General features: G+C 34.1%; 2 protein-coding genes across 2 annotated transcripts; both read right to left on the bottom strand.

Annotated features, from left to right (window-relative positions):
• Window positions 1-10,284: 10,284 nt before the first annotated feature.
• LOC112801978 (lupeol synthase) lies at window positions 10,285-30,855 on the bottom strand. The gene is made up of 19 exons (XM_025844951.2): window positions 30,685-30,855; window positions 30,209-30,430; window positions 27,826-28,011; window positions 27,547-27,636; window positions 26,757-26,954; window positions 25,299-25,383; window positions 24,748-24,914; window positions 24,484-24,672; window positions 24,241-24,354; window positions 23,681-23,800; window positions 23,464-23,586; window positions 22,306-22,404; window positions 22,148-22,204; window positions 13,173-13,219; window positions 12,933-13,076; window positions 12,036-12,213; window positions 11,803-11,883; window positions 10,860-10,943; window positions 10,285-10,758 (listed from the first exon to the last, which is right to left on the bottom strand). Exons 2-19 carry the CDS (start codon window positions 30,401-30,403, stop codon window positions 10,648-10,650), a joined length of 2,268 nt encoding a protein of 755 aa, XP_025700736.1. The 5' UTR covers window positions 30,404-30,430; window positions 30,685-30,855; the 3' UTR covers window positions 10,285-10,647.
• Window positions 30,856-48,797: 17,942 nt separating this feature from the next.
• Window positions 48,798-49,418, bottom strand: LOC114927779 (uncharacterized). Its single transcript, XM_029298733.1, has one exon. The coding sequence runs from the start codon at window positions 49,416-49,418 to the stop codon at window positions 48,798-48,800; it is 621 nt and encodes a 206-aa protein (XP_029154566.1).
• Window positions 49,419-66,339: the final 16,921 nt, after the last annotated feature.

Genomic DNA, 66,339 nt, shown 5'->3' with positions numbered 1-66,339 from the left:
TGAGATTGCCACGATACAGTTCTCCCTGCAAAAGATAATCATATAACCAGAAGTAGACTTCCTTAAATCAAGATCCCCAACCATATCTGCATCTGTGTAACTATCCAATATAGGTTGACCACTCCCAAAGTATAAACAAACTTTGAAAGTACCATTAAGGTATCTAAGAATCCACTTTACCGCTTGCCAGTGTTCCTTGCAAGGATTAGAGAGAAACCGACTAATAACTACAACGGCATGAACAATATCTAGCCTGGTGCAAACCATATTATACATCAAACTGCCAACCGCAGATGCATATGGAATCTTCTTCATTTCTTCTTTTTCTTTCTAACTTGTAGAATATTGCCGCAAACTTAGCTTAAAATGATTAGCAAGTGGAGTACTAATATGTTTAGAATTACTCATGCTAAACTTCTTTAAAACATTCTCAATATACTTCTGCCGCGACAACCACAATTTTCCATTCTTCCTGTCACGAGTGATTCTCATGTCAAGAATTTTCTTCGCAAGACCTAAATCCTTCATAGCAAAGGATTTGTTCAAGTCTTTCTTAAGACTTTCAATCTTCTTAGTGTCATGATTGACAATCAACATGTCATCAACATAAAGTAAGAGAATTATAAAATCACTATCAGAGAATTTCTTAACTTACACACAATGATCAGAAGAAGTCTTATTATGAATCAACTAAGGCTCCAGGTAGCGACGGGTATAATATGAACTTCATTAGAAAATGCTGGGATGAGATTGGTACAGAGTTCACGATAGCTATTTTGGATTTCTTTTAGTCATCAAGGTTGCCTTCTGACTCCAATATTACTTGGGTGGCCCTTGCACCTAAGTACACTGGATCCAAGGAGATCAAAGACCTCCAACCGATCAGTATGGTAGGCTGCATATACAAAGTAACATCCAAGGTAATGGTTAGAAGGATGAGATCAGTGATGCCAGGTCTAGTAGGGGAAACTCAAAGCGCATTTGTAAAGGGACAGAAAATTCACGACGGGGCACTTATTGCATGTAAAATAGTGCAATGGTTGAAGATGAAGAAGAAAAAAGCGGCAATCATTAAATTAGACTTTCAAAAGGCTTATGATCGGGTAAAATGGAACTTTGTGGATAATGTGCTGCAGAAGATGGCCTTTGGTTGGAGATGGAGAGAATGGGTTAGGGAGTGTGTTGGTACAACATCTATGTCAATCCTGATAAATAGATCACCATCTAAACTGTTCAAGATGGAGAGAGATTTGAGACAAGGTGATCCATTGTCTCTTTTTTTATTCGTTCTGGTTGTTGATGTTCTACACAGGATGATAGGGGAGGCAGTTAGGAACAGACGTATTTTGCCGCTGGTGGTTGGTAAGGAAAATATAGAATTGTAATATTTTCAATTTGCAAATGACACTATATTATTCTGTCTACTAAAGGAGGAGATCATTAGAAACTATGCCAAATTGCTAAGGTGTTTTGAGGTGATGTTGGGTTAACTATTAACTTCGATAAATCAAGTTTAATCCCAACAACTGTGAACAGTAGTGGACTGGCAACATATGCAACTTATTGGGATGTGGTGGACGAAATTGTGATCTTATTCATTGTAATTGGATTTTAGAAATTGGCACGAGTGGACACAACTCCGTTCAACTAACCAGCAAGTGTACTGGGTCGTCCAAGTAATAAACCTTACGTGAGTAAGGGTCGATCCCACAGAGATTGTTGGTATGAAGCAAGCTATGGTCACCTTGTAATTCTCAGTTAGGCAGAAAAAGGGGGAATTGTGATTATTGGAATAAATAATAAATAAAAAGGAATAATAAAAGGGATAGAATACTTATGCAGATTCATTGGTAGGAACTTCAGATAAGCGGATGGAGATGCTGTAGAGCCCTAGGACGCCTGCTCTCCTACTGCTTCTACTCAATCCTTCTTACTCCTTTCCATGGCAAGCTTTGTATAGGGGTTCACCATCAACTGTGGCTACTTTCATCCTCTCGGGAAAATGATCCTATGCGGTTGTCAGTCGCACGGCTAATCGTCTGGAGGCATCACCCATGGCTGATGGCTACATCCCATCCTCGCAGTGAAAACTAATGCTCACGCACTCTGTCACAGTACGGCTAATCACCGGTTGGTTCCCGCTCCTACTGGAATAGAATCCCTCTTTTGCGTCTGTCACTAACGCCCAGCAGGTTACAAGTTTGAAGCACGTCACAGTCATTCATTACCGGAATCCTACTCGGAATACCACAGACAAGGTTAGACTTTCCGGATTCCCAGGATCCTACTCGGAATACCACAGACAAGGTGAGACTTTCCGGATCCTCATAAATGCCGCCATCTATCTAGCTTATACCATGAAGATTCTGTTGGGGAATCTAAGAGATACGCATTCAATCTCTGTTTCATGTAGAACGGAAGTGGTTGTCAATCACGCGCGTTCATAAGTGAGAATGATAATGAGGGTAATCTGACTCATAACATTCATCATGTTCTTGGGTACGAATGAATATCTTGGAATAAGAATAAGAGAGATTTGAATAAAAGATAATAGAATTTCATTAATACTTGAGGTACAGCAGAGCTCCACACCCTTAATCTATGGTGTGCAGAAACTCCACCGTTGAAAATACATAAGCAAAGGTTCAGGCATGGCCGAATGGCCAGCCCCCCTAACGTGATCAATGATCTCCTAAGATGAAGAATAAAACAACACTGAGACCAAAGATGAAACGTGGTCCAAAGACGTCTAATACAATAGATAAATGTTCTATATATACTTAGACTAGCTCCTAGGGTTTACATGAGTAAGTAATTGATGCATAAATCCACTTCCGGGGCCCACTTGGTGTATGCTTGGGCTGAGCTTGATTAATCCACGAGCTGAGGCATTTCCTGGAGTTGAACTCTGAGTTATGACGTGTTTTGGGCGTTCAACTCCGGATAATGACGTTTTTCTGGCGTTTAACTCCAGACAGCAGCATGAACTTGGCGTTCAACGCCAAGTTACGTCGTCATTCTTCGAATAAAGTATGGACTATTATATATTGCTGGAAAGCCCTGGATGTCTACTTTCCAACGCCGTTGAGAGCGCGCTAATTGGAGTTCTGTAGCTCCAGAAAATCCATTTCGAGTGCAGGGAGGTCAGATTCCAACAGCATCAGCAGTCCTTTTGTCAGCCTTCTTCAGAGTTTTGCTCAAATCCCTCAATTTCAGCCAGAATTTACCTGAAATTACAGAAAAACACACAAACTCATAGTAAAGTCCAGAAATGTGAATTTAACATAAAAACTAATGAAAACATCCCTAAAAGTAGCTTAAACTTACTAAAAACTATATAAAAACAATGCCAAAAAGCGTATAAATTATCCGCTCATCAGGATGTAAAGAGGATTTTTCAATCAGATATCTTGGCATTTCTCTCGGAGCAAACCTAAGGCTGGTCAGGACTTGAAAACCGATAATTGATAAGGTTGAGGAGAAGCTCAGTTTGTAGAAGGCAAAAGGGCTAAATAAAACGGATAAGTTAGTCCTTATTAAATCTGTGTTGAATAGCTTGCTAGTGTACTACCTGAGCCTATATAACATGCTGAAGGCTGTGGCAGAAAAGTTGATATCGTTGCAGAGAAGATTCCTATGGAGCAAAGAGGAAGGTAGGAATGGTGTTGCGCTAGTTAAGTGGGAAGTGGTTCAGGCCCCTAAGAAGGAGGGTGGATTGGGGATAAGTGATGCTGTGATTAGAAACAGTGCTCTTCTTTTCAAGTGGTGGTGGCGCTTTTCAAAGGAGGAGTATCTTTTATGGAAGAAGGTTGTATGCTCTTGCTATGACTTGAATCCCAATGTGATGTTATCAGCTCAACCATTACCTACTAGATGGGGAGGCATGGAAGGATATCTGTTAGTTGCAATTCAAGGATAGCAATATAAGAGATAAGATGATTGCTGGGTTGTCTATGGAGGTGGGTGATGGAAGGATGACTCAATTCTGGGAAGATGTCTGGCTACAAAGTGGTTCGCTAAAGATGAGATTTCCAAGACTTTTCTCTGTTTCAAACCAAAAAGGATCTGTTATAGGGGATTGTGGGTTTTGTGATGGGCTAGAATGGTGACGAACTGATTTCTATCGGTAAAGAAATTTACAAGAATATAATCGCGTTGTAAGTATAGTTTCTAAACTAACAGAGAATCCTTTCGTGCAAAAGTTTTGGTTGTCACAAGTAACATACTCAGTAAAATTTATAAACCGAAGTATTCAAACCTCGGGTCGTCTTCTCAAGGAATTGCAGGGAAGTATGATTTATTATTAGTTATGAAAAAAGGTATATTTTTTGGTTTTTGAAATAGGGAACAAGTAATTTAAATGGCAAGGAAAATAAATTAATAATTAGAAAAGCTCTTAGCAAGGTATGAGAATTGGAAGTCCTATCCTAGTTATTCTTATCAATTGTGATGAGAATTGGCTTTTGCTCCCACTTGGTCAACTTCTAACTATGAAGGTAGGTTAAGTGGATAAATCAATTTGATTCCTCAAGTTCTAGTCAATTCCTAAGAAAAGACTAGAGTGAGGGGAATTCAAATCAACCAACAAAGAATTCCAATTTTTAATCATCAGCTGAGTTTGATAACTCAAGAGTCTCTAATTACTCAACCAAAACTAAGAGTGTAAAAAGCTAAATTAAAATCATAAATATCTGGAATACCTCAAATTGCATTAACAAAAGAAATCAAGTCTAACATGGAAGAGTTCATAAATTAAATTGGGAAAATAAATAAAAGGAACATTGAACTTGTAATTTGAAAAGAAGTAACCTAAACATAATAGAAATCCTAAATCATAATCCTAACAGAGAGGAGAGAACCCCTCTCTCTAAAAACTACATCTAATCCTCAAAATTGTGAATGAATGTATGTTGTGTATGAATTGTTGAATGAATGGATAGATTTCCCCACTTTATAGCCTATAATCTGTGTTTTCTGGGCCAAAAACTGGGTCAAAAATAGCCAGAAATCGCCCCCAGTGATTTACGGTACATATAGGTCGCTGCAAAGTCACGCGGAAGCGTCGTCCGGCTTCGGGACAGCTATAATAAATTATATATCGTTGCGAAGCCCCAGACGTTAGCTTTCCAATGCAACTAAAACTGCGTCATTTGAACCTCTGTAGCTCAAGTTATGGTCCATTTAGTACCAGGAGGTCAGGCTGGACAGCTTTAGCAGTTTCTTCAGTTTCTTGTATTCCTTCTACTTTTGCATGCTTCCTTCTATCCTCTGAGTCATTCCTGCCCTGTAATCCCTGAAATCACTTTAACACACATATCACGGCATCTAGTGGTAATAAGAGAGGATTAATATTAACAAATATAAGGCCAAAGAAGCATATTTTCAATCATAGCACAAAATTCGGAAGGAAAACGTAAAACATGCGATTTCTATGAATAAGCGTGAGAATAATGGATGAAAAATCACTCAATTTATCACAATATAAACCATAAAATAGTGATTTATCAAGTGGATTTGAAACTTCCAGTGGAGGCGAGACTTATACCGATGGGAATTGGAATTAGTGGATCTTTTGCATGAGTCTTTACGGCCTGCAAAACTAGCACGTGATAAACAAGACAGAGTTGTTTGAAAGTTTGACAAGGAAGGATTTTTTTTCAACTAACTCTTTTGTGCAGGTGGTGCAGTCAGAAACTCTTCCGAAGAATATCATCAGCTGCTACAATTTCACCAGAACCATATGGAAAGGTTTGATTCCACCACGAGTGGAGTTATTTATTTGGTTTGCTTTGATAGGAAGAGTAAATACTAAAGAAAAAATACTTAGATTTGGAATTATTAGTCATGGTGACAACATATGCGTATTATGTAAAGGAGATGTTGAACATATTCACCACTTGTTTCTGGGTTGTGTATTTACTTGGCAGTTGTGGTGTCAATGACTTTCTGACTTTGGGAGATCGTGGTCTGTTCCGAGTTCATTAAAAGAACATTTTGAGAGTTGGACATGTGTTGTTAATAGAAAGGAGAAGTAGAACAAGTGGTTGATATGCTTCTTTGTGGTTATTTGAAATGTCCGGTTAGAGAGGAATAGGCGAATTTTTAATAACAAAGAAGGTGGTCTAGAAAAGATGTTTTAAAAATCTTTAACTAGTTATAGAGAGTGGAGTAGTTTGGATTCCTTTTGTTATTAATGACAATGTCGAATATAACATTAGTGATAGTATGTTTTCTTTTTTTATTTTATTTTTTATTATATGATAATGATTACAGTTTTGGTTGCTTATTATTCTCCTGAATTGTGTTGAGCTTCTTTGTTTAAAAAAAGAAAAAGAGGAGATATAAAAAAATTGGTATGCAATTTTGTATTCTAAAACTATTATACTATTTTGATTTGTTAAGAATTTACTGTAATTTGTCTTCGCTTCCATCTGATTTAATTGAGAATATTTTGTTATTTAATTTCAGTGTAACACGTTGAATTTAATTATCGTGTAAAATTATTGTTAATTCTCCACATTAATTTTTCTTTCCTTTGTTGAATGGATAAAGGACAATGGACTTTTTAAATTAAAAAAAAAAACACAAACCTATTGTGTAAAAAAGAAATCAGTTTTAGCTTTTCTTCTTATTCCATGAAAAGTATTTAATACTCAACTCTTGGCGCAGTGGTCAGTGTGTTTCCAAAATGGGACATCGAGATCCTCATTCAATACCGAAATGAATACTCTCAATTTTTTTTTTTTTTACTAAAGAGAGTACAATAAAATTTTTTAATATATATTTTATAAGTAAATTAAAAAAATTATAAAAAATATATATTAAAAAATTAGAAATTATATATTATTTTCAAATAAAAAATTGAGAATATTTATTTTCGTGCAATACAATATTATAGAAGTAATTGAAGACACATTTATAAATGGATTCAATTTACAATAACTATGTAAGAATTGTTAAAATTAAAATTATATTTTTTTATATTTTAATAATATTTTAATTTTAATAATATTTTTTGAAATATTATAGTTATAATATAGTCATATTAGAATCACTCACATGTAATAGCCATCTATCATGTTGTAATGACATTTGCGCTCTCAACTATTTTGCGCTTCTGACCCTGTTATTTTTCTTCGTGGAGATGGAAGAAGTTGGGGTGATGGTAGGGTGCCTGGGGTTATGAAAGGTGTATTAGTATATTTACTATTTTGATTTCTATTTTTCTCTAGTCCTTGAATTAGTGATATGAGACCGGAGGTTAATGCTAAATAATCATGATTGTTTTTGCATTTTTCATTTTGTTTTCTAATTTTGGATTTTTATTCAGTCCCCTTTTAGAAGATTTCAATGTTTATAGACTATATCTAAGGAATGAACTAGTTGCATGCTCTTCATCATGCACTTCTTTAGCTTAATATTCACAACAAGATTCTTTCCTTACATCTGGATCACTTAGATATCTTAAATTAAATATGAATGATTTAAAGTGTGAAAGACCGAAATGCCAAGAAAGTATATATAGTAGCATAGATGAAACGCTTCCTAAGTTATATGTATACACATATGTTGTAGACAACTAATTATATAAAGTTAAATTATTCTATTTTTCGTTATAATTTTACTAAATTTTTATACTTTAAAAATTTAATTAAATTATTATATCAAATTTAAATTTATAATTATATTTTTATTATTTAAAAAATGAAGCCTGCTACATATACAAGCCTTTTTGGCTCACAAGTTATACAAATTGGTCCAAGTCCAAGAAAAAACACGCGCACCACTCCTTTAAAATCGAGCGTCCAATGCACACGTTCATTGTGTCGCACTCTTCCTCTTCTTCCTCATTCAAAATGCAAATCGTCAAGATTCGCACTCTTCCTCTTCTTCATCAATCAAAACGCAAACCGTCAAGATTCAAGCAACATTCGAAACAAAAGACACATTCCAACTCCTCGCGAAGAGTAGAAGAAATCAAGAAGAAAAGATACAAATCTCCATAAAAAATCACCAGAAAAAACGAAGAAACATTATTCAAGGTACTGTTTTACTGTTCTTCTAAGTTTTTTTTCTAGATTGTCTCTGCCATGTGTCTCATCCTTAACCAGCAAAATATTAAAGGATTTCAAGAAGAAATATACTGTCTCCCCTATGTTTTTGGTGTATTTCTTAAATTCTTTGGGTGTATTTCTGTAATCCTTTGGATGTATTTCTGTAATCGTTTGGGCATAGTTATCAGAACCGAACCGATGATCGAACCGGTGAAGTTACTGGGTCACTGGGTTACTGGTTTAACCGGTGGGTCACCGATTGAACCGGTTAACCCGGTATAATTAAATAATTATGTAAAATTTAATTATTTTTTCTTTATTATAAGTACTTTTATTTTGTTTTTATAAAAATAGTTATCATTTTCAAATTTTAATACTTTATTAATTAATTTATATTTATTGTATTATTATATTATTATAAATAAAAACTTACATACAGTTAATTTTTATGTGAAGTTAATATTTAAAAATAGTTAGATGATTTGATAAGTTTAACTAAATATCATCTAATGATTTTTAACTATCAACTTCATATGAAGACAATTGCATGTGAGTCTTTACTTATTATTATTGTTCATACCCTGGCCCAATACAAGGGCCCAGGTCCAACTAAAAGGCCTAATCTGAAGGGTTAAGCCTAGCTAAGTACCGACCTCCACGTAAGAAGTCGGTATCAACCACGACTTGGTCTGAAGAAGTCGGATGTGAGATCAGCTGGCAGATAAGCACTCATTCAAATGAGTAACCGCCCCTAAAATCTCTCTAACCACTTCATAAAGCCATATCCTAACCTCCCCAAGATAATGGGGACGGTTACATCCTAAAGATACGGCACTACTCCAACGGTGGTTATTGGCTCACCACTATAAATACACTGACACCCCTCAGGTATCTCTAAGCCCAATACTCTCTAGACCTGCTCACACTCTTGCTAACTTAGGCATCGGAGTGTCTTTGCAGGTACCACCCCCTATTCACTCGCGGGCACAAGTCGGACGGAGCCTCCCGAGTTGCAGACCCATCCGGAGTTCCCCTCCTTCGAGCACTTGGGCCGTCAAACGTCATCCATCTTATTAATCTCCGGTTACCCACCGTAACAATTATATACTACAAGTATTTATTAAAAAAATAATATTAATAGATATCATATAATCATGAAAAGAAAAAATAATTTGTGATTAATATTTTTTTTGTTTATCTTAATATATATATATATATTAATAAAATTTATAGTTAAATAAAATATAATTGATTTAAAAATGAGGGACTTTAAAATTAAAATTAATTGAATATAAGTATAATAAAAAGTTACTATATGTATTATAATTTGGTTATAGGTTGACAAGAAGCAGTGCAGCTTGGTGGCATGGGCGTCCTACTTGTATCCTTCATGTGATAAGTTTGAACCCCATTGTAGCCATTTTGAAAAATTTTCCAAAAAACACAAAGCTTTGACACTTGGCACGCTGGAGCATGAGGAGAGCATGGTGGACTTGCAGAATCCAGATGCGTCGTAGCTTCGCCTTCGGTTGGGACCGAGCGGTTCGGTCCGGGCCGGTTTTCACCGGTTTTGGCCGGTTCGTTCCGAGTTTAACCGGTTCATTCCGGTTCTCGGCCTTGAACGGTCTTATCCTTGGACCGGATCGGTATAGGGTTCGGTTTACCGGTTTTCCGGTCGAACTGGCCGATCCGGTTCGATTCTGCTAACTATGCATTTGGGTGTATTTCTGTAATCCTTTCTGTAACTGTTTGGGTGTATTTTTGTAATTGTTTGGGTGTATTTCTTTAATTGTTTGGTGTATTTCTGAAGTTCCATTATCTTCAAAACAATTTCAAAGCTTGATTTCAGAAACCATGAAAATAAAAAAAACGAAGCAAGAAGGAGATCCAACAAATTTGGCAAGAAATTCGAAAAAAGAAACGAAATCTTTTGAAAAATAAAAGTTATATATTTGCGCGTTAATTGATTTGAATTTATTTAAAAATCTGTTAAAGAGGTCCATAACATAACCAGCGTGTTTAGTGGGTTTCGTTCTTTTCAGACTTGTAAAGCTTGTAAGCGCAAAACACTTGTATGTAGAGATTAATCCTTTAAGAATATTTTAATTTAATAAAATATATTGAGCTATATTTAGTAATGATGTGAAATAAATAAAAATATTATTGTAATATTTATTATTAAAAGAATCTAATTATAAATTTAAAATTAACGTAAAAATCTAATTAAAAATTATAGAAATTTGACGGAGTAATTTATTCAATATATAATTTATGGAAATCACACTTTACATGGTAACTAACTAGACTATAAAAAATTATAAACTAGAATCCATCATCATCTTATAATCTTATATGTACATAAAAGATAGTCACTAAATTAGTAGTTTATATAAAATATATATTAAAATATAAAATACATATTAAAAATAAATTAAATAATACATATATTTATATATAATAATAGTTAATTTAGTGATTGATTTTTAGTATATATATAGTATTTTTTTAATTAAAATTAATCACTTAAATAAAATTAAAACCTGTGAGTCATGTTTGACATATATATCATCATAATCTTGTAGTTTTCTTAGTTTCAGGCATATAAAACTCGGCGGCGATACTCTCCCAAAGCCCATATGGGAAACATGTTTCTATATAATGAGTAGTTTAGGGTACAGTTCCTCATAAACACTCCCGTTATTCCCTGCATAGTTTAATGGTTTTGTTCATTAATAACTATACATAAAGATAAGTTTGATGAGAGAATTATGATTAAGAATAACTTAAAACTTATATATATGTTACCTGCTGTGGGAAGTCTCCATCTTCCATTTGTGAATTGATTAGTATCTTTATTCCACGATGTATAGGTGTTGGATCAATCTTAGCCTTGTTTCACCAAAACATTAATTATATAATTAGCACAATAACTTTATTTTTGTTTTGTTAAAAATATAATTATTTATGTGCCTCTTTTTATTAATTTAAGTTTTTGAAAAAAAATAATTTTATAACATAGTATGAGATAATAACTTTTATAACTGAAAGATCTAGAATTTGATCCTTGTTAAACTCTAAAAACAAAATTTCGGCATAAGAAAATTAAAAATTGAAAATAGAGAAAAAAAAGTCTATACAAAAATTTAAATAAATTTAAAAAAAATTCTTATTTAAAACATGTTAGAGATTTGATTATTCGTGTACTTTCTTTTATTCGATTAAGATGTTAGATTATTATATTATAGTTATTATTATTATTTATTGTCTTTTTTTAATATACTTCATTGTTGTTTTTTTTTTTTTTTGATAAATATACTTCATTGTTGTTAGTTGTTGTGCTATACGTTAATTCTTCCTTGTATATTCCATGTAGTTATTAACAATAAGGCCTCTTGAACTTAACATAAAAAATTACCATAATAAGGAACACCTTTTTTATATGATAGAGTCACATGTGTTGAAACTTGAACGTGTCATAGCATAATGTTATTAGTAAGATTAAAATGAAACACTTTTAGAATAAAATTTTTCATTATAAGAATAACTTGAGAATAATATACCATAAAAAGTGAGATTAACTAGGAAATGCGAATGAAACACAATTTTAAAATAAAATTTTTCATTATGAGTATTTCGTGAATAATATACAATAATAGAATAGTGACATTATCAATTCAGAAATAATAATATACATTTTTTTATTTTAAAATTTTAACTGATTTCAAAACATTTCAGTTTGTTTACAAACCTGGCCTGCACCAATAAGAGATAACAAAGCCCATGAAGTTTGAACTAAATTTGCTTCATTGCCTTCTACATTAGTATACACCTAATAATTAACAAGGAAATTAAAACACATGTGAACCTTATGTGAGTAGTAAGTACTAAGTAGTAATTATTACAATTCTTGTTTACCTTCCTATATTATATAGTGCATTATTCAAGTAGAATGAATAATATAATGTAGTTATAATAAGGTACCTTGTTTTGACTTGATAAGTAACTTTCACTCCAACCACCATTGGGAAGTTGCTTGGACAACAGAAATTGACATGCTTTGCGCAATGAAGCACTGTTTTGATAGTTCTTTCCACATGCTCTCAGTCCCTTTACAGCAAACCAAGTTCCATAGGTATAACAAATACCCCAGCAACCATACCTGTATAAGTGTTTTGTCCATAGTGGTGAATTATGAACTTTGTCTCTCTCTAATTTTTTTCTTAGATATAATTAATATATAATGAATAATCTTGACCTCTTCCATGGAACCAAATATAGGCTAAGACAAGTTAAACAACTAACTTTAGCATTCATATATCACAAGATAGATACTCTTTATTTCAAAATTTATTACTTTAGAAATTCAGTAGCACTACAACAAAAATAATCTAATGACAAATTTTTAGTGACAATACTATATGATTACTATATATTTTATTTAACTTATATTTACGTTAATTATATATTTTTTGCTGCTATATATTATAATGAGAATTATATATTTTTTATGCCAATAAAAATATCTTTACCAACAACTATAAAATTGTTGCTGAAACTTTTTAGCAACAAAACATACAACGACCAAAATAAATACTTGATAAAAATGATTTTTCTAGTAGTGTATATCTATAATCCAATATGTTATTTATATCTAAATATATCAAATTATTATTACTATTAATATATTCCATGAAAGTTTAAAAATAATGGTTATTTTAGAAATGGGAGGATTATCATAATTATAATTAATTATACAAATTATGAGTAATTTAATCTATCTTAGATTATAATTAACTAACAATTCAGATATATATTAATTTAAATCCTAAATGTAATCTTCATGTGTAAAATAATAAATTAGAAAAAAATTTACAATACCATGAGCCATCAGGATTTTGTGTGTTTTTAATGTAGCGGATTGCTTGGGCAATAGAATGATCAACTTCTTTTCTTCTATGGTTTGGATATAGCTTTCTAAACAGAGCTAGGGCTTCCATTGCTGATCCTGTGCATTCTATGTACCTATTTTACTCAACATGAACCACAATTAGTAGGAACAATAAGATAACATGCCAAAAATAACAAAATATTTATGAGTATAATTAATAATTATCTTACTCCCTCTCAATGAGAGTGTCTTCAAAGAATTCTGTTGGATTAAATTTCTGCAATACACATAAGTTCTCACTCAATTGAAATAATATATTTGTTGTTATTAGAAGAGAGTAATTTGAAGAGTGTATTGTTAAGTGTGTATTCAAAAATACAATGTATAAGAGTATATGTAGGTGCTAGAAGAATCAAAACAATAAAAGTATAAAATTCTATAATAAATATACAGATATGTTATATAAATATAAATGATACTAACTCATCTTAATTGATTTTAATTATACTCTAACGTCCCTCCTAAAATTCAAGTGAGAGTTAAGGATACCATCTTGAGTTTGTGTAAGACCCAGAATTTTTGAAAAGTCTTATTATGAGCTGATTTCAAATTTATTTATTATTAGAGAATTTATTTTTAGAAATTATTTTATTGAGAATAATTAAATCAAGTTTTGATAATTAAAATAAAGATTTTACTTAATTTCATAATTATTGAGTTATTTTCTATATTTAAATTATAACGTTATGAAATAATAAGAATGTTATATGATTTGGACTAAATAATTAATATTTTAAAATATTAATACTGCTGTTTTGGAAAATAAAGAAATTAATTATATTATTTTTAATTATTGGATTTAAACATTTTATTGAAAATAATTTATAAAATTGATGAACAAATAGTATTTTCATACATTATTATTGTTGGATTAAAATTTATTTCTAATTACTATATTATCCCTATTTTTATTTAAAATTATAAAATTACCCTTAAACCTAATTTTACCTAAATCCTAATTTCCAAATTGGAAAAACTCTAATCCTAAAACCCTAACCTAGTTACCCTTTCCCTAAAAGCCAGAAGCAAACAACACACACAGCTCCTTCACCATGAAAGAAAGAATGGGAAAGAGAGAAGCAGGAGATCTGAGAGGGGAAGGGGCCGCGGAGAAGGAGAGGAGGAAAGGAAGAAGATCGCGTCGGCGTGCTGGGCTTCACCGCCTCCATCGCGTCGTCGTCTGACCGGAGAGGGAGAAGAGCGTCACACCTGCCACGAGCTCGCCGTCGCCATGGAGCCGTTGTCCCATGCGTCGCCGTCGACACCAACAAAGAGAAAAGAGAGAGACGTTGAAACAGAGAGCTACGCAATGAAGAGAGGGTCGTGGGTCGCTGTCGTTGGGGTTTCCGTCACACCCTACCCGCTCACTGATACCGATTGATGGAGGAAGAAAACGTGCGAGTCAAGGACGCACCAAGGATAGGTCGCTACTGTCGCTGACAACGCGAGAAAGAGAAGTGCCGTTCGTCGCTGGTCGTGCCGCCAACGAAGCTCCCTTCACTAACGTCAATACCGATGTCACTAGAGGAGAAGATGGAGACCAACAAAGAGGAGCCCAACGTGCGTGAAGAAGAAGAGGAGAGGTCCGAGGCTGAGATGATTCCCGTCAACGCCGTCTGCTTCTGTCACTGTCGAACTGTTGCTCCGCGGTGCTTAGCTGGAGCTTCTATTACTGTTGTCGGAGATCTGTGGTTGCCGAAAAATACCGCTGTTGTTTCTGCAAAAGGAGAAAGAAGCCTCGCCGCTGTTCTAGCTGCCAGGAGCAGTTTTGTGGCCACCGGAACCACCGCCGAGGATGCCGCTACTTGGCTCGGTCATTTCTTCTTAGTTGCAGTAAGCGTCTTCTTTTTGAAAAGCCTGTAGTCACTGCTATGTTATCGTATGCTGATGTTTCGTAGCATTAATTACGATAAGATTGAGTCTCGGTTATTTTATGTTGTGATTAGAGTTGCTGTGGTTGCTGTGGAAGTGGGTTGGAGTTGAGGTTGCGGCTGCCAAGGGGTTTTGACGTGTTGCGTAGCTTTCGGGTTTCGATTATTTGAGGTAGAGGCCTTTTTAGAAAACTTCACTTTATGAATTGGAATTATTATATATGGATATAGACGTGAGAAAATGTACCTTTGAGTGACTGTATAAGTCTTATGTAATTATTGATTGTCTTGGATGAATATAAATGTTTGTTTGGCTGGGTTATTGTTCAGTTTTGTAAAACGCACAGTTCTTGAAATGCTGCTTTAAAGTTGATTTGTAAAAGCTTTGAAATCGAGCTTATCCTATTGGAAATTGATTGAATTTGAATTGGTGTTCTTGAAATCCGATAATGATGCACTCTTGGAAACAACTTGATTTTGAACTGATTTGATTTTGGAACCGATAAAGAGGGTTGTGGAATGGTTTGGTTGGGACCCGAAAAGGGTGGCAGAGTCCATGTTTTAGGGGGGAGGTGCTACCGAAATTTCTGCTAAAATCCAAGATTCTATTCGAAATGTTATTTGAAGAGTTATGAGTCTAAGACTTGTACTAATTTACTTGAACTATTTACAAAGGTGAAGAATTGTTTCAAAATGAATTATTAAAAAGAGAACCATGATTCACCTTTGTTTTTTAAGAAAAGTATTTTATCTTTGGGTGCAAGACATTTAGAAGTAGCCCGTGTCTTAAGCTACTTTAAAGGTGAAAAGGTTTATGTCTTTGAAATTAACTTGAGGAGTTCAATTGGAGGAATTTCAGTGGTTTTGAAAGAACTTGAATCTTAGTTGATAAACCTTATTTTTACGACGTATTGGAAAAAGTTTAAGGTATCATTCAAAGTTCTGGATTAGAAAAACTAAAGTGATTTCCGAGCCGTTGGAAACGTTTCAGATTTTTAGCATGGGATTGAAATTAGTTTTAGTTTAAGTAAAAGAAAGAATTTTGAAAATGTGGTTGGAGTAACTGATTACACGACTTGGTTTGGCTTAAATTCTATTCTTATTTTTTATTTATTCAAATAAAAAAATTAAGGTTTTACAGATTTTAAACGAATTTGAGGAAATGAATTATGTTATTCTCCCCTAAAGACTTGAGACTCTGCCGAGGAACTTTTGTCACAAAATCTTATTTTTGGATGGATGATTTTGAATATTTCAGAAGAGATCTTTAATTTGCCATGATTTTTGAAGTTTTGGAAAGATGATGCCGATGGTGGCTTTGTTTTTGAAAAGGGAACCTACTTTGAGCAAAAGTGGCTTATGAGTATGAAATGATTTGAGGAATGGAAATTTTAAAGCCAAGGCTGGAAAGAATTGATTTTTTATTTCAAAGTAAATTGGATTGAGATAAAGTGATTTATGGCTTGAATGATGATTTTATGAGTTTGATGATGTTGGATGGTAGAAGTGCTATTATGTTATGAGCCGAAATGGCTGTATATGATAATGAATTATGGCTGATTGTGGAATATGTTATGAGCCAGATGGATGAGTATGAATATGGATGATTATTGAGTTGATAAATTGCACTTCCAATTATCTGAGATACGAGTTTTCCTGGGTAGAAGCAGTGGCTAGCCACCACGTGCTCCAGGTTGAGACTCGATACTCTGCTGACCCTATGTCGTAAGTGTGGCCGTACACTGTGAAAGTTCCGGATGAGCTTGCCTCCGTGGATAAACACCACTGTGGGTGTTGTGTGATTATGATTATGATTGTGAATAACTCGAGTTGGGGATGCACGACAGAGGGACAGTCTAATGGTTAGCTACCAGAACTTGTCGGGTTGACTTTATAACCGACAAATGAGACTCATCAGTCACTAGGACAGGCATTCATCGTATGCATCTATGTGACATTGTTTAGGTGTGTATATTGTACTTGGTTTGCCTATGTGATTAATTGTGTTTAACTGTTAATTGTTCTACTTGATGTAACTGCTTGTTTGTGCTTGAGCTTTCCTACTTGTGTTTGCGACTGAAAGTCTGTTGGATTGCGATGGGTTGGTTGTGGATTAAATTGTTTGGGCCTAGGGTCGTGGCTGGTTATGAGATGGGCTGAAGGCCGTGTTTGGTTTGTGTTTTTGTCTTAGGAAAGTATGAAAAATTAAACTGGTTCAGCATAGACTTAATGAACCTATGTTTTGAACAGCTTGGTCGTTCATACTGTCTATAAAAGACTTTTAGAAAGGCTTTCAAATTTTTGAAGAATTAACAGTTTTCTCTTCTAGAAAGAATTTCAGAATTTTGATATTAAATCTTTGGTTTTGAAGATGTATAAGGCGGTTATTAATCACTGTAACGGTTTTATTTTCACGTATCCTTTTATAGTAATCCTGCAACCCTATAGTTAGAACACTTTCGAGAATATGTTCTCACTCCCCTACAGGTCTTTTCTTTTTCAGGTTACGAACGATGAAGTTCGAAAGAGCTTATTTCTTTTCTGTTAGACAATATTTTTGTATTGTTTTAGTATTTATATTTCTCTCGCCTTTAACTTTGCAAGTTTTGTAAGAAGGATAGGATTCTGACATGAGATGCTTGTAAATTAATATGTATGTATATATGTATTTCCTGGGAGTATTGTAATTTATATTGCAAGTATGAATGTATGTTTTTGAAAAATTCGGTTTAAGTTTTAAACATGATCATATTTTAGTATTAAATATTATAAGAGTCGTCGGAATACCCGAGCTATCAGAGTGGCGCAGCCGGAAGCGTGACATTTTGATAGTTAGGGTGTTACAATTCAGATACTAGAGTCTGAAAACGAGTAAAATGATGAGCGTTCGTGAAGATATCAGCCGTCTGATTCAAAGTTCCAACAGCTATGAGACGAACAACATCAATAAGGAGATGTTGCCAAACAAAGTGACAATCAATCTCAATGTGTTTAGTGTGTTCATGAAAAATATCATTATGGGGCAATCTGAATAGTATTGCGGCTATCACAAAAAATGTTAGTCGGGGACGACTGAGAAGCACCCAAGTTTTCGATAAGCTAACAAATCGAGACAACCTTAGCAATGGTATCAGCGAGAGCACGATATTCAACTTCTGTGCTTGATCGAGCAGTGAATGTTTACTTCTTGACTCTCCAGAAAATGAGAGAGTCACCAAGAAACAAACAATAACCAATAGTAGAACGACGATCAGTGGGATCACCAAATTATCAGCATCTGAGTATGCCTAAAGGGATAAAGAGGAATTGGCAGGAAAATAAAGACCATGAAATAGAGTGCCTTTGATGTAGCAAATAATACAAAGAATTACCGCATAGTGAGTAGTATGCTGAGCTGACAAAAATTGGCTAAGAACATAAACTGGATAGGCGATGTCTGGTCGTGTAGTCAAGTAAACGAGACATCTAACCAATTGAGCGATAAAGAGTAGGACTATCTAAAACAGTGCCATCCATAAGGGTAAATCGAACATTACGCTTAAGGAGAATAAACTCAGTGCGACTATCTGTAATTCTGACTCGAGCAAGAAGATCCAGAGCATACTTAGTTTGAGAGAGATAGATACCGTCATATGTGGATATGACTTCTAGACTAAGAAAATAACTGAGAGAACTAAGATCTTTCATCTCAAAAGTATGGTGAAGGGAGGCTTTGAGATCAGAGATACCATCAAACATCATCTCCAATAATGATCATGTCATCAACATACAAAAGTAGATCACTTTTACGAATAAAGAGGGCATTCTCATGGGGCTGCAAGTGAAACCGAGATTGCATATAGTGATGCTGAACTTGTCAAACCATTCATGAGAATCTTGCTTATGACCATAAAGTACTTTCCGAAGGAGACAGACTTTATTGGAAGGACAAGGACATCCTGGAGGTGGTTTCATATAGACTTTATTTTTCAAATCTCCATTAAAAAATACATTCTTCACATCCATCTGAATGAAAGACTATTTCTTGACTGCAGCAATGGCAAGGAAGCTCAAACAGATGAGAGACAAGTAACAGGAGCAAAAGTCTCTTCATAATCAATACCATACTCTTGCGAACAACCTTGAGCAACCAATCATTCCTTATAACAATCAATGGAACCATCAGAGAGTCTTAATCTTGTATACACATCTACTACCCACAACTTTTTTATCAGAAGGAGGATCAACCAAGTCCCAAAGTGTGTGCTTTTTCAAGTGTCTAGATTTTTTTCTGCATTGCTTGATACCAACTTGGATTTATGGAGGCTTCTTGGAATGACTTAGGTTTATGGTGATGAAGAATAGTAGAAAAAAAAATGATAATCAGGAAGTTAAGGAGGTAAATTTCTTACCCTAGAAGAACAAGTGGAGGGGGAGGCATGACACCAGGAGCAAGAGCATCGTCCAGTTTGGAATAATCGAGAGATGGAGAAGACAGAAAAGGAGGGGGTTCGAGGGATGGACTTGAGATGGAACCTGTAGTATCATCACTAGAAAAAAGATCAACATTGGAGTTAGTGAAAAACGGTGACTGAGTAGAATGAATGGACTCAAAAGAGGAAAAACTAGAGAACATGTGATGCTCCCAAAATATAACATGACGAGATATTCGAATACGTCGAGAGATAGGATCCCAACAATGATAACCTTTGTGATCAGTGCCATAACCAAGAAAATAACACACACGAGTCCGAGGTTTAAGTTTATTATGTTCATGAGGCTAAAGAAGGACGAAATAGACACAACCAAAAATACGAAGAGAGTTGTAATTGAGAGAAATATGATAAAGATGCTCAAAGAGAGTAATGTTACTAAGGATAGAAAAAGAGAATCTATTGATAACATGAACAGTAGTGAGAATAGCTTCACTTCAAGTACGCTCAGGATAGGAAGAAGAAATAAGCATTGCATGAATAGAGTCAAGAATGTGATAGTATTTGCCTTTAGCTCTGCCATTTTATTGAGAGGTACCGAGACAAAAAATTCAGACAATGTACCCTATTCAGCAAGAAATTTTAAAAGTTTGGAGTCATGATATTCTATAGCATTATCGCATTGGAAGATTTTAATGACTTTGGAAAACTGAGTTCGAATCATAGTGACAAAGTTAATATAAATCTGAGACAACTCATAACGATTAGTCATCAAATAAACGCAAGTAAAATATGAATAATTATCAATAAAGACTACAAAGTATCGAGTCCCTTCCATAAAAACGGTGGGAGCGGGGCCTCAAACATCAGAATGAATAAGATCAAAAGGAGAGCAAGCAAGAAAAGAATTATTATGAAAAGATAAAGCAAGTTATTTTGTAGTTTGATAAAAAATGCAATAAAAAAAACTCATTACTAACTTGACCTAAAATACCCGTAAACATAAAAAGACGCAATTTTTCTAAGGAGCTGTGGGAAAGACGGCATTGCCATAAATGAAGAGGAGAGGGAGAGGAAACAACACAGAGATTTGACAGAGCAAAAACATGAAGGTGTTTGAGCTCAAACAATCTTCCGACCTTTCTGCAAATTCTTTCTCAACATCTTCCTTAGATTTGGAGGTTCTATCTTTGAAGTTTTCAGTCACAGTAGGCTTAACAGGACAAACATCACCAGTTATATAACGCCATAATTTTTGTCCTTTAAGAGATCCTCACATAGCTTCAACCTAATGAGCATAGTTGGAGCCATTAAGGATACTAGGAATAGGCTGAAAAACATCTGATTTTTTTCATAACAGCAGAAACAAAGACGAAAAAGAGAAGAAACGGCAAATTTGGAGCGGAAAACAAGAAAATAGAGGACAGAATTGAAAAGTGTTCACCTAAATATCTTAGGGAGGGTCCCACTGTTTATCAGGTCAGCCGCCACGTCAGCAGACACGTCAATAGGGGAAGGACACGTGGCAACGAGTGAGAAGAGAAGCAAAACACGCCAGCGCAGATGCGATGAAGAGGTGGCACGCAGATCAGGAGGCTGGCCGGGTCGGGCATAACGCGGGTGAAGGCGGGTCTGTGGTTTCTACCTGGCATGACACGTAGTACACTGTGATGCCGTTGATCCTGGGAGTGGATCGAACGGTGCTGAAGGTGTCTATAGGGAGGGAGAACCTGAAGCGGATAGCGATATTCAGGCGGCGGGTCCGGTGGTTTCCGGTGACGATGTCGAACTCGTTGAACTCGCAACGATGAGACGAAGACGGCGGTAACGGCGGTCACGAACCAAAGCATTAGAAAAGGATAAAAAAACAAAGGCAAAGAACACTATTGGAAGAAGAAAAATAAGGGGCTATGAACAAATTTCCATAAAAAAAAACATATGCTCTTAATACCATGTTAAAAATAAGAGAATAATCTGAAGAGTGTATTATTAAATGTGTATTCAAAAGTACAATATATATATATATATATATATATATATATATATATATATATATATATATATTATAGGTGCTAGAAAATAAAAAAAGCATAAAATCCTATAATAAATATACAGATATGCTATATAAATATAAATGATACTAACTGATCGTAATTGGTTCTAATTATATTTTAACATTTGTGACGGTTTTAAACTGCAATAAAATAGATCTAGAGTGTTTGATGGACCGCCGGCAAATGAATTTACGACAATTTTCAAGAATGTTAATATAATCTTTGCTATATGAAAGATTGAGTCATTTGTTTTTGCGATAGTTTATAACCATGTCCTATTCTAAAATTTGTCATTTTATTACGGTGGTTTCAAACTGCCAAACCGCCACTCTTTAAAAACATATAATATTTTTTTGCATTGGTTTGTAATCGTTGCAATTACTTAATTTTGTTTGTGATATTTAAGGTAATAATTGTATAATAAACCAAAAACATGTTCGTCCTACATATTTTATATTCAAATAATTTTATCAACTATACTAAGTATATATTAAAATCAACCATTAATATAAAATATATATTAAAATATAAATATTAAAAATAAACTAAATAACACATGTATTTATTATACACAAATATATTATTAATTAATTTTGATGTATAACTAATATTTTTATATTTTTATATTAATCTTATCTTTAACATAAAATATTGTTATCTATATGTATTTTATATTGAATACTAAATTAACATATAATTCTACTCTTAAATAGAATCCAACAATAGATTCAAAAATATAAAATAAAAAAATGAACAAAAACTCGATGTCACATAAATTATAAATTCTTATATTCTATGTTCTTATTACCTCTAGCCAACGGTAGGCTTTAGAAGGTTCCCAAGCGGGAAAACCGCCATTGGTACTCTGAATAATAAAAAAAGATATCAAGCATGCATCTAGTACTTAAATGCTCAAATTTACTAATAGAAATAACTTGGGAGATAGAATTTAATTGGAAACTATACCTGTAGAGAAAGAATGATATTAACAGCATCATAAAATCTCTCTGGTTCCATTTTTTCTCCAACTAGATCAGTTGACATTTCTGATAATAGGAGTGAAGCCTATAGATAATTTTAGTAGCAAATAATGTCAAAGTTCAGGAGATGTAATATGTAATAATTGAAAATTTAATTATTATAACAACAATGCTAGGGAACCAACTCTATATAAGTCAAGAATCAGCCAATTGGTAACCGGATGTTGCTACTAATAGGCGCACGAATGTTTCTTTTTCTTGTAAATTGGATGGTTTTGGATATGATTTCTATGTTTCATGTGTTACGCATTAATAAAACATAATTAATTATATGGAATCAACTAATGAATGATCAAAGCATCTGTTCCGTGATTCTCTCCTAATACTAACGTGGTCAACAATAATTTAACAAACAAATTAAATTATAAATTAATAAAACTAATTATAATTAATTATGTTGTTCCATTTTTGGCTGATTATTAATTGGTTCCATATATTTTTCCTTATTATAATCCTCCAAACAAGTACAGTCATACTCCAATGAATAACAATTTGTGGTTGTTATGATGCAACATTTTGGCAAATCCAAAAATATTTTAGGGCAAAGTTTAAGGTTAAGAGTTTATATTAATCTGTAATGGGTTATACTTGAGTTGGATGAAACCTTAATCAAAGTCATATAATTCTTTGAAAATTTGATTATTTTAATCAAATTATTAATCAGTATTTATTTAATTATTATACTTTTATAGTGAATTAACTTTTTAACATTACATGCATGATCTTATTATTGTATTAAAATAATTATTAAACATATACATCTTGTGAAATGTTTATTGCATTTTGTCTTTAATCTAAAGAAAGCCAACTATCAGCTCACTAAACAAAAATGTTTAGGAGACAATAAAAAAGACCCAAATCAGCTAAAAGTTGTTTTATTTTATATTTATTCATTATTTTTAAAATAAACATATAATATTAGATGTAATAAATATATAATTTTAGATATTATATACATAAAATTATAAATACTATATATTAAATAAGATAACTTTAAATTACTATCTTCTTAAATTACTCCTCACTAAATTAGAAATTACTTTATAAATTTATTAATTAATTTATTGGAAGAATTTGTGTGAACCTGTAATCCTTCAGCTGTACAATCAGAGACTTGCCAACCTTGGTCATGCATTGAGAATGTCCATGAACCTTTTGAGATGTGTCTATACATTCGCATGAAGTCACCACTAGGGTTTTCACTAACCTTCAATTTCAAATTAAAGTCTCTTTTAATAGTATAGATATGTATAATGAAGAAACATTAATTAATTAATTAATTAATAGTTATTAATTGGTACCTGTGAAGCCTTGACAAAATCGTGAGCTTTTTTAAGTGTAGGACCGTACTCTTCACTTAGATTACAAGCAAGTATTGCTTGTATAGCAAATGCTGCATCCCACATTTGACTACCAAAACTCTATATCAAAATTAATTAAGGTGACAATTAATAATACTTATAAGGATAATAAATTTCATATTTGAACTAGTATACTTTGTTGTTTAATTAATTCAACAGATAAAATATTGAAACAATGCAAAACGTTTTCCTTTTATCAAATATATATACACTACCACAAATGTAGTCTATAAACTATCAAAAATGTTATTTGTATACTAAAATCAGTCACTAATGTATTTATATATAAATATATATGTGGTTTAATTTATTTTTAATATATATTTATATTTTAACATGTATTTTATACCGGTGACTGATTTTGATGACTGATTTTGGTGTTCACATAACATAGTCATCAATAAACTATATATAGCAACACTTAACCGATAATATGCATTAAAATTAAATATAATCTACAATTCTTATAATAATTAAACTAATCATTCAATTTGACTAACCTGAATTTTCAAGCCATCTTCGGCAAGCCAAAAATAATCTGGAATTCGAGCTAAATGAAGATAGTAGGCCTCTGAATTAGGATCTTCAACCCAACGCGCAATCAAACACAAAACCTTCAATTTTCATCAAATAAAATGTCAAGCTAAGCTATAGGTAAATACTTTAACAATCTAACAATGGTAGTGATATCAATTCAAGTTATTAATATTAGTATTTATAATTTAATTTAAACATGTGTATACCTTCTCGACACTTCCAATGCAAAGGTATTTACTGTTTTCATCTTCATATCGTACATGATTAATTGCAATTTCTAATGCCTTTTCTCTAAGCTTAGAAAAAGGCCAACAATTTAGCAAAGGCTCTCCCACATGATGGAGAAAATCCCATAAAAAATCTTGGATCAAAGGATGTGGATAGTATAGATCCTCCTGAAATTGAATTGCAGGCAATTAATGTGTACTTTTTAATCTAGTTAAATGTGTCACTAAATAATTTATCCAAACCTTTGCAACATTTTTTCGAGCTTTATTCCAATTGATTTGTTCGTAAGGTTCATTGTACATTTCTACTCTCAAAGATTTTATTAAGCCGGTAATAGTTCCCACAAATCTCTTTCCGAATAAATATGACATTGGCATATAAACCAACCGACAATAGCACAACATTTTTCCTGCCATATAAGTGCAAAGAAAAAAACACAAAAACCAAATATTATTTATTATAAAGAGGAATAAATAGCTATTATGAAAGATTTAGAGGCGAATAAAACGGACCATAAAAAAATAAAATAAAACTAACGTTTTATTTACGAAAAATAATCTTTTAGATAAAAATAATCAATGGTAAAATTTTTGTTAATTCTATTAAAAAAAATCAAGACATTTTTAATAAAGTAAAATAATTAATTTGTCCAAAAATCAAGACATTTTTCTAATTTTATTTAAATTTTTTTTTAAATAAATTAGTGTCTTCTAATAATTTTATATTTATGTTTATAAATAATTGCCAAAATAGAGCTTAAAGAATTTGAAAGGATGAATCAATTGACAAAAACCTGGATGAAAAGGAACAAATTTGGGTAGAAGCCAAAACTCTGGTGCTAGTGGATTGCATCCCGACCATTCATAAACCCCAAGAACCTGCTTCACCAAGTAATTAAAGTACTATATGTTAATAACTACGTAGAGTATCCTCTATATGTGTTATCTATGTTTTACATTAATCATCTTTTATTTGGTAAAAATTACAACTTCATTTTAATTTATATATATAAATTTTTATGTATATTGTCGTACTCATACTTTTTCTTTGAATTTTTGCATTTCATATTATATATTCCAAAAAGTTTAAATTATCGAAAAGAATCACATAAATAATTATATATTTAATATGCTCTTTCAAGTAATAGGTTATTTTAAACTAAATAAAATTGAATTCTAAATATTTTGTTATAAAAATTTTAATATTAATTTTATGATAAAATTATTTATCTCAAAAACTTAAATTGATAGAATAATATGAATTATTATATTACTTAGGGGTGGCAAAGCGGGCCGACTCGCCCTAATCCGCCCTATCCCGCCTAGGCCCGCCCCGCCAACTAAAATGGGTTCAAAATGCTAGCACGTTCCTCTTTATAGCGGATTTGCGGGTTGGCGGGCTAACCCGCTTGACTCTTTTTTTTGGAAAAATAAAATTCATTAAAATTAATCAAAAAATAATAATTTAAAATTAAATACAAATAAAAAATAGTCAAATTATAATATAATTTTTTACTTTTTTTTTAATTTTAACTTCAATAAAATTATCTTTATTTTAAAAAATAAGTCACATAATTTGAGCATATATACGAAATTGTAAAATAAAATAAATAAAGTTAATAACTAAAAGAATAATAAAAACAAAAAAAATGAAAAAATCTTTAAAAATTCTATAATTATTAATTTTATAATAGTAACAACTCTTTTATTTAATAAAAAAATAAAAAGCTTCGGCCCGGCGGACCGACCCGTCCCACCCCGCCAAAACTCGCCAATTTGACGGTGCGGATTTGGCGAGATTTTTTAATTTGGCGGACTCCAAATCCTAACTCGACCCGTCTTTTTTAGCAGATTTAGCGGATTGGCCTGGCGGGATCGACCCGTTTTGCCACCCCTAATTATTACTTATATATTTAACACACAAATCATTCTAATATGATTATGTTACAATCATTACGAGGACTATGGTGTTTCAAAAGCATTGTTAACATTAGATTAATATTTTTTATTGTTAATAAAAAATACTCATTAAAAAAGTGTTACTAAAATATAAACAAAAAGTGCTGCTTTAATTTTAACAACACTTACATACTTATTATAATCCCCATAACATAGTCATACTAAAATCTATCATCTAACACCATATATTCTTATCCATGCAACATATAGGTTATAATAATAATAATAATAATAATAATAATAATAATAATAATAATAATAATAATAATAATATGATAAACTAATGTGTTTACCGTGACCCAAAACTTTCCCCACGAAGGAATAGCCAGCAAACTACCATGGTCAAGGATCCATTTTCTAGCTCTAGCAATTGCCATATCTTCACCATCTTCGGGTCCTTCCCCAAGTATTCTCAAAGCAATGTAACTCAATGATGATCCAAACATTGTGCTGTGACCTTCTATATGGAACCCCCAACCACCGTCTTTGTTCTGTTTAATGACAAAATGTTAACCATAATTATTGTCAAATTCAAGCATACATGATTTAAATGGATTCCTTTTTTAGCTTCTTATTACTCTTTTGCCACTCTTCAACAAATAATTAAGGCCACGGTTAAAAAGTGACATAGTTAGTAAAAAAAAGCCACACTTTTAGCGTACCTAATGCTATGCTTCATCTCACAATAGGACCATAATTTAAAAGTGTGGCTTGTTCTATGCACTTGAGTACTCATTTATTTGTGATATAAGTGATTGAGTTAACTAATAGAAGTTATTCTATTTTACAATCATATATTCATGAGAAAATTCATAAAAGATTTTGTATATGCAATATTAAATAAAAAAACATCAAGCTAATAAAATGTGATTTGCCCGTCTTATATATTATAAAAAAACTTGTTAAACAATTTTTGTAAAGTTGAAGTAATTAAATGATGAAAAGAATATGAATTTAAAATAAAATTTATGTATTATATATTATTTGATCCATTGGTCATTGAAAATTGAAAAGAAATTAGTAAATTACACAAATGATGATTTATTCATGGCAGTTTAATTTAGTAATAATAAATATACTCACCTGATGATTATATAAATACCGAATGATTTCTTTTTTATGTTCTGGTCCTAAAACATAATCAAGGGATCCTGTAATATAGAGTGCCATTACCTGTTCATCAGGTGATGATATCAATAGGTAAATTAAATCAAACCCAAAAAAGAGAGTAATGTATATAGGAAAAATACAGGAAATAAAATTTAAATTAATTTTTAATATTACATTTTTTATAATTAAAAACAATGGTGGATTACATTTACTATGATTTTTTAATGTATGTAATCATTAGAATATTAATACCAAAGGTTGTAGGAAAAATAAAGGGCCAGCGGACTCAGCAGGCCAGTGGCCATCATGGGCTTGAATGGATGAAAAGAAACTGAGAGCCCTTTTCATTGTTGTAATCAGTGCTTCTTCTGTTACATTTTCCTTGTCTCCCACTTTCACTGCTTCTGACATTGCTCTACACTGCTTCTCCTTTCTTAGCTGCCACATAAATTTTGAAAATAAATGGAATAAAAACGGTCTTGTAGCAAAAAAATATTAATTAAAAAGTCAAAATTTGTCTTATTTAATATTTATTAATTATTACAATAATTAATAAATATTAAATAAAGTAAATTTTTGTGATTTTTTTCTAGTATTACCGAATAAAAATGTTGACAAACGAGAATAATAAATAACAAAACAACCAACTTAGCTTTCCAATTTATTGACCCCTTCTGATATTCAATTACCATTCACCACGTACATCATTATTAATTACTAATTACTAGCATTGGAGGATTTACCAATAGATATTATATTGGGACATTGATAGGTATTTAATTGCTTTCTAAAAATGGCTTCATTAATAACTAGCATCCATCAAGCCGCTTTTTATTGATTATGTATAAAGATTTTAATTTCAATATTATTAACATTAAAGTGTAGAAAAAATTAGTTAGGGGGAAAAAAGAACTTGAAAAAAATATAGTTTGAAAAAAGAAAAAGAAAGTGCAAATGCTTGTTTTATGAAGGTTGGTTTGGGAGGAAAAAAAATTAAGTGTTTTTCTTTTTATAAATATCCATATTTATATATTAGAGATGATACTTATAAATTTAGTACTTTTACCAATTTAAAAATTTGAGTAAACACTTAAATTAGTCTTTAAAAATATTTTAATTGGATATTTTAGTTCTTAATAAAGTTATATTACTTTAAAAGTTTTTAAGATGGATTGGTCTCTCTATAAAGAGAATTAATTTATATTTTGATGATGATATTTATTAGAGATTTAATTAATTGTCTTATAATAAAATTTAGGGATTAGAAACTTATTTATCATAGAGATATATTAAATATTTTATTGTAAAGAATAGAGAAACAAAACTGTTTCACAAAAGTAATACTTAAAAACTTTTAAGGTAATAAGAATTTATTGGGAATCAAAATATCTCATTTAAAATTTATTAAGGATCAATTTAAATATATATTCTAAAAGTTTTATATTTCTTTTATATTATTATTTTATATAAATAAACAGTTTTAAAAAGTTATAATAAGAAATATGAGTATAACATTAAATTTTTGGTGTTTATCTTGAATATGCATCATACTTTTCTTTTATCATAAACCAAAATTTAAACTCAAAACTTATTATTTAATTCTATAACTAACAATAACAAAAAAGAAAGTTAATAAGATAGTATATGGAAAAGGCATAAGTGATATATTCGGAAGGATTATCCTTTGTAAATAATTTTTTAGGTTAATTATGATTTTGGTTCTTAGGTATAGGTCGAAAATTTTTTTATAAAACCGTCTCTAAAATTTAATTTAGTTTAAAAATTGTCCTTACTTTAGGAATCAAAATCGTACGAAAATAGCGGCGGAACCGAAGACAGAAATGAATCGTGGACATTTTATTCTTCTTCTTCCTTTTTTTCCTTCTTCTTCTTCCCTTCTCCCTTCGAAAGAGCAAAAACACTCTCTTTCTTATTTTTTCTTTCTTTTTTTATTTTATAATTTTTTTGTTATGAGTAATTTTGTCCAAAATTTTAATATTTAAGTAAAAAATTATTTTAAAACTTGGTTTAAACCTTAAGGACGATTTTGTATGTAAAAAAAATAGAAACAAAAAATGTTTTTGATCTATATCTTAGGGATCAAAATTGTACTTAACTCTAATTTTTTAATAGAAGTTTCTTAAATATATAATTATAAATTATTTTAAAGTTTAGTTTGTATGTACTATATGTATTAAACTCTTTATATATTAATATTCAATCAAATAGAAAAAATAAAGTTAAATTTCCATACTTAATACCTTAAAAAATGAAACATTTTTATCTATATAATAACAGGACATGCATATCAACTTAAAAAGACTTTTATACTTAGAATACAGAATATTATCCTACTAACTAAATTTTATACTTGTAATACACGAAAACTAAATTCTCAATTCAAATTAAGAAAGAAAAAGTTAATTAATACAATTATGCAAAAGACATACTAAGATTAAAGTATGGAAAAAAATTTTAAGTGTATCTGAAACATCAGTATTCCAATTATTTTAATTGTTGATTTTAATTAATATATATTATATATATTTTTTATAATTCAGAACAACAACTAAAATAATTAGAACACTAGTGTTCCAGGTAAACCAGAAACTCTTCCGTAAATATGCATGTATACCTGCATCCTCATTAAGAGGTCAGAGCTTTGTTTGATGGAAAATCTATTCTTGGTGAATTCTTGGCGCAGTCTTTCAACCTCGGCACGTTCTTCAGGTGTTCCTGCATTTGGATCAAACTCCCAATGTTGTCTTCCTATGAAATTGTTCCCTGAGACCAAGTTCTTTCCTCCTTCTGCTATCTTCAACTTCCACATCCTCAACTATATATTATATTTATTTTCCTAAGTACAAAGACGGGTTCATCATAATAAGCTAAGAAAACATTATTATTATTCATGTATATACATAATAAGAAGCGTTTAAAATATTCTAAAAATACTAGTGTTTTAGTTACTTTATTTAGTCATTAATTTCGGTTATAAAATATATACAAAGTTAAAAATTGAAATGAATAATTAAAACTATCGAAATATCAGTAATTTAAAATACTTAAAAATGTTCTAATATTATAAAAGAGAGAATGATAGATGTTTACTTGAATTTGAATGGAAGTATTATTAGTAGCCCAAAGAAGATTAAAATTGGAAAGATGAGAAATTGTGCTATAGCTAGCTATAGATGGAGATAAGCTTAGAACTTTAGGAAAGAAATATATAAAAATGAAGATTTTGGATACATGCACACACCACTTGGCTGAAAAGGGATTGGAACTAATAATATAATAAGGACCATATATATAAAGGGACACAAAAATAAGTAATTAAAAAATAATAAATATGTTTAGAGTATGGTGAGGTGTGTGGAGTGTTTTGGTAAAACAGTCCTTTTATTCCCAAGCATGGCAGAGGGAGAAGTTTCTTATATTAATTTTGTAACTAAGTACACCTTTAGCAACGGATGAAATTCACACAATAAAATTTTCTTATCATACCATTATTGATAATTAGTGGGGGGTTGAATTTATTAGGTGAAGTCACTTTCATCTATGTATATACCAAACTCGCTCTTAGCCTTATTTCTTTTGATGAAATTTGTCTGGAATCTTTTGGATCGGACGAGGAACATTATAAAGTATATAGTACATTACTTGCTCTCTCTGTTTTTTCATGAAATTATCTTTCTCAGCTTAGATAATTTTTTTTTTGTACTAAATTTTCTAAAAATTGAACATTAGTAAAATTATATTTAAAAAAGTTATATTTATGTACCTTTCAAATTAGAAAGTATAATATATGATTTCGAATTGACAAAATAATTTATGATCTACGGTATATGCAATTCTAATCTAAAGATAGATTTTATAAAAATTTACCCTGAACAAAAAAATTGACTAATTTATGGTAAATGTTAAGGTTAAAGTTAGAATTGAAGGTGACAGTGATACAATAAAAAATAAAGTTAAAAATAATACTAATTTATACCATAAAAATTTTAACAATAAGAATAAAATTAAATCATAACGGTAATTTAAAAAAAATTAAAAATGTTAAAAATAAAAAATATATTTTATTCAAAAATTATTTCTACTAATAATATTATTTGAAATATTGATAAAAATAATATTTTAATCAATTAATATCTCTTTTCGAAAATAAAAATATTTTTTATAATTTCTTTTTTTTTCAAATAATTTCTTTAATTTATATGCTAATTGTAAGGACAAGTATTTAAACATATTCGGGCCCATTATGTATCCATGTGAAAAATATTTAAGAGGAACCACCTACTCCAACCCAAAAAAGAAGAAAAAAGAAAATACCAGACACGTTTAGTATACCATTCAATGCCGTCCTTGATAGAATGCTGGAAAAGCAAACACATGTTAGCTAGGGATGCTAACCAACATTTAAGAGGTTTTCAGGTGCAGTATTGTTTTTCGGATTGAGTTTGGTTTTAAAAATGAGACAAGATAAGATATTAAAATAAAATATAAAAGAATTATTTTTATTTTTTTATTAAAAATTTAAAAAAATATAATAATAAAAATATAATTATAAAAAATTAATAAAAATAATAAAAAATAAAAAATAAATTGTATTTTTTATTAGTATTTTTATGTTTTTTTATTAAGATAGATACAAAATATACTATTTTAATATTTTTTAACACAATATTTTTATTCAGATTTTATCTGCCACTATAATTTTGTGTCTTTGTCTATCTCAATGTCCTGTAACGATAAATAAACGCAGTCAATTCAACACAAAATAAGATTGATAGATGACAAATAAAATTTATTATTTTTTGTTAGGATAGCATTAGAGAGTCAATTTTTTTAGTTATAGTCGTCAAACGAGTCTTGATCCGCAAGTAGACTCAAAACACTCGTAAAAATGGATGCGTTGAGGCAGTAAAATTATAACTCAGTATAAAAGCGGGTCAATTTAGCTCAACACACATAACTTTTGAGTTAAATAAATGAGAAATACTATTTATACACCAAAATTAGCCACTAAAATCAGTCATCAATGTCTTTGTGTATAAATACATGTGTGATTTAATTTATTTTCAATGTATATTTGTATTCCAACATATATTTTATACTGATGACTGATTTTGGTGGCTGATTTTGGTGTACACGTAGCATAACCCATCGAATCTATCTAGTGCTAGGGGTGTCCGTGGATCGGATCGGATCGGATATAGCCGAAAATTCGATCCGATCCGCACAATTTTCATCGGATCGGATCAGATATGATATCCGCGCTTTTTAGTGCCAGATCCGATCCGATCCGATCCGCAAATGTGCGGATCGGATCGGATCGGATATCGGATATATCCGTATAATTAAACCTTCTCTTTTTAATCATATTTCTATGTAAAAAAATTCAATAAAAATATTTCTTTTATACTTTTAAACTTATTTATTCCTAAAATATTTTTAATCAAACTCTTTCTAAATAACAAAAATAAAATAATACAATATATGAATAATAATTACTAACTAAGATATACAAACAAGTAAATATAATACCAAACATATATATTTATTTATTTTTTATTATTATTGTGCGGATCTGCGGATCCGTAGATCGGATACGCAGATGTAGAGCAAATATCCGCGATCGATCCGCAAAAGGTGCGGATCGGATCTTGTCCGATCCGATCAATTTGCGGATCGGATCGTATCCGCAATTTTCAAATCGGCTGCGGATATTTACCGCGGATCTGCGGATACGATCCAATCTATGGACACCCTTAACTAGTGCATGCTTGCTGGTATTAGCTTGTCTAACCCATTTTTTTGTAAGGGTATATAAAGGCTCTTTTAGTGTAAAAAAATTGCTTTCTTGTTAACAAGCTTTTTATATTTCAAATAATTTACTATAAAATATATGAATGTATGATATTTTTTATTTATTTGGATATCAAACCAAAAATATTACTAAAATGATGAAATATTCTTTTTATAAACGAGTCGATTCGACTCACCCATTAACTTAAACAAGTCAAATTGAGTTGGTAATTTCTTAACTCATTTAAAATGGAGCAAAAAAAATTTTCTAATACAAATTCGGTGGTGCGCCGATTTAAAACTTTTATTTTTTTTGGTGAACAACCAAGAGAAAAAATAAAAAAGCAGAAAAGAAAAAAGAAAAGAAATCAAGTTTATAATAGCAATAGAGGATAAACCACCTCTGGCGGCTGGTGTCAAAAGTGAATCTCATCAGCTCCGCTATTTCCAGATCCTATCTTTGCCAACCGATCTGCCACGACATTAGCTTCTCTTGGGATAAGCTCAAAACGAATATCCCAATCCCTTTTTAACTTCAACTCAAAGATCAGTTGTATCACTTCTTTTTCAAGATGACAGAGTGGAACTTGCCAACTAGTCACTAGCTCAAAAGCTGCTGTGCAATCTGTCTCACAGACAACAAGCTTAAGACCCGCCTCCCAAGCCCAAGCCAAACCTTTCCATATACTCCACAACTCCATCTTGAGGACACTAGATCCAAAGGAATTTCCTGAGCATCCCATTACCCATTGACTGGAGCTATCGCGAATTACCCACCCAAAATCAGCACAATCATCCCCCAAGTTCACACTCCCATCACAATTTAACTTCCAAGCACCAGATTCTGGCGAAGACCAAGACAGAGGTTTTAAGCCCTGGATGCAACACACTCAATTCTGAGTTGTATATTCAAAATTCACCATCCACCTGCGAGCCTTGTATGCAATTGACCCAGGAGATCCAAAAACTCCCTGAAAATTACCAATATTTCTGTCTTGCCAAATTGACCATATTATAGCTGCAAATTTGGAACAACCTTCATTGAGGAGGTCATGCTTGAACCAATCATGCACCTCGTGAGAGTCAAAGAAACTCACATCAGAAAAACCTAGAGAAACCCAAATTGATCGCACCACTTCACAATCCTGAAAACAATGAAGAATTATCTCCGGAAGTTGATTGCAACGTGTACATAAGGATGAGGAGGAGAGATGTCGCCGAAAATGTAGATATTGAGTTGGTACAGCATCATGAAGGCAAAGCCACACTAGGAGCCTCAACTTTTCAGGGACCCGCACCTTCCAAAGCCAAAGCCAATTGATATTCCTATCCCAATTCAACTTATTATGAATTAACCATAAATATCATTGTTTAGCAGAGTAAACAATGTGCTCCCAACTCCAACCCAAATCACGACCAGAAGCTGAAATATGAACTAAACTAAGAATGTCTTCCCTTAAGTCCCTAGGAATAAAAGAGTAAATCCTCTCCAAATGCCAAACTCCATCACGGTAAACATCTTCAATGGTCAAAGCAGCCTCACAGATATCAAGAAATTCAACCCTCGCTCCTACTGGCCCAGAGTGCAACCAAGAGTCAAACCAGAAATTCTTAGAAAGAGCTCCCACTTCCCAAACAAACCCTTCCTTTAATACGGAAGCTGTGTGCACAATAGACTTCCATATATATGATGAAGAACCCATTGCTTTAACTGCAAATAGGTTTCTATTATGGAGGTATTTCTGAAGCATAATCTTGACCCACAGTTTCTCTTGATTCATCAAAATATGCCAAACTAGCTTTCCTAATAAAGAAAAATTGACCAACCGCGACTCCCGCAAAGCAAGACCTCCAAATTTTTTTGGAGTCGTCAAAACTCTCCAATATGCTAAATAAAGACTGGTGGGCGAAATTGTGAACATTACTTTTTCACAACTCTCATAATCCCCGGTAATGGCTCCAAAAACGTGGTAGCTCAATACCATGGCATTACACAACTTCGCACAACTAACCAGCAAGTGCACTGGGTCGTCCAAGTAATAAACCTTACGTGAGTAAGGGTCGATCCCACGGAGATTGTTAGTATTGAAGCAAGCTATGGTCATCTTGTAAATCTTAGTCAGGCAAACTCAAATGTATATGGTGATGAACGAAAATAACACAAAGGTAAAGATAGAGATACTTATGTAATTCATTGATAGGAACTTCAGATAAGCGCATGAAGATGCCTTCCCTTCCGTCTCTCTGCTTTCCTACTGTCTTCATCCAATCCTTCCTACTCCTTTCCATGGCAAGCTTAAGCAAGGGTTTCACCGTTGTCAGTGGCTACCTCCCATCCTCTCAGTGAAAGCGATAGCATATGCTCTGTCACAGCATAGCGGAATTCATCTGTCGGTTCTCAATCAGGCCGGAATAGAATCCAGTGATTCTTTTGCGTCTGTCACTAACGCCCCGCCCTCAGGAGTTTGAAGCACGTCACAGTCATTCAGTCATTGAATCCTACTCAGAATACCACAGACAAGGTTAGACCTTCCGGATTCTCTTGAATGCTGCCATCAGTTCTCGCCTATACCACGAAGACTCTGATCTCACGGAATGGCTGGCTCGTTTGTCAGGCGAGCACTCGGTTGTCAGGCGATCAACCATGCATCGTGCAATCAGGAATCCAAGAGATATTCACTAGAGCCTTGAACGCTTGTAGAACAAGAGTGGTTGTCAGTCACCTTGTTCATGGGTGAGAATGGTGATGATTCGTGACAATCATCACCTTCATTAAGTTGAAGAACGAGTGATATCTTGGATAAAGAACAAGCGGAATTGAATGGAAGAACAATAGTAATTGCATTAATACTCGAGGTACAGCAGAGCTCCACACCTTAATCTATGGTGTGTAGAAGCTCCACCGTTGAAAATACATAAGCATAAGGTCTAGGCATGGCCGAATGGCCAGCCTCCCAATGATCTAAGAACTAAAATGTCCAAAGATGATCTAGAGATCTAAAGTGATCAAAAGATTTTAAGATCCAAAGATGAAAATACAATAGTAAAAGGTCCTACTTATAGAGAACTAGTAGCCTAGCGTGTACAGAGATGAGTAAAAGACATAAAAATCCTCTTCCGGGCCCACTTGGTGTGTGCTTGGGCTGAGCAATGAAGCATTTTTCGTGCAGAGACTCTTCTTGGAGTTAAACGCCAGCTTTAGTGCCAGTTTGGGCGTTTAACTCCCATTTGGGTGCCAGTTCCAGCGTTTAACGCTGGGATTTCTTGAGGTGACTTTGAACGCCGGTTTGGGCCATCAAATCTTGGGCAAAGTATGGACTATCATATATTGCTGGAAAGCCCAGGATGTCTAATTTCCAACGCCATTGAGAGCGCGCCAATTGGGCTTCTGTAGCTCCAGAAAATCCACTTCGAGTGCAGGGAGGTCAGAATCCAACAGCATCTGCAGTCCTTTTTGGTCTCTGAATCAGATTTTTGCTCAGGTCCCTCAATTTCAGCCAGAAAATACCTGAAATCACAGAAAAACACACAACTCAAAGTAAAGTCCAGAAAAGTGAATTTTAACTAAAAACTAATGAAAATATACTAAAAACTATCTAGATCATAACAAAAACATACTAAAAATAATGCCAAAAAGTATACAAATTATCCGCTCATCACAACACCAAACTTAAATTGTTGCTTGTCCCCAAGCAACTGAGAATCAAATAAGATAAAAAAAAGAAGAGAATATGCAATGAATCCCAAAAACATCTATGAAGATCAGTATTAATTAGATGAGCGGGGCTTTTACTTTTTGCCTCTGAATAGTTTTGGCATCTCACTCTATCCTTTGAAATTCAGAATGATTGGCTTCTTTAGGAACTCAGAGTCCAGATAGTGTTAATGACTCTCCTAGTAAAGTATGATGATTCTTGAACATAGCTACTTATTGAGTCTTGGCTGTGGCCCAAAGCACTCTGTCTTCCAGTATTACCACCGGATACATACATGCCACAGACACATAATTGGGTGAACCTTTTCAGATTGTGACTCAGCTTTGCTAAAGTCCCCAATTAGAGGTGTCCATGGTTCTTAAGCATACTCTTATTTGCCTTGGATCACAACTCCTATTTCTCTATTTCTTCTCTCTTTTTTTTTCGATTTTTCTTTTTTTTTTTTTTGAATAGTTTTTTCTTGCTTCAAGAATCATTTTAATGATTTTTCAGATCCTCAGTAACATGTCTCCTTTTTCATCATTCTTTCAAGAGCCAACATTCATGAACCACAAATTCAAAAGACATATGCACTGTTTAAGCATACATTCAGAGAACAAAAATATTGCCACCACATCAAACCAATTAAACTGTTATAAAATTCAAAATTCATGCAATTCTTTCCTTTTTTCAATTAAGCACATTTTTATTTAAGAAAGGTGATGGATTCATAGGACATTCATAACTTTAAGGCATAGACACTAAGACACTAATGATCACAAGACACAAACATGGACAAACATAAGCATAAAATTCGAAAAACAGAAGAACAAATAACAAGGAAATCAAAGAACGGGTCCACCTTAGTGATGGCGGCTCTTTCTTGCTCTTGAAGATCCTATGGAGTGCTTGAGCTCCTCAATGTCTCTTCCTTGTCTTTGTTGCTCCTCCCTCATGATTCTTTGATCTTCTCTAATTTCATGAAGGATGATGGAGTGTTCTTGATGCTCCACCCTTAGTTGTCCCATGTTGGAACTCAACTCTCCTAGGGAGGTGTTTAATTGCTCCCAATAGTTTTGTGGAGGAAAGTGCATCCCTTGAGGAATCTCAGGGATCTCATGATGAGTGGGATCTCTTGTGTGCTCCATCATCTTCTTAGTGATGGGCTTGTCCTCATCAATGGGGGTGTCTCCCTCTATGTCAACTCCAACTGAATAACAGAGGTGACAAATGAGATGAGGAAAGGCTAACCTTGCCAAGGTAGAGGACTTGTCCGCCACCTTATAGAGTTCTTGGGCTATAACCTCATGAACCTCTATTTCTTCTCCAATCATGATGCTATGGATCATGATAGCCCGGTCTATGGTAACTTCGGACCGGTTGCTAGTGGGAATGATTGAGCGTTGTATGAACTCTAACCATCCTCTAGCCACGGGCTTGAGGTCATGCCTTCTCAATTGAACCGGCTTTCCCCTTGAATCTTGCTTCCATTGTGCGCCCTCTTCACATATGACTGTGAGGACTTGGTCCAACCTTTGATCAAAGTTGACCCTTCTTGTGTAAGGATATTCATCTCCTTGCATCATAGGCAAGTTGAACGCCATCCTCACACTCTCCGGACTAAAATCCAAGTATTTCCCCCGAACCATAGTAAGATAATTCTTTGGATTCGGGTTCACACTTTGGTCATGGTTCTTGGTGATCCATGCATTGGCATAGAACTCTTGAACCATCAAGATTCCGACTTGTTGAATGGGGTTGGTAAGAACTTCCCAACCTCTTCTTCGGATCTCATGTCGGATCTCCGGATATTCACCCTTTTTGAGTGAAAAGGGGACCTCGGGGATCACCTTCTTCAAGGCCACAACTTCATAGAAGTGGTCTTGATGCACCCTTGAGATGAACCTATCCATCTCCCATGACTCGGAGGTGGAAGCTTTTGCCTTCCCTTTCCTCTTTCTAGAGGTTTCTCCGGCCTTGGATGCCATAATGGTTATGGAAAAACGAAAAAGCAACACTTTTACCACACCAAACTTAAAATGTTTGCTCGTCCTCGAGCAAAAGAAGAAAGAAGAGAGTAGAAGAAGAAGAAATGAGGAAGAGGGAGATGGTGGTGTATTCGGCCAAAGAGGGGGAGAAGTGGTGTTTAGGTTGTGTGAAAATGAAGGGTTGAAGAAGGGTATATATAGGAGAGAGGGGTGTAATGGTTCGGCCATTATGGGTGGGTTTGGGAGGGAAAGTGGTTTGAATTTGAAGGGTGAGGTTGGTGGGGATTTATGAAGGATGGATGTGAGTGGTGAAGAGAAAGATGGGATTTGATAGGTGAAGGGTTTTTGGGGAAGAGGTGTTGAGGTGATTGGTAAATGGGGGAAGAAGAGAGAGAGTGATGGTAGGGTCCTGTGGGGTCCACAGATCCTGTGGTGTCAAGGAAAAGGCATCCTTGCACCAAATGGCATCAAAATCCACGTTTTGAGCCATTTCTTGCGTTAAACGCCGGGCTGGTGCCCATTCCTGGCGTTTAACGCCAGGTTCTTGCCCTTTCCTGGCGTTTAACGCCAGTCTGGTGCCCCTTTCTGGCGTTAAACGCCCAGAATGGTGCCAGACTGGGCGTTAAACGCCCAACTGCTAGGCTTACTGGCGTTTGAACGCCAGCAGCATCTTCCTCCAGGGTGTGCTATTTTTCTTCCTGTTTTTCATTCTGTTTTTGCTTTTTCTATTGTTTTTGTGACTTCTTATGATCATCAACCTACAAAAAAGATAAAATAACAAAAGAAAATAATTAAGTATAAAACATTGGGTTGCCTCCCAACAAGCGCTTCTTTATTGTCACTAGCTTGACAGAGGACTCTCATGGAGCCTCAGAAATGCTCAGAACCGTGTTGGAACCTCCCAACACCAAACTTAGAGTTTGAATGTGGGGGTTCAACACCAAACTTAGAGTTTGGCTGTGGCCTCCCAACACCAAACTTAGAGTTTGACTGTGGGGGCTCTGTTTGGCTCTGTTTGGAGAGAAGCTCTTCATGCTTCCTCTCCATGATGACAGAGGGATATCCTTGGGCCTTAAACACCAAGGATTCTTCATTCACTTGAATGATCAACTCTCCTCTATCAACATCAATCACAGCCTTTGCTGTGGCTAGGAAGGGTCTGCCAAGGATGATGGATTCATCCATGCTCTTCCCAGTCTCTAGGACTATGAAATCAGTAGGGATGTAATGGTCTTCAACTTTAACTAGAACATCCTCTACAAGTCCATAGGCTTGTTTTCTTGAGTTGTCTGCCATCTCTAGTGAGATTTTTGCAGCTTGCACCTCAAAGATCCCTAATTTCTCCATTACAGAGAGGGGCATGAGGTTTACACTTGACCCTAAGTCACACAAGACCTTCTTGAAGGTCATGGTGCCTATGGTACAAGGTATAGAAAACTTCCCAGGGTCCTGCCTCTTTTGAGGCAATTTCTGCCTAAACAAGTCATCCAGTTCTTTGGTGAGCAAAGGAGGTTCATCCTCCCAAGTCTCATTTCCAAATAACTTGTCATTTAGCTTCATGATTGCTCCAAGGTATTTAGCAACTTGCTCTTCAGTGACATACTCATCCTCTTCAGAGGAAGAATACTCATCAGAGCTCATGAATGGCAGAAGTAAGTCCAATGGAATCTCTATGGTCTCAGTGTGAGCCTCAGATTTCCATGGCTCCTCATTGGGGAACTCATTGGAGGCTAGTGAACGTCCAGTGAGGTCTTCCTCAGTGGCGTTCACTGCCTCTTCTTCCTCCCAGAATTCGGCCATGTTGATGGCCTTGCACTCTCCTTTTGGATTTTCTTCTGTATTGCTTGGGAGAGTACTTGGAGGGAGCTCAGTAATTTTCTTGCTCAGCTGACCCACTTGTCCTTCCAAATTTCTAATGGAGGACCTTGTTTCAGTCATGAAACTTTGAGTGGTTTTAATTAGATCAGAGACCATGGTTGCTAAGTCAGAGGTATTCTGCTTAGAACTCTCTGTCTGTTGCTGAGAAGATGATGGAAAAGGCTTGCTATTGCTAAACCTGTTTCTTCCACCACTATTGTTATTGAAACCTTGTTGAGGTCTCTGTTGATCCTTCCATGAAAGATTTGGATGATTCCTCCATGAAGGATTGTAGGTGTTTCCATAGGGTTCTCCCATGTAATTCACCTCTTCAATTGAAGGGTTCTCAGGATCATAAGCTTCTTCCTCAGATGAAGCCTCCTTAGTACTGCTTGGTGCATTTTGCATTCCAGACAGACTTTGAGAAATCATATTGACTTGTTGAGTCAATATCTTATTCTGAGCCAATATGGCATTCAGAGTGTCAATCTCAAGAACTCCTTTCTTCTGACTAGTCCCATTGTTCACAGGCTTTCTTTCAGAAGTGTACATGAATTGGTTATTTGCAACCATTTCAATCAGTTCCTGAGCCTCTGCAGGCGTCTTCTTCAGATGCAGAGATCCTCCAGAAGAGCTATCTAAGGACATCTTGGACAGTTCAGAGAGACCATCATAGAAAATACCTATGATGCTCCATTCAGAAAACATGTCAGTGGGACATTTTCTGATCAATTGTTTGTATCTTTCCCAAGCTTCATAGAGGGATTCTCCTTCCTTCTGTCTGAAGGTTTGGACTTCCACTCTAAGCTTACTCAATTTTTGAGGTGGAAAGAACTTTGCCAAGAAGGCATTGACTAGCTTTTCCCAAGAGTCCAGGCTTTCTTTAGGTTGAGAATCCAACCATGTTCTAGCTCTGTCTCTTACAGCAAAAGGGAATAGCATCAGTCTGTAGACCTCAGGGTCTACCCCATTAGTCTTGACTGTGTCACAGATTTGCAAGAACTCAGCTAAAAACTGATGAGGATCTTCCAGTGGAAGTCCATGGAACTTGCAATTCTGTTGCATTAGAGAAACTAATTGAGGCTTAAGCTCAAAGTTGTTTGCTCCAATGGCAGGGATAGAGATGCTTCTCCCATAGAAGTCGGGAGTAGGTGCAGTAAAGTCACCCAGCACCTTCCTTGCATTGTTGGCATTGTTGTTGTTTTCGGCTGCCATTTGTTCTTCTTCCTTGAAGAATTCGGTCAGGTGCTCTAAAGAGAGTTGTGCTTTGGCTTCTCTTAGCTTTCTCTTCAAGGTCCTTTCAGGTTCAGGATCAGCCTCAACAAGAATGCCTTTGTCTTTGCTCCTGCTCATAAGAAAGAGAAGAAAACAAGAAAATGTGGAATCCTCTATGTCACAGTATAGAGATTCCTTTAGGTGTCAGAGGAAAAGAAGAGTAGAAGACAGAAGTGGAAAATTCGAACTTATCAGAGAGAATGGAGTTCGAATTTTGCATTAAAGGATAGTGTTAGTCCATAAATAGAAGGATGTGAGAAGGAGGGAAGTCATTTTCGAAAATTAAGTGAAAAATTTTGAAAACATTTTTGAAAAACATTACTTAATTTTCGAAAATGAAAAATGGAAAAGAAATCAAGTGATTTTTGAAAAAGATTTTGAAATTAGAAATCAAAAAGATTTGATTGAAAACTATTTTGAAAAAGATGTGGTTAAGAAGATATGATTGATTTTAAAAAAATGTGATTGAGAAGATATGATTTGAAAAACATTTTAAAAAGATTTGATTTGAAAATTAAAAACTTGACTAACAAGAAAAGATATGATTCAAACATTGAACCTTTCTCAACAGAAAAGGTAACATACTTGAAATGTTGAATCAAATCATTAATTGATAGTAAGTATCTTTAAAAATGGAAAGAAATTGGTTTTGAAGAAGATTTGATTGGAAAATTGATTTGAAAAAGATTTGATTTTGAAAAGATTTTGAAAACTTAGAAAAAATTTGATTTGAAAACAAAATCTTCCCTTCTAGCCATCCTGGCGTTAAACGCCCAGAATGGTGCACATTCTGGCGTTTAACGCCCAAAATGCTACCCTTTTGGGCGTTAAACGCCCAACCAGGTACCCTGGCTGGCGTTTAAACGCCAGTCTGTCCTTCTTCACTGGGCGTTTTGAACGCCCAGCTTTTTCTGTGCAATTCCTCTGCTGTATGTTCTGAATCTTCAATTCTCTGTATTATTGACTTGAAAAGACACAAATTAAAATTATTTTTGGATTTTTAATAATAAGGACAAACCAAAATGCAACAAGAATCAAATAACAATGCATGCAAGACACCAAACTTAGCAGTTTGTATACTGCTGACACTAACAAAATGAAAATGCATATGAGACACACAAAACAATCAAGTCAATAGAATTTCAAAGATCAGAGCAAGTAAATCATCAAGAACATCTTGAAGATCACTTAGACACATGAATGCATGCAATTGACACCAACTTATGATGAGACACTAGACTTAAACAAGAAATATTTTTGGATTTTATAATTTTGTAAAATTTTTTTGTGTTTTTTCGAAAATTAAGTGGAAAAAGATATCAAAATTCTTAATGAGAATTCCAGGAATCAGTGCAATGTTAGTCTAAGACTCCGGTCCAGGAATTAGACATGGCTTCACAGCCAGCCAAGCTTTCAAAGAAAGCTTCGGTCCAAAACACTAGACATGGCCAGAGGCCAGCCAAGCCTTAGCAGATCACTGCTCCAAAAGCAAGATTGATAAGAAATCAACAAGCTCTTGTGGTGATAAGTTGAAACCTCGGTCCAATGAAATTAGACATGGCTTCTCAGCCAGCCAGATTTCAACAAATCATCATGAAACTCTAGAATTCATCTTCAAGAATTTCGAAAAAAATAAATACCTAATCTAAGCAACAAGATGAACCGTCAGATGTCCAGCCTGAACAATCCCGGGCAGTAACACCAAAAACTTGATGTTGCTGCCGGATCTTGGCACTGATGTTACCAAAAGCTTGCTCAAAACTTGAACAATCCCCGGCAACGGCGCCAAAAACTTGGTGGGCGAAATTGTGAACATTACTTTTTCACAACTCTCATAATCCCCGGTAATGGCTCCAAAAACGTGGTAGCTCAATACCATGGCATTACACAACTTCGCACAACTAACCAGCAAGTGCACTGGGTCGTCCAAGTAATAAACCTTACGTGAGTAAGGGTCGATCCCACGGAGATTGTTAGTATTGAAGCAAGCTATGGTCATCTTGTAAATCTTAGTCAGGCAAACTCAAATGTATATGGTGATGAACGAAAATAACACAAAGGTAAAGATAGAGATACTTATGTAATTCATTGATAGGAACTTCAGATAAGTGCATGAAGATGCCTTCCCTTCCGTCTCTCTGCTTTCCTACTGTCTTCATCCAATCCTTCTTACTCCTTTCCATGGCAAGCTTAAGCAAGGGTTTCACCGTTGTCAGTGGCTACCTCCCATCCTCTCAGTGAAAGCGATAGCATATGCTCTGTCACAGCATAGCGGAATTCATCTGTCGGTTCTCAATCAGGCCGGAATAGAATCCAGTGATTCTTTTGCGTCTGTCACTAACGCCCCGCCCTCAGGAGTTTGAAGCACGTCACAGTCATTCAGTCATTGAATCCTACTCAGAATACCACAGACAAGGTTAGACCTTCCGGATTCTCTTGAATGCTGCCATCAGTTCTCGCCTATACCACGAAGACTCTGATCTCACGGAATGGCTGGCTCGTTTGTCAGGCGAGCACTCGGTTGTCAGGCGATCAACCATGCATCGTGCAATCAGGAATCCAAGAGATATTCACTAGAGCCTTGAACGCTTGTAGAACAAGAGTGGTTGTCAGTCACCTTGTTCATGGGTGAGAATGGTGATGATTCGTGACAATCATCACCTTCATTAAGTTGAAGAACGAGTGATATCTTGGATAAAGAACAAGCGGAATTGAATGGAAGAACAATAGTAATTGCATTAATACTCGAGGTACAGCAGAGCTCCACACCTTAATCTATGGTGTGTAGAAGCTCCACCGTTGAAAATACATAAGCATAAGGTCTAGGCATGGCCGAATGGCCAGCCTCCCAATGATCTAAGAACTAAAATGTCCAAAGATGATCTAGAGATCTAAAGTGATCAAAAGATTTTAAGATCCAAAGATGAAAATACAATAGTAAAAGGTCCTACTTATAGAGAACTAGTAGCTTAGGGTGTACAGAGATGAGTAAATGACATAAAAATCCTCTTCCGGGCCCACTTGGTGTGTGCTTGGGCTGAGCAATGAAGCATTTTTCGTGCAGAGACTCTTCTTGGAGTTAAACGCCAGCTTTAGTGCCAGTTTGGGCGTTTAACTCCCATTTGGGTGCCAGTTCCAGCGTTTAACGCTGGGATTTCTTGAGGTGACTTTGAACGCCGGTTTGGGCCATCAAATCTTGGGCAAAGTATAGACTATTATATATTGCTGGAAAGCCCAGGATGTCTAATTTCCAACGCCGTTGAGAGCGCGCCAATTGGGCTTCTGTAGCTCCAGAAAATCCACTTCGAGTGCAGGGAGGTCAGAATCCAACAGCATCTGCAGTCCTTTTTGGTCTCTGAATCAGATTTTTGCTCAAGTCCCTCAATTTCAGCAAGAAAATACCTGAAATCACAGAAAAACACACAACTCAAAGTAAAGTCCAGAAAAGTGAATTTTAACTAAAAACTAATGAAAATATACTAAAAACTATCTAGATCATAACAAAAACATACTAAAAACAATGCCAAAAAGTATACAAATTATCCGCTCATCAAAGACCACAGTGATTATGACTACCACACCAAATGAAACTTCTAGTAAACTTATCAATGTTAGAGCACACACCTGATAGAAAAAGGCTTACTTGCATACTATAAATAGTTATAGAAGATAAAACTGATTTAGCAAGGTAAATTCGACCAGCTTTATTAAGGAAGCGACCTTTCCAAGATGCTAGCCTATTAGTAAGCTTATCAACCACATCATTAAAACCAGCTTTAGTAACTCTGCCATGCTTGAGGGGGACACCAAGGTATTTTCCCAGAGAATTAGCAAAGCGGATAGAAGAAATACCAGTGAAGAGATCCTTGTGTTGTCTAGAAACATTTATAGAACAGATAGCACGTGATTTGTCAAAATTCACCTTCATACCAGATGCTCTGCAAAAGGTGGCCATAGTGTCCAAAACATGAAGCACTTGAGATTTCTTCGCTTTGCAAAAAAGGATAAGGTCGTCTGCAAAAAGGAGATGGGAGATTACAGGACCTCCCCTAGACACAGTCACTGGTTTCCACCTACCAACCTCCGCTTGCCTAGCAATGAGGCAACTCAACCTCTCCATATAAATAACAAATAAATAAGGAGACATAGGGTCTCCTTGCCTCAAACCCCTCTTTAGCTAAAAATCATCCAGCCGGTTACCATTCCACATTAGAGAAAGGGAGGAAGACTTTACACATTTCATAATAAGAGAAATAATAGTACCTGAAAAGCCAAACATTAGGAGAGATTGCTCCAAAAAATCCCAGCTCACCCTGTCATAAGCCTTTTCTAGGTCAATTTTAAAAGCAAGAACAGCCTTCTTTGATTTGGTTTTCTTCATAAAATGGAGAACTTCCTGGGCTATAGTGATATTGTCTAGGGCACCCCTTCCAGGAATAAACCCTCCCTGCAGAGGACCAATGATATCCTGTAGAAAAGGTCATAACCTCTCCACAATTACCTTAGTTATAATCTTGTAGATGACATTACAGAGGATGATAGGACGAAACTCTTTCATGCGAGACGGGTTATCAACTTTAGGAATCAGCACCACCAAAGTGTCAAACAGAGCACTATCCAGATCAAACCCAGCGAAAGCCTTCTTAACAAGTTCCATACCTCTGTACCAACTTCTTCCCAATATTTCTTGAAGAAAAAAGTTTGAAAACCATCGGCACCTGGGGCCTTAAATGAGTTCATGCCCATAACCACCTTCCTAACCTCTTCTTTAGAAACATCTTTAGTGAGACTTTCAATAGCCTCATGAGATAAAAAAGGTAATTCCTGATCCCCCATCACATCAAGGTCTACCTGTTCCACGTTGCAAAAAAGATTTCTATAAAATCCAGTTGCACAGTCTTCGAGTTCTTGCGGATCAGTACTCCATCTTCCATCCTCCAAAAACAACCCCTGCACCTTGTTACGCTTCCTCCGCATAATGGTTTGCATATGAAAGAACTTAGTATTCCTATCTCCAAATCTGACCCAGTGCTCTCGGAATTTTTGATACCAAAACAACTCTTGCATAAGCAGATTACTATATTCAGCCTGTAACTCCCTTTCTTCCTGTATAAGGGATAAAGTATCAACTCTCTCCATTCTCTATTGGATACTGGTCACACGCCTCTCCAATTCCCTTTTTCTTTTAAAAATATTCCCAAAGACATCTCGGTTAAAGGCTAAAGCATCATCTCTAACCTGAGAAAGGCAACGAATAGGATTGGGTCTACCCTTGTCCCAAGCACCCCTGACCACCGACGAAAAACTTGGGTGATAAGACCAAGCTACTTGAAAACGGAAAGGTTTTACCCCGGCTCTTCTATCATTACCTTGACATCGCACCATAATGGGATAGTGGTCATAATGCATCCTCGCTAAATTCTCCACATAGCTTTCCGGAAAACGAAAACACCAAGCATCAGTAGCCACAACCCTATCCAGCCTCTTCGAGATGGACCGATTACCCTGCATATGTCTGAACCAAGTGTACAAAGATCCATGAGCTCCCAAATCAATCAAAACACACTCATCTAGGAGAGCTCCAAACCGCTTTGCCCTTCGAGTAACAAAGTTCCCACCTTTAACCTCAGATGAAAGAAGGATCTCATTAAAATCCCCAATAGCTTATAAAGGACCTGAATAATTCCTGGAAAAATCTGTCAAAACCCTCCAAGCTTCTTCCCTTATGCTAGGAATGAGACTTGCATAAATCGCTGCACAGACCCAAGAGAAATCGCCCTTCGAAAACTCAATACACACCACTTGCAAACTCGCTGCCACGACATTGCAAGATATTCCGGACCATGCAGAGAGCGCCCAAATATCTCCACTATGCCCCTTAGCTTCTTCAATATGAATAGGATTATAACCTAATATGTTCCAAAAGACAACCACCTTTTGGAAAGCACAATGAGTCTCTAAAATGATAAAAATGTACAGATAAAAATTATTTACCAATTGTTTTAGATGCACCCGAGCCAGCTTATTTCTAGCTCCTCTCACATTCCAAGCTATAATGTTTGCACAATCCATATTAATATTACTTGGAGTGAGACCCACACCTCAGATTATTTGAGGGTAGTGAGTGGGGTTTCCACTGTAACCACACTGTGCCCATTCTCAACTGGGAAATTTTGAAGAGAATTAGGCCTTAATCTCTTTAAATTGCTTCTGAATGGCGTTTTAGAAGTCCCTATGCCTTGTGAATAAGCCCCTGCCCGTTCTGAACCAAGTCCTTGCTTGCCACCCGTCACACCTTGAGCAGAGGTAGGATTTGACGAAGCTAATTTAAAGTTCCTCGCTTGTTTTAGCACTTGAGTGCCCTTACTTATGTGTAAAGATTATTCAACCCCATTGATGCCTTTCATAGCAGGTTCTCCTTTAGCACCATAATTAGAAGATTTATCCACATAAGCTTTTTTGGACTTATCCTGGTCATGCCTACCCAAAAAGACCTTCTTGCCCTTTGTCTTTCTTTCCATCTTGGTCCACGTTGTATCCCCTGCATGTGCCCCTTCCATTACATGCACTTCCTTATCCTTATTCTTCTCTATCCCAATTATAGCACTACCGAAACAAAAGGCTTCTCAATATTAGAAGAAAATGGCACATGATCCATCTTCTCATGATCTTGTTCCTTGTCTTCATTCACCCATGTTTCATCAATGTTTGCCGAAATTAAACTAATCAATTTACAGTCCACACCAACATGCCCATAACAACCACACGTATTACAGACCAACTCAAGGCTTTCATATTCAACATCCAAAACCCTCCCATCAACCTCAACACTACGAGTAATGGGAACGCCTAAATCAATCTCCACACAAGCCCTCGCATACTTCCCTCTTGCTGCCATCTTCGTTGCTACATCTACTTTCACTGGCTTTCCCACCGCAGCGGCAATCCTCAACATAGCCTTCTCATGGTAGTAACGAATCCCTAAGCCGTAAAAGCGTACCCATACCATGGTGGATCCAAAAACATCCTCCTCTAAAAAGAACTCAGGTGACCATGGCTTTACAGCAAGATATAACCCAAATATCATCCAAGGACCCCCAAGTAATACCCTCTCTCGATCTTTGAAAGCATCAAACTTCACCAGAAAATAGCCATTTCCTACGTCCAGAACTTGAAACCCACCCTTCAATCTCCACACCATACGCAGCTTATGCACCATCGTCGTGTAACTCATATGCTTGCCCAAGACTTTGACGACGATCGCCTCCTTATATGGTACAGATAACGCCTCCAGATTTCCTTTTATTTTCAGCCAACATCAATCAACTTTTTTAAAATTATTTTATTTATTTTAAATTTTAGACTCTACCAAATAAATATTTAATCTTAAACCTTAAATTATAATTCCTAAATCTTAAATCCTCCAAAAAATGAGAATTTTTAAAATTAAATAAAAAAAGATAGCTTACTAACTAAAACATTATTTCTAATACTTTCTCTTTTTACTAATACTTGACCAACTTTAAATTTTAAATACTAAAAATTGTGACGTTGCGAATGCAATAGGATCGAAATCCTATAATGCTCTTATGAGAGAATTTATTTTTCTTGAAACTTTAACACATTGTTTGTATATATGATGGAAAATGAAAAAAAAAAAGAAAAAAATGAGAGAAAAAAAGAGAATTTATTTATGTGTTGTTTAGTTGATGAGAAAATAGATAAAAAGAAAATAAATTTTTTTTGGTTAAATAAAAAATATAAAAAGAGAAAAAACTATAGCTAAATAAAATTATATTATATATAAATTATAATTTATTAATATATTTAAATCATTTTTTTCAAAAGAAAACAGTCATCCAAATTAATTTTCAAGATTTTAATATATTATCTTTATTAATAAAAAATATTTTTTTAAAGCGGAAGAACAAAAAAGATGTGTTTTGAAATTTGAAAGAGAGTGAATTTAAAAATTTTGCTTTTTCTATTAAATAAATGATAAAATTATAATTTTAGCATTGTTACACCTTTTTCGTTAATTTTTATCTCATATTTGAGGAGAAAACATTTGAATAGGCTCCAAACCTTTTTTATTCTCTTTATATTCTCTCTCTTAAATCAAATAATAACAAATTTAATGTTTTATCTATTTTCTTTTCTCTCCTATTCTTTTAAACCAAATAATATGTAAACATGAAAGTTCAACATAAAACTAATCCAGAAGACGCTGGTATCGATTTTGTTCTTTAACAATTGCTGTTCTTAGAGTTCTTTCTCCCGGTTTATCAAAAAACAGAGCTTTAACAATCCTCCCAATTTTGTTTCTTATCAATTACCAAAAAAATGTTATATTGAAGAATAGGCAGAATTGTTAAGAGCTTTGAATCTGTTAGGGCTTCAAGCAATCACATTGGATAGTGAAATGTTTTATTACTTGATAAGTGATGAAGGATAAATAATAAAAAAAAAAGTTTAGGGTCAATATTTTTATTAAAATTTAGTCAATATTTAATTAATAAAAAAATAATTCATTTTACATTATTAAATATAATTACATACCATTAAAAATATTAATAATAATTAATTAATAGCTACAAATCACAAAATTTATTAACTCCTAACACTTCTAAAAAAACGAGCTTCATGAGAATGACATAGAAAACAAAATAAAGGGATTAATTTTGTCTTTTAAAAAGTTATTTTTAACACCTTAATTATCAAAAGTCACGCTTCTGACTGCGTCACTCTGATAGCTCGGATATTACGACGACTCTTATACTATTTAAAATTAAAATGAGTCTGTTTAAAACTTTAAACTGCAATATCGCTCCAAAATACTTTTATTAGGTAACGTACATCCATACATACCATACAACTTACAAAACTCACAAAGAGTACATACATATGTATATATATTAAATAATTTTACAAGCATTAGCCAAAACAATTTCTATCCCTCGTACAGAATGTATAAAGATAAAGGGGAGGAAACAATAAATAATAACTAAAACAATACAAAACATCACGACAACAACTAGATAAACTCTTTGTGACTTCTGCGTCCATATCCTGAAAAGGAAAATTTGTAGGTGGGGTGAGAACATCATCCTCGAAAGGGTTCTCAGTAGAGGATTTTTGAGAATTACTATAATATGATACATGAAGGTAAAACCGTTCCAGTGATTAATAACCGCCTTATGCATCTTTTCAAAAGCAAGGGTTTACTATAAAAGAAAAATCTAAAATCTTTTCTGAAAGAGGAACTGTTCATTTCTTAAAAATTCAAAAAAATCTTTTCAAAAGGTGCATCTAAGCTGAACCAAATTAGTTTTTCATACTTTTCCAAACCAGAAACATCAACCAGACATGGCCTTCGGCCCACCTCATGATCAACCACGGCTCTAGGCCCCAACCATCCAAACAACAACCAATCACCACAGTCCAACAGAGTCTAAGTCGCAAACACAAATAGGAAAGTTCAAGTACAAACAAACAGTTACTGCAAGTAGAACAATTAGCAGTTAATCACAAGTAATCACAAAGGCAAACCAAGTACAATATACACACCCATACAATGTCACATTGATGCATATGATGAATGCCTGCCCTAATGGTTGATGATATCATCTGTCGGTTATAAAGCCAACTCGACAAGTCCTGGTAGCTAACCATTGTACTGTCCCTCTGTCGTGCCTCCCCAACTCGAGTTATTCACAATCATAATCATAATTCACATCCAACACCCTCACTGGTGTATATTCACGGGGGCGATCTCATCCGAAACTTTTACAGTGTCCGGCCACACTTACGACAGAGGGTCAGCAGAGTATCGAGTCTTAACTTGGAGCACGTCGTGGCTAGCCACTGCTTCTACCCAGGAAAACTCGTATCTCAGATAATTGGAAGTGCAACAATCACAATATCAATAACTCAGCATATATGCATTTATTCTCAGCCATAAATCAACATTCTTCTCAGCCATTCGGCATTAGATTCATGATTCATAGTCAGCCATCCGACTCATAACATATTCCGCAATCAGCCATAACTCATTATCATACACAGCCATTCCGGCTCATAACAAAATAGCACTTCCACCATCCAACATCATCAAATTCATAAAATCGTCATTCAAGCCATAAATCACTTTTTCTCAATTCACTTCACTTTGAAATCAAAAATCAATTCTTTTCAGCCTTGGCTTTAAAGTTCCCATTCCGCAAATCATCTCAAGCTCATAAGCCACTTTTACTCAAAGTAGGTTCCCTTTTTAAAAAAAATTCACACTCGACATCCTCTTTCCAAAACTTCCAAAACCATGGCAAATTAAAGATCTCTTTCAAAATATTCAAAATCATCCATCCAACAATGGGATTTTATAACAAAAGTACCTCGGCAGAGTCTCAAGTTCTTAGAGGAGAATAACATAACTCAATTCCTCAATTTCATTCAAAATCTTTAAAACCTTGACTTCCTGATTTGAGTAATAAAAATAGAATCTAAGCCAAACCGAGTCATGTAATCAATTACTCCTTTCAAAACCATTTCCTTTACTTAAGCAAAACAAGTTTCAATTCCATGATTAACTCTAAAGCGTTTTAAACTGCTCAAAAAAAATTTTAATCTTGCAAAAATTCATAATTCAAGGAGTACTTAAAACTTTTTCCCAAAATATTGTAAAATGAAACTTGTTAATAGACATTCAGGTTCTTTCAAAGTCATTGAAACCCTCAAGTCAAATTTAAAGACATAAACTCTTTTCACATTTAAAACAGCCTTAAAACATAAGTCTCATCTAAATAACTTGCTCCCAAAAGAGATACAATACTTTTCTTAAAAAACAAGACTAAATCATAATTTCCTTTTTAATAATTCATTTCAAAAGCATAAGTCATCCCTTTCTTAAATAATCCAAATAAAATAGTAGAAGTCTTTAACTCATAATTTTTCAAATAACATTTCAATAGAGTCCCGGATTCTATCAGAATTTTGGCAGCACCTCCCCTAAAACTTGGACTCTGCCACTCTTTCCGAGTCCAATCCAAACCAATCCACAACCCTTTTTAAAGGGTTCAAAACCAAATCAGCTCAAATTCCAACTGAATCCAAAGGTACATTCCATTTTCATATTTCATGAAAACCAAATCAAACTCAAGTAAATTTTCAACGGATTAAACTTGATTTCAAAGTTTTAAATAAGCGACTTTAAAGAAACACTTCAAAACCGTCCGTTTCACAAAACCAAATAATAATGATTGCTCAGGAGATAAAATGACAACTAGAATAAAACCATATGCTACTATGATTAGGACAGAGTATAACAGATGAACAAAATGGTAGTAGAATGAGGAAGAAAATGTTACAGGCATAAGAAGCAGAAATTGGCATTGGAACTGGAACAAAGAGGATGATGCTGGCCAGAGTGGAAGGCGGTGGCGGCAAATCGCTTTCTGGAATAACAAGCTCCAACCACGGCAGTTCCAACGGATATGGCATGACAAGGTACATCAGAGGCAGAGACATGGTTGACCCGAAGCAACAAGGTCACGGTGATGGCGACTCCGGCGAAGGCGACGCCGGCGACGCGAACAGCGGCTGGGCGCGGTGGTTGCACCCCAGCTCAGTCCCAGATCTCTTTCTCTCCTCTGTTCTTGGGTTCTCTCTCTCTGACTACCATAAGTGGCGGCGATTGACTCTATGACAAGGACGACGGCGGCGACGCGACGGCAGCTACCAGACATGGTGCCTTCTCCACTCCGGCCATGGCTCGCATCTTCTCCATCTCCTATTCGCGATTCCAATGGCGGCAGCAAGGAGGGTTCGACGGTGAAATCCGATGAAGTTGGCGGCGAGGATGCGATGGTCCTGAGCAGCACGGTGGCAGCGAGCTAGGTGGCTCTGTCTTCTCCTGTGCGCGCGCGCTCTCTCCTTCGTCCTATGGCTATGGCTTGCGGCTTCCTCTCCTACAACGGCAACACGATGGCGCGGCGGCAGTGATGCCCACCGATGCCGTCCTTCCTCTTCCCCTATCCTCTGATCTCTTTCTCTCTGGTTCTCATCTCTTCAAGGTTTTATGTGTTTGATGCTGGCTTGGGGGAAGGGATTTCGGCTGAGGCAAAGGGGGTTAAGGTTAGGAATTGGAGAAATTAGGGTTTAGTTAAAATTAGGTTTAAGGGTAGTTTTGTAATTTCAAATAAAGATAGGGATAATATAGTAATTAGAAATAAATTTTAATCCAACAATGATAATGTATAAAAATACTATTTAAAAATACTATTTGTTCGTCAATCTTACAAATTATTTTTAATAAAATGTTCAAATCCAAGAATTAGAGATAATATAATTAATTTCTTTATCTTCCAAAACAACAGTATTAATATTTTAAAATATTAATTATTTAGTCCAAATCATATAAAATTCTTATTATTTCATAACTATCAATTTTATCATTTAAATAAGAAAATAATCCAATAATTGTAAAATTGGATAAAAATCTTTATTTATTTCAAATTCAAGTAATAAAACTTGCTTTAATTATCTTTAATAAAATAATTTCTAAAATTAAAATTATAAATAACTATATGATTTGAGACTTGATCATAATAAGACTTTTCAAAAGTTCTGGGTCTTACATTCTACCTACCTTATAAAAATTTTCGTCCTCGAAAATTGATACAATATGAGAGGAATTTTATAACAGTTCACTCTTGAACACATTTAAGGAAGAAGCAAAAATATCCCAACATATAAACATATATACGATTTTCAAATACTTGGATTGTCGTATGCATAAGATACAAAGGTAGGAGTGTGATTGCAAAGCAAACGTTACAAGATAGGCTCAATGCAAAAGGTGACATGGTTCAAACATGTGATAGTAAAGCAAGGCATCGAAGGCGATAAAACAGGATGGGGTTAAAACGACGTGCTTAACATCCGTGCACTAATCTTGTACCAACCTCAAAGCTTCAACTTTCCAACTCCATCATTCACTTTACAACTCCATAACCGGTCACAAGTCTAACACCCACAACTCATAATGTTGTACACCTACCGCTTCAACTTCTATATACACATATCACGTCTTAAAGAACTAATGCATTGCATTACTATGTCTACAAGTCGCACGTGACATCAAAACAATTCTCGAGTCTACTAAGAAGGATACAAGATTTTAGAAAGGAGAGACAAATGTCAAGGAAAATACTCATATATTTGAAAGAATGTATGCAATTCCAGGTAAACAAATATGCTCAAGCAATGAAGTTTGCTAGAAATAAATCATTTGACAACTTCAAAGATAACCCTTGGATCAAAGAAATTCAATAGGATCAATAAGAAGAAAATCAGTGCATTAGTTTGAAACAAATTCAATCTAAGTCAAAGAAGTATGAGGTTAACAGAAAAGAATATCTCAAACCCAAGACAAAACTCACAGAACTCAAGAGCACGATTAAAATACTTCCGAATACATTGTTCATAAAAGAATAAAAAACTTGTGAAAAAATCACTTCGCAGTCTAAAAGAAAAGTTAAGCAACAACATTCTTCGAGAGAGAGTAACAAAAGTATAAATGTGACTTTACTTTAATACAATTTCATGTTGAAGTAGATTATGTAGAGTTTTAAAATAAAATGAACACAGGTTTGGCTAAGAGCTAAAATATTTCCTCAAATATTTTAGAAAGATAGTTAGGTGCACAACTTATCCAAAAGTAATTCATAAAACTCGGGAGAAAATCAAATGCTTGTTCAAAAATTCTTAAAGTTCATATTCAAACAAACGTGTATAAAAATTATAGCAAAGACGAAAGAGGAAGTTAAACTCTATTTAGAAAAGAAAATCAAAGGTACAAATTTGCTTGTAAATTCGTAAAGGAAATAAGTAGTGCGTTACAAACGGACATGTTTCTACTAAATAAGAAAGCTTTTCAAAACTTCATTTAAAATAGCGCATACCAACTTTAAAACAGCCTTGTCAAAATTGAAGAATGGTTTCATTTACAATCAAGCAACAGAAAAATTTGACTTACAATATTCTTAAAGAGGAATCAAAGTGTCTTTAAAAAAAGTTCAAAACAGAACTCCGAGAGTATACTTGAAATCACCACCTCACAAGAACATTCAAAAAGATTAGGACATGTTAAAAAGGAATCAACTCATTGATAGAAATTCTCGATAAAGAATCTTTGACTAAGAACTCCGGCAAAAATAATGAGAGGATAAAAGATGCACGAAATTGAAACAAATCAAGCTGACTCTCATATAAGGATGAGATTCACAAGAGAAGGGAAGCTGAGATTGATGGTAGTGCTCACAAGAGATAGAAAAATATTTAAAAACAGAATCAAGTATTACATTCATAGAGATGAAAAGCTTAAGAAAGAACGAGTCTGTTCATAAGAAGAAAGCTATGAGTCCAACATTTTCAAAAGAACAACAATGGCTTAAACAATGTAGTATGCTAGACCAAACCCAAATCAAAATATATTTAGTGAAGTTTATCAAACGAAAATCAATCAGGATAAAAGCAAAAAATCCTTTCTTTCCAGAATTTTGAAAAATACCTAAATCAATAATCAAATAAAGATATGCATTGGAACTGTAGTAAAATTATTAGAAAGTCAAATTCTATTTAATGTAAGTGTAGTTCCATAAACAAGTAAAAGTACAGGTGAGGTATTAGAAATAAATAGTTTTCAAATTGCATAAGAAATTTTCAAAGCTTTATATAGATGAGTGTATATTGAATCAAAAGATACTTTATAAAAATTCGAAAAGTGATTGTAAACATAGCCAAATAAGAAAAAATTATGAATCATAATTTTTTTAAAAAGAGACCCGGAATAAGAACTTAAAAAGGCATGCGGCATCAAAACAAGATCAAAATCATATAGAAAAATACATTAATCCAGAAGAAGGGTTTAAACAGAGAAGGACATATACACTAATGATTTCAAACAGGCATATGCAATTAGAGTCACACAAGGATGCATATGAACAGAGAAATAGGGTTGGAAATCCAAACTACTTTCCAAAAGAAAAGAGCAACAAGAACTTCAAGATAGGCTAGGAAGGAACAAGTTGACTCTGGCAGAATTTCAAGACACATACTGAGTAACCTCAAGAAATAGTCTCTAACGTTTCCAAAATCCGCGAATCGCATTACCTATTACTCGTATATCATCTACGACAACCCATTGGTGCTTTCATATACATAATTCACTAGTATTAAGCCGGCCAAACTTAATATCAGGAATTATGCAATGCAAGGCAAATGGCATTAATCAATAGACCGTCATGTGCATAAGGCTCTAATTCTTGTTATCTGAATAAGACCTATTACATGACAAACGCTCAGAGTAGGCAATTGAAGCATAGTCGGTCCATTCCTTAGGCTCTACAGGAAAGACCACTCTAATACCATAATTTAACATCCTAACTATCAAAAGTCACGCTTCCGGTTGCGCCACTCTGATAGCTCGGATATTACGAAGACTCTTATACTATTTAATACTAAAATATGAGCTTGTTTAAAACTTTAAACCACAATATCGTTCCAAAATACTTTTGTTAGGTAATGTATATCCATACATACCATACAACTTATAAAACTCACAAAGAGTACATACATATGTATATATATTAAATAATTTTACAAGCATTAGCCAAAACAATTCCAACCCCTCTTACAGAATGTATAAAGATAAAGGCGAGGAAACAATAAATAATAACTAAAACAATACAAAACCTCACGACAACAACTACATAAACTCTTCGTGACTTCGGGGTCCATATCCTGAAAAGGAAAATTTGTAGGGGGGTGAGAACATCATCCTCGAAAGGGTTCTCTGTAGAGGGTTTTTGAGAATTACTATAATAAGATACGTGAAGGTAAAACCGTTCTAGTGATTAATAACCGCTTTATGCATCTTTTCAAAAGCAAATGTTTACTATAAAAGAAAAATCTAAAATCTTTTCTGAAAGAGGAACTGTTCATTTCTTAAATATTCAAAAAAAGCTTTTCAAAGGGTTCATCTAAGCTGAACCAAATTAGTTTTTCATACTTTTCCAAACCAGAAACATCAACCAGACATGGCCTTCAACCCACCTCATGATCAACAACGGCTCTAGGCCCCAACCACCCAAACAACAACCAATCACCACAGTCCAACAGAGTCTCAGTCGCAAACATAAATAGGAAAGTTCAAGCACAAACAAACAGTTACTGCAAGTAGAAAAATTAGCAGTTAATCACAAATAATCACAAAGGCAAACCAAGTACAATATGCACACCCATACAATGTCTCATCGATGCATATGATGAATGCCTGTCCTAGTGGCTAATGATATCATCTGTCGGTTATAAAGCCAACCCGACAAGTCTTGCTAGCTAACCATTGGACTGTCCCTCTGTCGTGCGTCCCCAACTCGGGTTATTCACAATCATAATCATAATTCACATCCAACACCCTTACTGGTGTATATTCACGGATGCGAGCTCATCCGAAACTTTCACAGTGTCCGGCCACACTTACAAGTATCGAGTCTCAATTTGGAGCACGTGGTGGCTAGCCATTGTTTCTACCTAGGAAAACTCGTATCTCAGATAATTGGAAGTGCAACAATCACAATATCAATAACTCAGCATATATGCATTTATTCTCAGCCATAAATCAACATTCTTCTCTGTCATCCGGCTTAGATTCATGATTCATAGTCAGCCATCTGGCTCATAACATATTCCGCAATCAGCAATAATTCATTATCAAACACACTCATTCTGGCTCATAACAAAATAGCACTTCCTCCATCCAATATCATCAAATTCCTAAAATCATCATTAAAGCCATAAATCACTTTTTCTCAATTCACTTCACTTTGAAATCAAAAATCAATTCTTTTCAGCCTTGGCTTTAAAGTTCTTATTCCGTAAATCATCTCAGGTTCATAAGCCACCTTTACTCAAAGTAGGTTCCCTTTTTAAAACAAAGCCACCATCGGCATCCTCTTTCCAAAACTTCTAAAACCATGGCAAATTAAAGATCTCTTTCAAAATATTCAAAATCATGCATCCAACAACAGGATTTTATAATAAAAGTTCCTCGGCAGAGTCTCAAGTCCTTAGAGGAGGATAACATAACTCATTTCTTCAATTTCGTTCAAAATCTTTAAAACTATGGCTTCCTGATTTGAGTAATAAAAATAGAATCTAAGCCAAACCGAGTCGTGCAATCAATTACTCCTTTCAAAACCATTTTCTTTACCTAAGAAAGACCAGTTTCAATTCCATGATTAAATCTAAAGCGTTTCAAACTGCTCAAAAATTGTTTTAGTCTTGCAAAAATTCATAATTCAAGGAGTACTTAAAACTTTTTTCCGAAACATTGTAAAATGAAACTTATCAATAGACATTCAGGTTTTTTCAAAGTCACTAAAACTCCTCCAATTGAAACCCTCAAATCCAATTCAAAGACATAAACTCTTTTCACATTTAAAACAACCTTAAAACATAAGTCTCATCTAAAAAACTTGCTCCCAAAAGAGATACAATATTTTTTTTAAGAAACAAGACTAAATCATAATTTTCTTTTTAATAATTCATTTCAAAATTATAAGTAATCCATTTCTTAAATAATCCAAATAAAATAGTACAAGTCTTTAACTTATAATTTTCCAAATAACATTTTAATAAAGTCTCAGATTCTATCGGAATTTTGGCAGCACCTCCCCTAAAACCTAGACTCTGCCATCCTTTCCGGTTTCCATCCAAACCAATCCACAGCCCTCTTTAAAGGGTTCAAAACCAAATTAGCTCAAATTCCAACTGAATCAAAGGTACATTCCATTTTCATATTTCAAGAAAACCAAATCTAACTCAAGTAAATTTTCAACGGATTAAACTTGATTTCAAAGTTTTAAAAAAGCGACTTTAAAGAAACACTTCAAAACCGTCCGTTTCACAAAACCAAATAATAATCGAATCAAACAAGCATTCATATTCATCCAAAATAACCAACATTACATAAGACTTATACAATCACTCAAGTATACATTTTTACCACATAATATCCATATATAATAGTTCCAATTTATAAAATATGCTTTTCTGAAAAGGCCCCTACCTCGACTCGTTGAATACATAAACCAAATGCGCCAATAGAACCTTTTCTCTCAACCCAAAAGCATCGGCAACCGCAACCTCAGCTCCAAGCCACTTTCGCAGTAACCACAGCAACTCTAATCGCGACATATAACAACTGAAACTTAATCTTATAGCAATTAACGCCGCGAAACCTCAGCGTAAGATAACAGAATAGTAACTAAAGGGCTTTCGAAATGAAAATGCTTACCAAAACAAAGAAAGAACGGCTGAATCAAGCAGCGGTAGCCCTCGGCGGTGGTTTTGGCAACAACTGTGCTATACTCAATGATCAGAACGGCTGCTGCATCACCCACAACACTAGTAGTAGCAACAGTAACGATCTCAACACCAATAGTGATTGCTCAGGAGATAAATCGACAACTAGAATAAAACCATATGCTACTATAATTAAGACAGAGTATAACGGATGAACAAAATGATAGTAGAGTGAGGAAGAAAACGTTACAGGCTTAAGAAACAGAAATTGGCATTGGAACTGGAACAAAGAGGATGATGCTGACCAGACTGGAAGGCGGTGGCGGCACATTGCTTTCTCTAATAACAAGCTCCAACCACTGCAGTTCCAATGGATATGGCATGACAAGGTACATCAGAGACAGAGACATGGTTGACCCGAAACAACAAGGTCACGGTGATGGCGACTCCGGCGAAGGCGACGCCTACGACACGAACAGCGGCTGGGCACGGTGGTTGCATCCCAGCTCTGTCCCAGATCTCTTTCTCTCCTCTGTTCTCGAGTTCTCTCTCTCTGACTACCATAAGTGGCGGTGACTGACTCTATGACAAGGACGACGGCGGCAACACGACGGCAGCTACCAGACACGACGTCTTATCCCCTCCGGCCATGGCTCGCATCTTCTCCCTCTCCTTTTCACGATTCCAATGGCGGCGGCAAAGAGGGTTTGACGGTTAAATCCGACGAAGCTGGCGGCGAGGATGCGACGGTCCCGAGCAACGCGGTGGCAGCGATCTAGGCGGCTCTTTCTTCCCCTGCGCACGCACTCTCTCCTCCGTCACGTGGCTATGGCTCGCGGCTTCCTCTCCTACAACGGCAACACGACGGCGCGGCGGCAGTGATGCCCGTCGGCGCCGTCTTTCCTCTTCCCCTCTCCTCTTCTCTGATCTCTCTCTCTGGTTCTCGTCTCTTCAAGGTTTTGTGTGTTTGCTGCTGGTTTGGAGGAAGGGATTTTGGCTGAGGCAAAAGGGGTTAGGGTTAGGAATTGGAGAAATTAGGGTTAAGGTAAAATTAGGTTTAAGAGTAGCTTTGTAATTTTAAATAAAGACAAGGATAATATAGTAATTAGAAATAAATTTTAATCTAACAATAATAATGTATAAAAATATTATTTGTTCATCAATCTTATAAATTATTTTCAATAAAATGTTTAAATTCAAGAATTAGAGATAATATAATTAATTTCTTTATCTTCTAAAACAGCAGTATTAATATTTTAAAATATTAATTATTTAGTCTAAATCATATAAAATTCTTATTATTTCATAACTACCAATTTTATAATTTAAATATAGAAAATAATTCAATAATTATAAAATTGGATAAAAATCTTAATTTATTTCAAATTTAAATAATCAAAACTTGTTTTAATTATTTTTAATAAAATAATTTTTAAAATTAAAATTATAAATAATTATATGATTTGAGATTTGATCATGATAAGACTTTTTAAAAATTTTGAATTTTATATTATTGGACATGAAGGAATAATTTTAATACTGAATTTAACGTTAAAAACATTTTTTTAAAAAAAATAATTTTCATCCCAAGTTATAAAGAATCAAAATAATACTTAATCTAATAAAATATTAGTTTAAAATATTGAATAATATTAATAAAAAGTATTAATCACTAATATTTATCTTAAAAGAGAATAACACTAAAACATCCGTCACAAAATTTACATTAGCTGAAATGTAAGGTAGAGAAAATCGAGATTTTATGTTAAATCGAAAAAATAAATTAAGTACGTAAAACATAAAATTTTAACAAGATTTAAATCGTAAAATCGTCAGACTTAGTACAAATATCGTAAAATCGACTAACTCAGTTAAAATCGTAATATCGGAAGATTTTAAGAGTTAAATCGAGATTCTACCTACTATGAAATGTAATTATATCCTCAATTTATTCTTCCCTAAATCTTAAATTTTCTTCCTTTCTTAATTAATTACTACTATACTACTAGTATTTCTCTTCCCGTAATTTGTTAAAAATAATATAATCGATTTTTTTATTTAAATAAAATAAATTAATTATTTACTCAAATAAATCGATTTACAAAATTTTATTTTTTTAAATATTTAATTATAATTTTGCTGGCACAAAAAATAAAAACAAAAATTATTATCTTTACGTTATTATTGTTAGCGAAGAAAAAAAAAAGAAAAAAATTGAGAGTGTTTGACAATGATTTTTTCTCTCTTCTCTTTTTCATAAATATGAACGGAAAAAATTGCTCGAAATTGTAGAAATAATTTAGCGTTGTTTTTACTGTTAGTACTAACATAAATATCGTATTTTTTTTTTGTTTTTTGTACCAGTAAAATTATAACTGAATTTTAAACGAATAAAATTTTATAAATTAATTTATTTTATTTAAATTAAAAAAAACAAATATAATCAGCTTAACAATCAAACAGCTTAATTAATTAGTCACCAAAAAAAAAAACAGCTTAATTAATTATCATCATTAATGAGACTCTCTGAAGCAATCGATGACCAAGAAAATTGTGCATGGGCTGATTTATATACATATATAAGATCACGATAATGGTAGAAAAATAAAAAATATAAATAAAATTTGTCTTATTTAATATTTATACTAATTAATAAATATAAAATAATATAAATTTTAGTTGTTTTTAGCTAATTTAAGTGGCACACGATTATTATGATTTATGAGTGAAGATTAAATTGTTAAATTCCATTCACCTAAAAAATGTGTTGAGCATGAAAAGTTTAATTTTATCAATTTTTTTCTATGTAAAATAAATAGCATCTTTATGTATAAATGGGATAATTCACATGATTTATGTTTAGGTATATGGCATTATTGAGCAGGCTCAGAGCAAATTTTAGTCAAACTTAAATTTGTCCCAAACTCTTCAATTTTATCAATTCACTACAACAGTTTTAGATTGAGGCAACATTTAAAAAGTGTTACCTAAAGGCGGATAAAAAGTTGTTTTTAATCTATGATAACACTTTTGAACCTAATACAATATTTTTGGGCAACGTTACATATGTAGCCATTGTCTTAGATCAAGGCAACACTTTTTTTGTTTCAAAAGCAACGGTTTTGAGAACAACACTTGGTAAGTGTTGTCTTTGGTTGAAAAACAACAACACTTTAAAGGTGTGTTTGAGACAACACTTTTTCAGTATTGTCTTTTCTCTTATATTTTGGCCACTACTTAAAAGTGTTGCCTATTTGCAATAAAATGCAACCCCTTTAAGTGTTCCTTATAAGTTTGAATTCGCAATACTTTGAAGTGTTGCCTATTAGTTATGAATATGCAACCTTTTAAAGCATTGCCTTTTCTTTTGGATATGCAACCTATACAAGTGTTATTTTTTCTTTTGGATATGCAACCATACAAGTGTTGTCTAATATTCAAAATATACAACTAATAGAAGGATTGCTTCTTTGGTAAAAATAAAAGTTATTTTTGTAATAAAAGTACACAAAAATAAATTATTTAATAAATAAAGAGACAAAATAAATAATAATAAAATTTATAAAAGAGACAAAATAACTAATAATAAAATTCTAATAAAAATAGATATTAAAAGGTTTAATTAGTATTTTAAATACATGTTCATCAATAATTCTCAACAAAATAATAAAACTCTTGTCTAACAATAATTGTCATAACAAAATAGTAATTAATATTTATCAAAAAAATATCAATTTACTTGCATATTTTATATCCATGCTTGACTTGTCCCATGTGCTAAATCTGCAAATAATACACAACAAAAAAGTATAGTATTAAAACTGAAAAATTATAATAAAAATTTCTTTATGATATTAAATACTATAGATATAAAAGCAAATTACCAGCTCATACTTTAGAATCTTTATACGAGAGGAGAAGCAAATTAAAACATGTTTAAAATTAGTAAAACAAAATAAAACATGCCACTCAAACACAAATTACAACAAATAGTACAGGTTTCAAATAGTTGTGAACTTAAAAATATCTCCCGGAGAAGCCCTGTTGACCTTATTTGAGACCATAATTACTTTCTAAACCCAGAAGCATAAAATAGTAGTTATGTCATTTACCTCAATACAAAACTCTCTAGTTTCTGGTTCCTTAGCAACTGTTGCAGTCAATCCAGCAATAGATGATGATTTTCCAAATGTATAAACAGATCTTTAGCAACCATAAACTCATGATGCAAGGAGTCTATGAATATGAGTCTGCTGTCTCATGCAAAAGCTAAAAACCTCAAGTCTGGGAGTAATAACTCAAGTGTTAGTAACAGGGAACAAGAAAAACAAATTTTAGTACCTTCCCTTGTTTACAATGAATTAGCACGGGGTGGTTTCTAACATCTGAAAGCAAACAACGTTAGATTAATATATCACTCAACAGGTTATGCTAAGGGCTAACATTGTAGTAAAGAAGTTAAAGAGTGTGTAATACCTAGGACTACTTTCAAAGCTTCTCAAATAGTACCCTCTGGGATGTTGACAAAGGGTTCCTACCCACAACAAGTGTAATCAACGGTGAGAATATATAATAGTACATAATTTAAGACATAAGTTGAAAATTTAATATTGTGAATCTTTTTCCAGTTAAGAGAAATAACCCAAGGGCCAAGGCATCCCCATCGGGTAGCCTTAACTCCCAGATAAAAATGTCATTATCTAGTGGAAAGCAAACATGAATGATTGAGTTCACTATATCAGGCAGCTTCAAAACTTTAATTAATAAGATACTATAATCTGTATTGGACAAGGGAAGCTACAAGAACAGAAATTACCATGGACTCGTGCAGTATTTTTTTTTAAACCTTCTCTAATGTAACAACAAGAAGCAGGTTTATTAAACTTATAGGAACTTTCTGCGGACAACTCATATCTTCATCACCACACTAATTCTAAAGCCAATCCCGTTGGATATATTGGTTAGAGAAGACCTTAAACAGACGATGTCGCATTGTATCTGCGTTAAGTGTCGTATACCCAATTACCCATGTTTCCTAATAACTAGTACCAACAGGTGAAAGATAGAACAAGAATATTTAACCTTAAGCATCACCAAAAGATATTGGTGCACGAAATTGCAATCACACTTTTGCAATTCCGCACAACTAACCAGCAAGTGCCCTGGGTCGTCCAAGTAATACCTTACGTGAGTAAGGGTCGATCCCACGGAGATTGTCGGCTTGAAGCAAGCTATGGTTATCTTGTAACTCTTAGTCAGGATATCAATAATTATCAGGGTTGATTGTAAAAAGTAAAAGAACATGAAATAAATACTTGTTTTGCAGTAATGGAGAACAGGTTGAGGTTTTGGAGATGCTCTATCTTCTGAATCTCTGCTTTTCTACTGTCTTCTTCTTCAAGCACGCAAGGCTCCTTCCATGGCAAGCTGTATGTAGGGTTTCACCGTTGTCAATGGCTACCTCCCATCCTCTCAGTGAAAATGTTCAACGCGCTCTGTTACAGCACGACTAATCATCTGTCGGTTCTCAATCAGGTTGGAATAGAATCCAGTGATTCTTTTGCGTCTGTCACTAACGCCCAGCCTTCAGGAGTTTGAAGCTCGTCACAGTCATTCAATCCTTGAATCCTACTTAGAATACCACAGACAAGGTTTAGACCTTCCGGATTCTCTTGAATGCCGCCATCAATTCTAGCTTATACCACGAAGATTCTGATTAAGGAATCCAAGAGATATCTACTCAATCTAAGGTAGAACGGAGGTGGTTGTCAGGCACACGT

Source organism: Arachis hypogaea, chromosome 5 (assembly GCF_003086295.3).
Source record: "Arachis hypogaea cultivar Tifrunner chromosome 5, arahy.Tifrunner.gnm2.J5K5, whole genome shotgun sequence".
Classification (NCBI taxonomy): Eukaryota; Viridiplantae; Streptophyta; class Magnoliopsida; order Fabales; family Fabaceae; genus Arachis; species Arachis hypogaea.
Note: the sequence above shows the minus strand (reverse complement) of the source record. Positions and strands in the feature narration are given on the sequence as shown.

What these genes read in the sequence shown, in the direction of transcription:
- LOC112801978 (XM_025844951.2), bottom strand. Translation starts at nt 30,403, where the DNA reads ATGTGGAAGTTGAAGATAGCAGAAGGAGGAAAGAACTTGGTCTCAGGG. An exon ending in GGGGAAAGTTTTGGGTCACG is followed by an intron (nt 25,384 to 26,756) that starts GTAAACACATTA and finishes TTGGTGAAGCAG; the next exon opens with GTTCTTGGGGTTTATGAATG. An exon ending in AAGATGGCTTGAAAATTCAG is followed by an intron (nt 23,801 to 24,240) that starts GTTAGTCAAATT and finishes ATTTTGATATAG; the next exon opens with AGTTTTGGTAGTCAAATGTG.
- LOC114927779 (XM_029298733.1), bottom strand. Translation starts at nt 49,418, where the DNA reads ATGGTGCATAAGCTGCGTATGGTGTGGAGATTGAAGGGTGGGTTTCAA.